Source organism: Wyeomyia smithii, chromosome 3 (genome assembly GCF_029784165.1).
Source record: "Wyeomyia smithii strain HCP4-BCI-WySm-NY-G18 chromosome 3, ASM2978416v1, whole genome shotgun sequence".
NCBI lineage: Eukaryota > Metazoa > Arthropoda > Insecta > Diptera > Culicidae > Wyeomyia > Wyeomyia smithii.
In genome coordinates this window covers 145,088,404-145,160,492 of record NC_073696.1, presented here as the reverse complement: position 1 = coordinate 145,160,492, position 72,089 = coordinate 145,088,404, and the positions used below count along the sequence as shown (strand labels likewise).

Sequence of the window (72,089 nt, the reverse complement as noted above, 5' to 3'; positions counted from 1 at the left end):
TATGATGTGTAGAACAAGTCGCAATCTCCGTTGGCACGTCATAGCTACGAAAAGAAGACACCGTAAAAAAATTGTTGGCCCTCTCACAAACGCAAGCACCAAGAAAAGCAAAGCGATCTCCACAACACCTCGATAATTTTGTCGTCAATTTATCGTCCACCCAACTCACACAGCCGGAGTTGGAGTTGTTGAACAAGGGATTGAATTTTGCTGTTTCCCCTTCGTGCCCCCCTGTTGCCGATACAGTAAACAATATTGAAAGTGCCATTCAGTACAACAGTTTCGCATCTAAATCAGCAATTCGTCATGATGTTGAACGTTGTATGTCGAATGTAACACGCGCACAGAAGGACGATAAACAGCTGAGTTTTGATGCGTGGTGTACAATACGCCAGCTTAAGGCCCGTGATGTTGCATACTCTCGTGCGGATAAGGGGAATGCAGTGGTGATCATGGATAAACAAGATTACGATGCTCGTGTTTTAGATATGATTGCTGCTGGCCCGTACGAAGAGTACAAGTTTAAAAACGGGAAACCCAAAGATCCACTCAATACAATGACAGAAGAAGCTAACACTGTTCGGCAAAAGGTTGCGCGTCTGATGGGAGAGGATAAATTAGAACGTAAGTTTCATGTCCCCAACCCGAAAGTTGCGTCCTTGTATTGCCTGCCAAAAATCCATAAAAGTCCACTGGCGATGCGTCCTATATCGTCAAACATTTGCACACCGACGGAAAAAATGGCTGCATGGGTGGTGGACGAAATGAAAAATTACCCCGTAACACATGGTATGAGCGTTAAAAACTCCGTAGAACTGGTGGATTATCTAAAAGATGTAGAGATAAGAAGAGGTGAAGCTCTAGTTTCATTTGATGTCACTGCTCTGTTCCCCAGCGTTCCAGTGACTGATGCATTGAACAGCTTGCGCAGACACCTAGAACGCAAGAAAGCACCACCCAATCACATCGAAGCATATTTGCTGATTACCGAAACCTGTATGAACCAAAACTTCTTTTCGTGCAGGGGGAGGTTTTACAGGCAAGTATTTGGGCTCAGTATGGGCAACAAGTTATCCCCACTTTTGGCAGACCTTTTTATGAGTGACTTTGAGGTGGCACTATCGACCGAGAAATACTTCCCTCGAGTGTGGAAACGCTATGTGGACGATATTTTTGCAGTCGTGAAAGAACGCTATCTTATACAAACACTCGAGTTGTTGAACTCCCGTCACAGAACGATAAAGTTTACGGTAGAGAAAGAAACCGATGGGTCACTGCCATTCTTGGATCTGACGATAAAGAGAAACGGAGATAACACACTGAAGTTCTCAATATACCGAAAACCAACAGCCACAGACAGATACATAACATCCGACTCTAACCATTACGGCGCCCAGAAGCAAGCAGCATTCCATTCTATGGCACACCGCCTATACAACATACCGATGGACAGAAAAGATTTTGAAACCGAGAGAAACAGGATACATAAAGCTGCTGAGTTGAATGGGTATGACAAAGACTTTGTAAACAAAATTCTCCGAAAACATCAACGGAAAAAACACAGGCTAAATTGCACAACACTAAAACCGGAAAAAGAAGAACAGCATAGAATCAGTCTTCCATTTTACCCAAAAATAACCAATCCCGTCCAATCCGTACTACAGAAACATGATTTCTATGCTGTTTACAAAAGTGAAAACACCTTGAAAGATCTGTTGTGCAATTCAAAAGACAAAGTACCCCCGGATGAAAAATCAGGTGTCTACCAAATCCCCTGCAAAAACTGCTCCGCGGTTTACATTGGCCAAACACGACGGAAATTAAAAGTGCGACTGCGAGAGCATAAGAATGCAGTTGACAACGATCGGGCTAATGAATCGAGCGTGGCAGCACACACCATATCCCAAAACCATGCCATCGACTGGGAAAATGCAAAATTATTAAAAAATGTACGAAAAACATCGAACCTAAACGCATGGGAATCAATGTACATCACCACCGCCGACAATCCATTAATGAATGAGGATGATCCCCCAATACTCTCTTCGCTCTTCCACCTGACAAAGCTGTAACAGTGGTGAAATTGTGATATATAGAAGACAACAACTACTATGCGCAACTAGTCGGACATCGTCCAGCTGATGGGCAAGATCGCTGCCCGAAACCGGTCGACTAAAAAGGTAAATCAAATTCCTTTTTTATGTTTTGTAAGAACAATAAGTGTTGTGTCCTGTCTCTCGTCGCGTTCCGTGAGTGTTATCGGGGTTCTTACGTTGGCACAAACCAATGAATATTGTGGCATCCATACGTTCTAGAAATGTAAATTGTATGAATCGTCCTAACTACCAAGTAGTAGGAGACAATCAGAACGAATACAACGATCATGCCCAATACACCGACTATAATTACTACCAAGACCATAGCCAATATCCTGATTTGACTGAAAATTTAAACCAAGACGCCGACGCAATCCCAGATCAACAACCAGACCCAAACGTACAAGTAGACGTAATGGAAGATGACTTAAATTTTCAGCTGGACACCGCAATACAGTTAATAACATAAACAATTTCATTCCGTACGTAGAAATAGGAACGTCCGAAGGAAAACTTAAATTTTTAATTGATACTGGTGCAAATAAAAACTTCATCAGTACAAAACACGTAAACTTGAATAAATGTAGAGTCACATACCCGGTAAAGGTTCGCAGTGTGTCAGGTTAACACAAAATAGACAAATTTGTTGAATTTAACCCATTCCCGAATATTCAAACGAACAAACTAGTTTTTTTATGTGTTTGACTTTCATCCTTATTTCGACGGATTGATAGGCTACGAAGCTCTCCCAACCCAGACAGCTGAAGGCCGAAATCCTGACAAGCTCTAATGAACTGAAGCTAGGAAACACGAGGATAAATATGTTAAAAAAATATCCAGCCTCAACTAAGATTCAATTAAATGCACACGAGACGAAACCCGTAGACTTGCAAGTTCTCAAAGATTCTGGCGATTTCCTTTTATCCAAAAATTATAAACTTCAAAACAAGAATTTCATTCATTCCGGCGTATACACAGCCGAAAATTCGAAAGCCACCGTAATGATCTCGAACTTATCAAACACCTCCATCGAACTAGAATTACCAGCCGCAGAAATAGAGATAAATAATTACGAAACCGGTCTTTCTCCTCCTCCACCCACACAAAACAACAGAACAAAAAACGAACTATTGAGACAGCTACGACTAGAACATTTGAACAGTGAAGAAAGATCGCACCTAACACAATTATTCAGCCAATATCACTCGATTTTCCACCTGAAAGAGACAAAACTAGGTTTTACGAATGCCGTAAAACACAGCATCGAAACAGTAGACAAAATGCCTATTCACTCTAAAAGCTATAGATACCCTTACCATTTGAAAGATGAAGTCCAGAAACAGATAAGAGAACTTCTCAATCAGGGCATTATAAGACCCTCTAATTCGCCTTGGTCCTCACCTATTTGGGTGGTACCTAAGAAAGCGGATGCTTCTGGATTGAAAAAGTGGCGACTACCGGAAATTAAATTCTAAAACGGTAAACGATCGATAAACTCGGTATATGTAATTATTTCACAACTCTTGATCTCGCATCTGGATTTCACCAGATCGAAGTCGAATCAAAAGATATACCGAAAACTGCATTTTCGGAAGATCATAGCAAATACGAATACGTTCGAATGCCTTTTGGACTTAAGAACGCACCATCAACCTTTCAGAGAGTTATGGATGACGTTCTATGGGATTTGATTGGTATCGTCTGTTTAGTGTATATGGATGACATAATTATTTTCTCCTCTTCACTGCAAGAACATTTGATTAATCTTTGAAAAGTGTTCGACGCACTTCAAAAGTTCAACCTCCAAGTACAACTCGATGAATCAGAATTTTTACGAAAAGAAGTAGCTTTCCTAGGACATGTTGTCACGTCAGAGGGAGTAAAACCCAACCCAGATAAAATTATAGCAATAAAAAATTGGCCACTACCAAAATCCGAGACAGAGCTCCGAGGATTTTTGAGGACAATAGGATACTATAGAAGATTTATCCGAGACTTTGCTCGTATTGTAAAACCTCTTACAAATCAGTTGCGAAAGGGAGAGAAAATTAATCATTCAGATGACTTCATCATGGCTTTTAACAAGTGTAAAACGGTACTTACAAGCAGCCACGTTTTACAATATCCCGACCTTAGCAAACCGTTTATCTTAACAACGGATGCCAGTAACTTTGCTATAGACGCTGTGCTTTCACAAGGCGCTATCGGCAAAGACAGACCTGTTGCTTTCGCTTCCAGAACCCTAACGAAGACAGAAGAAAAATATTCTGTCATCGAAAAGGAACTCCTCGCGATTGCATGGGTCTTCGATTGGAAGAATTCGATTACGAGATAAAATATCGCCCTGACAAACAGAACGTCGTAGCCGACGGACTGTCTAGGATAAAAACAAGCGAAATTAATGCCAACGAAGTCGATTGTCCATCTGACTCTGCCACTTGCCATTCTGCAGATACAGATGATAGCGAGTTTATAAGTATGACGTTAGTACCAATTAACCATTTTTCAAATCAACTGATCCTAATAACAGGTCCAGAAGATAAAACCGAATATGAACAAATTTTCCCCAACATTCATAGGCGAATATACACCCGCACCAGCTTTACAGTTGCGCGTCTTTATAATATTTTCAAAGAATACATGAGCCCCAAACGAGTTAATTGCGTGATGTGCGTCGAATCTCTAATCAACACCCTGCAGATAACAACAACAATATCGCACGCTTAGCCTTGGGGCTAATAAAATTCTAAAGTGAATACTTCACCGAACGTCTAAGTCACGACCTCACGGCTGATAGTAGGATCAATCGAGTGTCTCCGCTGAACAAACAATGACGATCCAGCTTCGTGTTGCGACACAGTGGCCTTATCTTACACGCGACCTTGTAGATGCCACTTGTAGTTGACTTCCACTCGCTCGATCGTATGGTGGTCCGTGTTGCTTGCGGGGTAACAGCGGTGCAGGAGAATTATTCTTGCTGATATATCAGCAGCGTATCAGATCACTGGCGGGGTAGCCTGCCCCTACCAGTGTGCAGAAGATGTTTCTGCCGATATACTGCAGGCTATTGTTATCGCACAGCACAAGAACTAATCGACAAAAAAACACCCGTACGATAACTCGTGTATTGTTATTTTGCGAATCAAACGGAGATAAACAATTTGCTTCTAATCGAGACGAAAGCAAAACAACGAATGGCATCCATACGTTCTAGAAATGTAAATTGTATGAATCGTCCTAACTACCAAGTAGTAGGAGACAATCAGAACGAATACAACGATCATGCCCAATACACCGACTATAATTACTACCAAGACCATAGCCAATATCCTGATTTGACTGAAAATTTGAACCAAGACGCCGACGCAATCCCAGATCAACAACCAGACCCAAACGTACAAGTAGACGTAATGGAAGATGACTTAAATTTTCAGCTGGACACCGCAATACAGTTAATAACATAAACAATTTCATTCCGTACGTAGAAATAGGAACGTCCGAAGGAAAACTTAAATTTTTAATTGATACTGGTGCAAATAAAAACTTCATCAGTACAAAACACGTAAACTTGAATAAATGTAGAGTCACATACCCGGTAAAGGTTCGCAGTGTGTCAGGTTAACACAAAATAGACAAATTTGTTGAATTTAACCCATTCCCGAATATTCAAACGAACAAACTAGTTTTTTTATGTGTTTGACTTTCATCCTTATTTCGACGGATTGATAGGCTACGAAGCTCTCCCAACCCAGACAGCTGAAGGCCGAAATCCTGACAAGCTCTAATGAACTGAAGCTAGGAAACACGAGGATAAATATGTTAAAAAAATATCCAGCCTCAACTAAGATTCAATTAAATGCACACGAGACGAAACCCGTAGACTTGCAAGTTCTCAAAGATTCTGGCGATTTCCTTTTATCCAAAAATTATAAACTTCAAAACAAAAATTTCATTCATTCCGGCGTATACACAGCCGAAAATTCGAAAGCCACCGTAATGATCTCGAACTTATCAAACACCTCCATCGAACTAGAATTACCAGCCGCAGAAATAGAGATAAATAATTACGAAACCGGTCTTTCTCCTCCTCCACCCACACAAAACAACAGAACAAAAAACGAACTATTGAGACAGCTACGACTAGAACATTTGAACAGTGAAGAAAGATCGCACCTAACAAAATTATTCAGCCAATATCACTCGATTTTCCACCTGAAAGAGACAAAACTAGGTTTTACGAATGCCGTAAAACACAGCATCGAAACAGTAGACAAAATGCCTATTCACTCTAAAAGCTATAGATACCCTTACCATTTGAAAGATGAAGTCCAGAAACAGATAAGAGAACTTCTCAATCAGGGCATTATAAGACCCTCTAATTCGCCTTGGTCCTCACCTATTTGGGTGGTACCTAAGAAAGCGGATGCTTCTGGATTGAAAAAGTGGCGACTACCGGAAATTAAATTCTAAAACGGTAGATGACAAATACCCTCTTCCCAACATCACCGAAGTTCTCGATAAACTCGGTATATGTAATTATTTCACAACTCTTGATCTCGCATCTGGATTTCACCAGATCGAAGTCGAATCAAAAGATATACCGAAAACTGCATTTTCGGAAGATCATAGCAAATACGAATACGTTCGAATGCCTTTTGGACTTAAGAACGCACCATCAACCTTTCAGAGAGTTATGGATGACGTTCTATGGGATTTGATTGGTATCGTCTGTTTAGTGTATATGGATGACATAATTATTTTCTCCTCTTCACTGCAAGAACATTTGATTAATCTTTGAAAAGTGTTCGACGCACTTCAAAAGTTCAACCTCCAAGTACAACTCGATAAATCAGAATTTTTACGAAAAGAAGTAGCTTTCCTAGGACATGTTGTCACGTCAGAGGGAGTAAAACCCAACCCAGATAAAATTATAGCAATAAAAAATTGGCCACTACCAAAATCCGAGACAGAGCTCCGAGGATTTTTGAGGACAATAGGATACTATAGAAGATTTATCCGAGACTTTGCTCGTATTGTAAAACCTCTTACAAATCAGTTGCGAAAGGGAGAGAAAATTAATCATTCAGATGACTTCATCATGGCTTTTAACAAGTGTAAAACGGTACTTACAAGCAGCCACGTTTTACAATATCCCGACCTTAGCAAACCGTTTATCTTAACAACGGATGCCAGTAACTTTGCTATAGACGCTGTGCTTTCACAAGGCGCTATCGGCAAAGACAGACCTGTTGCTTTCGCTTCCAGAACCCTAACGAAGACAGAAGAAAAATATTCTGTCATCGAAAAGGAACTCCTCGCGATTGCATGGGTCTTCGATTGGAAGAATTCGATTACGAGATAAAATATCGCCCTGACAAACAGAACGTCGTAGCCGACGGACTATCTAGAATAAAAACAAGCGAAATTAATGCCAACGAAGTCGATTGTCCATCTGACTCTGCCACTTGCCATTCTGCAGATACAGATGATAGCGAGTTTAAAAGTATGACGTTAGTACCAATTAACCATTTTTCAAATCAACTGATCCTAATAACAGGTCCGGAAGATAAAACCGAATATGAACAAATTTTCCCCAACATTCATAGGCGAATATACACCCGCACCAGCTTTACAGTTGCGCGTCTTTATAATATTTTCAAAGAATACATGAGCCCCAAACGAGTTAATTGCGTGATGTGCGTCGAATCTCTAATCAACACCCTGCAGATAACAACAACAATATCGCACGCTTAGCCTTGGGGCTAATAGCGGTCTCTATCAACTAGATTAGTTGAGAGAATTCGTTATCGATATTAATTTTGGCACATTTTGTATGTGTAGGATAAGTACAACGATACACCATGCCCCAGTGCTGAGTCAAGAAAATTTCCAGCTCGAAAAGATCCTCGACTCGATCGGGAATCGAACCCGATATCACAACCGTGTGGGAGAGCTAGCCGACCGACATCGCTAACCACAGAGCCACGGGGACCACCCTGCAGATAGTATACCGTAATTATTTTAGCAGATGTAAAACATTCCGAATAAAAATTAGTTAGAAATACTTCTAACCGATCTCCGAACAGCAGAAGAACAGAATAGAATTATAGAATAAACCCATAATAGAGCACATAGAGGTACTCAGGAAAATTTTGCCCAAATTAGCAGAGAATATTATTTCCCAAACATAAGAAAGACCATTAGAAAGTTTGTCCTTCTATGCGAAACATGCAACTCCGAAAAATACGAGAGACACCCGTATTAACCAACCCGGGCCGAAAAACCCATCCCAAAAAAACCTTTGGACTTCCTACACGTAGACATTTTCATATGCCAACCAAATATTTTCATGACAGCAGTTGATAAATTGTCAAAATATGGTATATTGATTCCGATTAAATCTAGATCAATCCCAGATCTTCGATCAGTTTTCACAAAATTAATCTCAGCATATGGACCTTCGAAACTGGTGGTATGCGATAACGAACCGGCAATGAAATCGGTCGAAGTGAGAAGCATGGTTCATGATGCTGGCTTTGATGTGTACTTTACACCACCTAATAAAAGTGAAGTGAACGGCGTTGTCGAGAGATTCCATTCAACCCTGAGCGAATTCTATCGATGCGTTCAGTCGAAACACGAAGAGTTGTCAGCTAAAGAACTGTTTAGATTAAGTCTTGCCTACTATAACACCATTCATTCAAGTACAGGTTAGAAGCCGAAAGAAGTATTCTTTGGACTCAAGGATGATGACGAGCGACCGCTGGATTCCGCCCGAATCATGGAAATTAGCAAGAAAATCTATGATGAAGCTGCTTTGGCGCTACAAAAAAAGCAGTCGAGAGACCTCCACTTCCACAACAAGGGAAGAGAACCGGAACCAGACCTAGAACCAGGCGAAACCGTTCTCGTTGCTAGACAAGGAATCAAAGGCAAAACAAAGGCGAAATTCAAGCCATACAAGGTTGTTCTTAACCACAGAAAGACCTTCCAGGATCACACGGGAGGAAAGATCCGCAAGTCAAAAATCAGATGAAAACACAAAATATAAAAATTTTCTCAACATCCATAACAATAATGGAAAATTTATCATTCTAGATGTTCAACATTATCATACTACTCATTGGCTTCACAAAGTTCATCCAGGCTGAAGTGACTCTGACCGATCTGACAAGACACCCAGGACTGGTAGCCTTCCAGGAACGTGAGGCAAAAATAATTCAAAGACACCACCTACACTTACGGGTTCGCCACAGAAGGCAGAATCACGAAAGGCAGAAGCACGAAAGGCAGAATCATAAAAGGCAGAACTCTATGACCGTACACAAGAGGCAGAATATTTCAAAAGGCAGAATTTGGAAGGGCACGAAAGGCAGAATCACTGGTAGCAGAACCTGACTCACGATAGCCAAGTGCGAATCCTGGTCACGGTAGCAAAGCTGTTACTCTACATTTATTATTTGATAACCAGTTATCGTCGGAAGCGGCGGCCTCTCGCATACAAACAACTGATCTGCTGGTTTTCTAGGATTATTCAAACAGGTTTTCTTTCCCTTAGTTAAGTCCGAACGAGCGGTAGCGAGTAAGGACAGCATAAACTTGGACAATAGAGTCGGCCAAAGGCCGCGAGTGTGTGTTGTCAAAAAGAAAATAGACCATTTTTTGGTGCTGCCATTCGTGCTCTTTGAGATTCTGCCATTCGTTATTCTGCCTTATGAAATATTCTGCCTTTCGTAATTCTGCTTTTCGTAATTCTGCCTTTCGTGATTCTGCCTTTTGATTTTCTGCCTTTCGTAGGTGACCCTACACTTACATATCGTCGAACTAAAAACACTTCAAAGTTGTATAACAAATTTAAAATACACTTTGGAATCTCTTGAAAATAGCGACAAAGCTGGAGAATTCCGAGAAATCCTGCAAATAAGAATGAACGGATTATTGGAATCCTTTAGTAAATTACAGCCGATAAGACGACATCGACGAGGACTTTTCAACCCACTAGGTACCTTCATCAAATCTTTCTCAGGAAACATGGACAACAACGATCTAGAAGACATTTTGACATTGAACGAACACAAAACAAAAACAAATGAACTCGTACATAACAATGAAAGACAGATACGAATCAACATTGACTTCCAGACAAAAATCAATTCTATAGTAAATCACGTTAATTCACAACAGATATTAGTTATGAAGGAAATTTCTGCTCTTAAAGATCATCTCTCAAATGATAAAAACTTACTGTTCAGGCAATCATTTCACAAGTTACTGTTCAACATAGATGTGCTAGAAAGGCAAACTAGAGATATATTTGAAAATGTCCAAATGTCAAAATTAGGAATACCCAAGGCCATGCTTTCACAGAATGAAACCTTTTACATTTTGAAACTATTAGAAGAGCAAGAAATCAAAATAACCAATTTTGACTAAATCTACGAATATTTAGAAATTCACACATAGGCGTAGCCAGAGGGGGACAGGGGGGGACCGTTGCCCCCTCTAAATGTTGACATTGGTGCAGAATTTTGTTTTCAATAACTCTAGCACAAAACGACATCTTTAGCCCATAGAAACATCTGTGTAAAGTATCAGCCAGATCAAAAATAATTGATTGAAATGCTTGCGCTATGTTACGTGTAATTGCACAGGTTTTTCAGTTGATCCACCAAGGATATTGCAGCGGCAAAAGTACCGGGCAAATTCGCCTGCATCAACTAGCTTGGAGTATTGGAACCGAGCTGTGACAATTCCTTACCTTGATTCTCTTGTAACTTCACTTGAAACACGGTTCGATGAAGATAGTGCACCTGCCTACGCGTTGTCCTTTCTGCATCCCGCTGACGTAATACGCATGTCGTTGGAAGAGTTCAAGCGCAAAACCGAAAATTTCGTAATTTTTTATGAAGTTGTCAATTTTGTTGGAGAGGTGGAAGTTTTGTATTAACATTGCAGCAGCATGAGAGCAGACCGTAAGAACTTGGAAGAGTTGGATCTTTTAGACCCTTTAGACTGAGAAAGTAATTCAAATTGCACTTGCTCTACCATGTGAAACGCACACGATTGAACGCTCGTTCAGAACATTACGGCGGGTGGAAACCTGGCTGAGGTCAACAATGGTTGAACAGCGGTTGAGTGCTCCCTGCTTGCTGAGTGTTCATCGGCAGATGGTCAACAACAATCGTGAAAAGACACATGAACCGCTTCCGGGACGTTTGACGTTTGATGCCCGAAGATTTTATTGAGAATCTTGACTGTGTCTTCAATTTTCACGTTCTTGGAAAGCTTTGACAGGATGTAGTTGAGATAGCGGCTGTGCGAATGGGTGTCCAGCTTCCGGAGAAGTAAACGTACCTTCGCCGCATTATTCAGCTGGCCTGCATCGTTCTCGAAGAGGTCCTGGTAGCGGTTGAACAACAACGTCCGAACGTAACTCCGTTTTCTTCGTCGAAGACGTCGATGATGTTCGAAGAGAGGGACTCCACAATCTGCTCCGGGGTTTAATACTGACGCTGCTGCTGCTGGATCGCTATCCGCTGTAAAATTTGGGCCATCTTGTGAATCGTATCTTGAATTCCCGGTTGCAGCTGCTGATCAACTCTATCTTCTGCCATGTCCGTGGATTCTTGAGATCCTCGTCGCCAAGATAATATGTCCAAAGGTTTAAATGAGCTTAAGAGTTTTTAGTAAAGAACATCTATTTATATTCGAGGTTGGACAAAGAATAATCCAATTTTCCACTCTGATGTCAAGGACAACTTTTCACTGGTTGCCTTGATGTAACAATCACTAGAGACTAGTATTTATTTCTATTTTTCAAAACACACTAAAGTCGCATTCTACGCGGGGGATACGTGCCGCGTAAGAAAACGCGTAAATTCCGGAATCCGCGTAAAAAACCGCGTAAATTCCGGAATCCACGTGAAAAAAGCCGCGTAAAAAAACCCGCGTAAAAACAACCGCGTAAAAAGCGACCTTAGTGTACCATTTTTTTACTTCTCAAATTTTGAAGAGCTTGCCCCCCCCCCTATTTGAAATTCTGGCTACGCCCATGGGTTCACACATTACACAACGAAACACATATAATTTTCGCGATTCAAATCCCACAATTTCTTAGAGGAAATTTTCTGTACGTATTATTCGAAAACATTCCAAAAAACAACAAGATAATTGTAACCAATTTCAAAACAGCTTTACTTGGAAAAAATGTAAATTTTGCTTCAGAGTCAGGCTGTCAGATAGTAGAACAGTATAGGATGTGTAGGGAAAGGGACCTCATAGACATCAGCAACGACCCATGCATCTCGAATGCACTACAAGGCACCAAAGCAACCTGCGACTACAAAGAACTAAGGAACAGAACGGAGATTAAGCAGATTGACGGTTCTACGGTAATCATCAAAAACATAATCGATCCGATCACCATAAGCTCTGAAGAATGTGGCTTGACCAAAAGACAGATAACCGGAACAATAATGGCTACTTTCAAAAAATGTTTACTGATCATCAATGGCACACGATATAAAGACGAAACCACCGTGAGCCAACACGAATTGACGCTCATTCCTATGTTTGGAATAAATATCCAAGAAAGGAAATCTACCCCAGAGTTCGATTTAGAACAACTTACTACAATGCACATTACAAACCGCCAACATGTACACCAACTAGAAATACACCAAGCAACATTCCAAAAACTATCCGTCGGTAGTCTAATCCTAGTATTAGCATTACTTGTCATTCTAGCCATGCGCCTTTGGAAGCTATCCAACCATGGACCAAACAAACCATGTCCTTCCACAGTTTCCATGATTCAAATCGAAACATCATCTAATCAAGATTCGGGACGAATCTTTTCGTAGGATGGAGTACTTAACGACAGACTCTTTCCAACACCGAAAGCAGGCCAGCCACGAGGCGCAGCGTCATCTGAATCGATGCTAATGCCAAACCAAGCAACGTGTTTGACTTCCGTTCTGCGAACGTAAGCAATACCACGCAACCAACGTTACCTGCGACGACACCGAGAACGACGACCAATTCCAAGGATGCGGCATCAGCAGTTTTAGACAGCATAGGGCCAGTGAGCAACAGGAATATTCGATAATTAATCAGTTCAGTTTTAGCAGTTAAAGAGTGCGTTCAGTTTTTAAAAACCCGTCTAAATTTGGACGGATATATATATATATATATATATATATATATATATATATATATATATATATATATATATATATATATATATATATATATATATATATATATTTATATATATATCTATATATATATATCTATATATATATATATATATATATATATATATATATATATATATATATATATATATATATATATATATATATATATATATATATATATATATATATATATATATATATATATATATATATATATATATATATATATATATATATATATATATATATATATATATATATATATATATATATATATATATATATATATATATATATATATATATATATATATATATATATAGTTATATATATATATATATATAAATATATATATATATATATATATATATATATATATATAAACATATAAAAACAGGTGGCAAAAATGTATACTAATACAACAGATCTCAAGCATGTAGGAAATAAAATATAATATTTAAAATAAACATCATAAATTTCCCGGTTTAGTATTGAAATTCCCGGGTTCTTCCCGGTTCATTTTCGAATTCCTGGCTTTTTCTCGGTTTTCCAGGTTTTCCCGGTTCGCTGGCCACCTTGAAAAATATTACCCTTCAATTACTTGTTTTTTTGCCTTTGAAAAGGCAATTTGCTTTTCCAAATCGGATATGCTGATGGGGGGATAACGGCACTCTGACCACACACGTTGAACGAACTGCTACAAAGACATGTGACCAACCGTTCAAGTAGTATGTTCAATCCGAATGCAAATTCGGAAACCCAGCTACTAGCGCAACCCGCTGCAGCTGCTACTGCTGCCGCTACTATCAGTCAATGTTGTGTAGACTGTCCAACCGGTTCGCCTCCCGCCTCAAAAATGTAGCTAGTTTTACGAGAAACACTATACTTTAACCGAAGGGTGCTTAGAAATAGGCCACGCCGTTCTGTTCAGTTGTCTAATTCTCTAATATTCTTTACACGAATTACTCCACAATTCGCATACGATATTTGTTTCCAGCGAATAAACACCGATGGTGCTCTCACACACGCAACGATTTTAACCAGTATCGTGTTGCGGTTTCTAACATCTAGCGATTTCGTTCGCTCGCTGTTGCGTGTTGCATAATGTTGCAACTGAGCAGCTGGGAAACGACAAAATTCTGTTCATGCTGTTTTATAGAATCGTCTTCATATCAGTTCTGCATAGTCGAATCAACTGCCTTTGAAAATGCGTTCTAACAGTGCAGTTTGTTGCTTAAAATCGGTTATGCGTATCGCAGCCTCTGTGCCACCCCAATAGTGGGGTATCAACTAAATAAAGTAAAATTTAGACAACTACAACGGTATTTGATTGCTAGGATTCCGCAAAGAATGTTTGCTTGTGTTAATGCCAGAAAATTATTAACCTTCAACTACTTGATTATTTGGCTTGAAAAAGGCATTTTACTGATCAAGAACGGATATTGATCGTAACCTTTGAGCAGCCTCAACAGTGAGGAAAGAAAGACACTAAAAACACGAACTGTAAAAGCTGTTTCACATTCAATAAATTAGAAAGCCGCGACAGATTTAAATTGCTAGGATCCAGCACAGAACGCTTGCTTACGTTGTCAAAAATTATTAACTTTCAATGACTTGTTTATTTGCCTTGAAAAAGGCATTTTGCTGTTTAAAACTAGATTTGCTGATGGTAATTATTACGCTGCCCCAACAGTGGGGGAATAATGGCAGTCTGGCGACACACGCTGAGAAGAACCGCGCTGCTCCTGAGACATGGTGACCAATCCTTTGTTACTACTAAGTGCTGATATCTGCCTGCTGCTGCCAACGTTGTTGATGATCCAGCCAGCTCCCCTTTCGACTAATTAATGTAGTTGGTTTTACCAGAAACACTCTTTTATAGCTAAGAAAGTTGCTAAGAAATAGGCCACGCCTTTCCGTTCTGTTTTCCCATTCTGTAATTTTCTTTAGACGAATTATTCCACAAGTCGCATTTGATTTTTTTATCCAGCGAATAAACACCGATGGTGCTCTCATGCACGCAACGATTTTAACCCGTTTCGTATTACGGCTTGTAATCAAGCAAGCGATTTCGTTTGCTCGCTGTTGCGTGTTGCATCATGTTGCAACTGAGCAGCTGGGAGACGATGAAATTCTCTCCATGCTGATTGATTGAATCGACTTCATATCAGTTCTGCATAGTCGAATTAACTGCCTTAAAAAAGGCGTTCAAACAGTGCAGTTTGTTGATTAAAATCGGTAATGCTGATCGCAGCCTCTGTGCTGCTCCAACAGTGGGGAGAATTAGGTAATTAAATAAAGTATTTTTTTTACCACGACAGAATTTGATTGCTAGAATCCAGCACAGCATGATTGTGTTATTGCCAAAAATTATTAACCTTCAATTACTTGATTATTCGCCTTGAGAAAGGCATTTCGCTGTTCAAACTCTGTAAAAGCTGTATCCGCATTCAGTAAATAAGACGGGCCGCGACAGATTGTGTTTTCTTGGATTCAGCACAGAATGTGCTGTTGCCAAGATAAAACAAAACTTTATTGCGGGCAGAAGGCCGAAGCCCTTAACTGGCAAATCGAGACGTTTGGTGCTACCTCGCTGCTGCTGTGTACTGTGATTTGTGTACTGGCGCAACCTGCTACTGCAGCTAACTAGTTATACTATTCTGTCGAGCTTTTTAGGGAAAGGCAGCGAGTGACCAATCAGAGGACGTAATTTTCGTTTAAACAAGGCTTCACAATTATCAATAGTACAATAGTTTGCATAATCAATCAACAATTTTCTACATTTGGGTGGATGCGTGTACAATTTTCCAAACAATTACTGCAAAAATGAAGGAAGTCGGTTGAAAACAAACCGATTTATAAGCATTTAAAAAGGGACATATTTCGTCACCTTTTCGTTAATAGTTTACCTATTTACATCCCTATGTGGTAGGTGTAAAGAAAAACGTAGTTCTACGTCAAAAAGGAAGGGATGCCGAACCACCATGAAAATTTTTCTTGCTCTCAAAAACTTCAGCATATAAAATTTTGTTCCATTTACTTGATTATTTCTCGAGATGTGCAGAAATTCGTGTTGCATTTTTGGAAATCCCCTCCCTTCCAGAACAAGGACCGGTATAAAAACATTATGGACATGTTTGTTACCCTAAAACCATTCATCTGCCAAATTTGGTTTCATTTATTTGATTGGTTCTCGAGATGTGCAGATATTGGTGTTTCATTTGTTTGGAATACCTCCCTTACAGAAGAGGGAGCAATGCCGAACTATTATGGACTTATTTGTTACCTCTAAAAATATTCACATGCTAAATTTGGTTGTATTTGGTTGATTGGTTGTCGAGCTGTGCGAAATTTGTATTTCATTTGTATGGGACTCCTTCAATATAGGAGAGGGAGGGGTGTCAAACCATTATGGATATACTTGTTACCCATAAAAACATCCACCCGCCAAAAATAGTTTCATTTACTTTGTTAGTTCGCAAGATGTGCAGAAATTTGTGTTTCATTTGTATGGGACTCCTCCCTTGCAGAAGAGAGAGGGATCTCGAACTATCTTAGTCACCTTTCCCGGCCCCTAAAACCCCTAAACCCCTATATACAAAATTTCACGCCGATCGGTCAGGTAGTTTCCAAGCCTATATGAATCAGACAGAGAGACACGCAGAGCTGCATTTTTATATGTTTATATATATATATATATATATATATATATATATATATATATATATATATATATATATATATATATATATATATATATATATATTTATATATATATATATTTATATATATATATATATATATATATATATATATATATATATATATATATATATATATATATATATATATATATATATATATAAACATATAAAAATGCAGCTCTGTCTGTGTCTAGTAAAAAGAGCACACTTGGGGCTTCTCGAAACGTGTAACGTGCAGAAAATATCATTCTTTCAAAATTTCCATTATTTCCCTCAGCTCTACTCAAGATATAATTTAGAATCAATGTGTGCTTCATGTTCCAGAATTTTTTCTGAAACGACAAATCTTTGGAATCATTTTCTATCATTCCAAGCGTTGAGAAGTTTCATCAATTGTTTTTAAGCTTTATTACGGATTTTGGCCTTATTCGAAGTGCTTATTTAAAAATAAAATGAAAAAATTCAAAAAAATATTTTTTTAGTAATTTAAAATTTTAACCTTCCCTGGGTTTTGTAAGTTTTTGTAGGCGATTTGCAACCAAAGATTCGAATCTTGTTTTATTTTGAAGAATATTTTTACATCAATTATGGATAAATGGGTACATAACTTTGAAACATACTCAGACATAAATGACATCAGACGTTGATCCTGTAAAGTGGTCATTGTTTTGGTATTTGATTGGCACTTACTGTTAAAGTCCTAATCAGTGCGAATAAGAAAGAAGACAAAAGAGAGAAAAACAATCGCAGCCAACCGTTAGTGTACAGAACAATTGGAACAATTGCAGGGCTAGGCGCTAGGATCCTATTGACTCTAACTGTCGTCTCTCTTAGCCGAGATTCTAACATATGACGACTGGCTTGTTACTCCAGCATCTTACCCCGAGACCAACTTAATGCTTTCTTGAGTCTTCCAGTGTTTGTGAGATGGCAAAAATGTATACTAATACAACAGATCTCAAGCATGTAGGAAATAAAAAATAATATTTCAAATAAACATCATAAATTTCCCGGTTTAGTATTGAAATTCCCGGGTTCTACCCGGTTCATTTTCGAATTCCTGGCTTTTTACCGGTTTTCCAGGTTTTCCCGGTTCGCTGGCCACCCTGAAAAATATTACCCTTCAATTACTTGTTTTTTTGCCTTGAAAAAGGCAATTTGCTTTTCCAAATCGGATATGCTGATGGGGGAATAACGGCACTCTGACCACACACGTTGAACGAACTGCTACAAAGAAATGTGACCAACCGTTCAAGTAGTATGTTCAATCCGAATGCAAATTCGGAAACCCAGCTACTAGCGCAACCCGCTGCAGCTGCTACTGCTGCCGCTACTATCAGTCAATGTTGTGTAGACTGTCCATCCGGTTCGCCTCCCGCCTCAAAAATGTAGCTAGTTTTACGAGAAACACTATTCTATAACCGAAGGGTGCTTAGAAATAGGCCACGCCGTTCTGTTCAGTTGTCTAATTTTCTAATATTCTTTACACGAATTACTCCACAATTCGCATACGATATTTGTTTCCAGCGAATAAACACCGATGGTGCTCTCACACACGCAACGATTTTAACCCGTATCGTGTTGCGGTTTCTAACATCTAGCGATTTCGTTCGCTCGCTGTTGCGTGTTGCATAATGTTGCAACTGAGCAGCTGGGAAACGACAAAATTCTGTTCATGCTGTTTTATAGAATCGTCTTCATATCAGTTCTGCATAGTCGAATCAACTGCCTTTGAAAATGCGTTCTAACAGTGCAGTTTGTTGCTTAAAATCGGTTATGCGTATCGCAGCCTCTGTGCCACCCCAATAGTGGGGTATCAACTAAATAAAGTAAAATTTAGACAACTACAACGGTATTTGATTGCTAGGATTCCGCAAAGAATGTTTGCTTGTGTTAATGCCAGAAAATTATTAACCTTCAACTACTTGATTATTTGGCTTGAAAAAGGCATTTTACTGATCAAGAACGGATATTGATCGTAACCTTTGAGCAGCCTCAACAGTGAGGAAAGAAAGACACTAAAAACACGAACTGTAAAAGCTGTTTCACATTCAATAAATTAGAAAGCCGCGACAGATTTAAATTGCTAGGATCCAGCACAGAACGCTTGCTTACGTTGTCAAAAATTATTAACTTTCAATGACTTGTTTATTTGCCTTGAAAAAGGCATTTTGCTGTTTAAAACTAGATTTACTGATGGTAATTATTACGCTGCCCCAACAGTGGGGGAATAATGGCAGTCTGGCGACACACGCTGAGAAGAACCGCGCTGCTCCTGAGACATGGTGACCAATCCTCTGTTACTACTAAGTGCTGATATCTGCCTGCTGCTGCCAACGTTGTTGATGATCCAGCCAGCTCCCCTTTCGACTAATTAATGTAGTTGGTTTTACCAGAAACACTCTTTTATAGCTAAGAAAGTTGCTAAGAAATAGGCCACGCCTTTCCGTTCTGTTTTCCCATTCTGTAATTTTCTTTAGACGAATTATTCCACAATTCGCATTTGATTTTTTTATCCAGCGAATAAACACCGATGGTGCTCTCATGCACGCAACGATTTTAACCCGTTTCGTATTACGGCTTGTAATCAAGCAAGCGATTTCGTTTGCTCGCTGTTGCGTGTTGCATCATGTTGCAACTGAGCAGCTGGGAGACGACGAAATTCTCTCCATGCTGATTGATTGAATCGACTTCATATCAGTTCTGCATAGTCGAATTAACTGGCTTAAAAAAGGCGTTCAAACAGTGCAGTTTGTTGATTAAAATCGGTAATGCTGATCGCAGCCTCTGTCCTGCCCCAACAGTGGGGAGAATTAGGTAATTAAATAAAGTATTTTTTTTACCACGACAGAATTTGATTGCTAGAATCCAGCACAGCATGATTGTGTTATTGCCAAAAATTATTAACCTTCAATTACTTGATTATTCGCCTTGAGAAAGGCATTTCGCTGTTCAAACTCTGTAAAAGCTGTTTCCGCATTCAGTAAATAAGACGGCCGCGACAGATTGTGTTTTCTTGGATTCAGCACAGAATGTGCTGTTGCCAAGATAAAACAAAACTTTATTGCGGGCAGAAGGCCGAAGCCCTTAACTGGCAAATCGAGACGTTTGGTGCTACCTCGCTGCTGCTGTGTACTGTGATTTGTGTACTGGCGCAACCTGCTACTGCAGCTAACTAGTTATACTATTCTGTCGAGCTTTTTAGGGAAAGGCAGCGAGTGACCAATCAGAGGACGTAATTTTCGTTTAAACAAGGCTTCACAATTATCAATAGGACAATAGTTTGCATAACCAATCAACAATTTTCTACATTTGGGTGGATGCGTGTACAATTTTCCAAACAATTACTGCAAAAATGAATGAAGTCGGTTGAAAACAAACCGATTTATAAGCATTTAAAAAGGGACATATTTCGTCACCTTTTCGTTAATAGTTTTCCTATTCACATCCCTATGTGGTAGGTTAAAGAAAAACGTAGTTCTACGTCAAAAAGGAAGGGATGCCGAACCACCATGAAAATTTTTCTTGCTCTCAAAAACTTCAGCATATAAAATTTTGTTCCATTTACTTGATTATTTCTCGAGATGTGCAGAAATTCGTGTTGCATTTTTGGAAATCCCCTTTCTTCCAGAAGAAGGACAGGTATAAAAACATTATGGACATGTTTGTTACCCTAAAACCATTCATCTGCCAAATTTGGTTTCATTTATTTGATTGGTTCTCGAGATGTGCAGATATTGGTGTTTCATTTGTTTGGAATACCTCCCTTACAGAAGAGGGAGCAATGCCGAACTATTATGGACTTATTTGTTACCTCTAAAAATATTCACATGCTAAATTTGGTTGTATTTGGTTGATTGGTTGTCGAGCTGTGCGAAATTTGTATTTCATTTGTATGGGACTCCTTCAATATAGGAGAGGGAGGGGTGTCAAACCATTATGGATATACTTGTTACCCATAAAAACATCCACCCGCCAAAAATAGTTTCATTTACTTTGTTAGTTCGCAAGATGTGCAGAAATTTGTGTTTCATTTGTATGGGACTCCTCCCTTGCAGAAGAGAGAGGGGTCTCGAACTATCTTAGTCACCTTTCCCGGCCCCTAAAACCCCTAAACCCCTATATACAAAATTTCACGCCGATCGGTCAGGTAGTTTCCAACAAGCCTATATGAATCAGACAGACAGACAGACAGAGCTGCATTTTTATATGTTTATATATATATATATATATATATATATATATATATATATATATATATATATATATATATATATATATATATATATATATATATATATATATATATATATATATATATATATATATATATATATATATATATATATATATATATATATAAATATATATATATATATATATATATATATATATATATATATATATATATATATATATATATATATATATATATATATATATATATATATATATATAAACATATAAAAATGCAGCTCTGTCTGTCTGTCTGTCTGATTCATATAGGCTTGTTGGAAACTACCTGACCGATCGGCGTGAAATTTTGTATATAGGGGTTTAGGGGTTTTAGGGGCCGGGAAAGGTGACTAAGATAGTTCGAGACCCCTCTCTCTTCTGCAAGGGAGGAGTCCCATACAAATGAAACACAAATTTCTGCACATCTTGCGAACTAACAAAGTAAATGAAACTATTTTTGGCGGGTGGATGTTTTTATGGGTAACAAGTATATCCATAATGGTTTGACACCCCTCCCTCTCCTATATTGAAGGAGTCCCATACAAATGAAATACAAATTTCGCACAGCTCGACAACCAATCAACCAAATACAACCAAATTTAGCATGTGAATATTTTTAGAGGTAACAAATAAGTCCATAATAGTTCGGCATTGCTCCCTCTTCTGTAAGGGAGGTATTCCAAACAAATGAAACACCAATATCTGCACATCTCGAGAACCAATCAAATAAATGAAACCAAATTTGGCAGATGAATGGTTTTAGGGTAACAAACATGTCCATAATGTTTTTATACCTGTCCTTCTTCTGGAAGAAAGGGGATTTCCAAAAATGCAACACGAATTTCTGCACATCTCGAGAAATAATCAAGTAAATGGAACAAAATTTTATATGCTGAAGTTTTTGAGAGCAAGAAAAATTTTCATGGTGGTTCGGCATCCCTTCCTTTTTGACGTAGAACTACGTTTTTCTTTAACCTACCACATAGGGATGTGAATAGGAAAACTATTAACGAAAAGGTGACGAAATATGTCCCTTTTTAAATGCTTATAAATCGGTTTGTTTTCAACCGACTTCATTCATTTTTGCAGTAATTGTTTGGAAAATTGTACACGCATCCACCCAAATGTAGAAAATTGTTGATTGGTTATGCAAACTATTGTCCTATTGATAATTGTGAAGCCTTGTTTAAACGAAAATTACGTCCTCTGATTGGTCACTCGCTGCCTTTCCCTAAAAAGCTCGACAGAATAGTATAACTAGTTAGCTGCAGTAGCAGGTTGCGCCAGTACACAAATCACAGTACACAGCAGCAGCGAGGTAGCACCAAACGTCTCGATTTGCCAGTTAAGGGCTTCGGCCTTCTGCCCGCAATAAAGTTTTGTTTTATCTTGGCAACAGCACATTCTGTGCTGAATCCAAGAAAACACAATCTGTCGCGGCCGTCTTATTTACTGAATGCGGAAACAGCTTTTACAGAGTTTGAACAGCGAAATGCCTTTCTCAAGGCGAATAATCAAGTAATTGAAGGTTAATAATTTTTGGCAATAACACAATCATGCTGTGCTGGATTCTAGCAATCAAATTCTGTCGTGGTAAAAAAAATACTTTATTTAATTACCTAATTCTCCCCACTGTTGGGGCAGGACAGAGGCTGCGATCAGCATTACCGATTTTAATCAACAAACTGCACTGTTTGAACGCCTTTTTTAAGGCAGTTAATTCGACTATGCAGAACTGATATGAAGTCGATTCAATCAATCAGCATGGAGAGAATTTCGTCGTCTCCCAGCTGCTCAGTTGCAACATGATGCAACACGCAACAGCGAGCAAACGAAATCGCTTGCTTGATTACAAGCCGTAATACGAAACGGGTTAAAATCGTTGCGTGCATGAGAGCACCATCGGTGTTTATTCGCTGGATAAAAAAATCAAATGCGAATTGTGGAATAATTCGTCTAAAGAAAATTACAGAATGGGAAAACAGAACGGAAAGGCGTGGCCTATTTCTTAGCAACTTTCTTAGCTATAAAAGAGTGTTTCTGGTAAAACCAACTACATTAATTAGTCGAAAGGGGAGCTGGCTGGATCATCAACAACGTTGGCAGCAGCAGGCAGATATCAGCACTTAGTAGTAACAGAGGATTGGTCACCATGTCTCAGGAGCAGCGCGGTTCTTCTCAGCGTGTGTCGCCAGACTGCCATTATTCCCCCACTGTTGGGGCAGCGTAATAATTACCATCAGTAAATCTAGTTTTAAACAGCAAAATGCCTTTTTCAAGGCAAATAAACAAGTCATTGAAAGTTAATAATTTTTGACAACGTAAGCAAGCGTTCTGTGCTGGATCCTAGCAATTTAAATCTGTCGCGGCTTTCTAATTTATTGAATGTGAAACAGCTTTTACAGTTCGTGTTTTTAGTGTCTTTCTTTCCTCACTGTTGAGGCTGCTCAAAGGTTACGATCAATATCCGTTCTTGATCAGTAAAATGCCTTTTTCAAGCCAAATAATCAAGTAGTTGAAGGTTAATAATTTTCTGGCATTAACACAAGCAAACATTCTTTGCGGAATCCTAGCAATCAAATACCGTTGTAGTTGTCTAAATTTTACTTTATTTAGTTGATACCCCACTATTGGGGTGGCACAGAGGCTGCGATACGCATAACCGATTTTAAGCAACAAACTGCACTGTTAGAACGCATTTTCAAAGGCAGTTGATTCGACTATGCAGAACTGATATGAAGACGATTCTATAAAACAGCATGAACAGAATTTTGTCGTTTCCCAGCTGCTCAGTTGCAACATTATGCAACACGCAACAGCGAGCGAACGAAATCGCTAGATGTTAGAAACCGCAACACGATACGGGTTAAAATCGTTGCGTGTGTGAGAGCACCATCGGTGTTTATTCGCTGGAAACAAATATCGTATGCGAATTGTGGAGTAATTCGTGTAAAGAATATTAGAAAATTAGACAACTGAACAGAACGGCGTGGCCTATTTCTAAGCACCCTTCGGTTATAGAATAGTGTTTCTCGTAAAACTAGCTACATTTTTGAGGCGGGAGGCGAACCGGATGGACAGTCTACACAACATTGACTGATAGTAGCGGCAGCAGTGGCAGCTGCAGCGGGTTGCGCTAGTAGCTGGGTTTCCGAATTTGCATTCGGATTGAACATACTACTTGAACGGTTGGTCACATTTCTTTGTAGCAGTTCGTTCAACGTGTGTGGTCAGAGTGCCGTTATTCCCCCATCAGCATATCCGATTTGGAAAAGCAAATTGCCTTTTTCAAGGCAAAAAAACAAGTAATTGAAGGGTAATATTTTTCAGGGTGGCCAGCGAACCGGGAAAACCTGGAAAACCGGTAAAAAGCCAGGAATTCGAAAATGAACCGGGAAGAACCCGGGAATTTCAATACTAAACCGGGAAATTTATGATGTTTATTTGAAATATTATTTTTTATTTCCTACATGCTTGAGATCTGTTGTATTAGTATACATTTTTGCCATCTCACAAACACTGGAAGACTCAAGAAAGCATTAAGTTGGTCTCGGGGTAAGATGCTGGAGTAACAAGCCAGTCGTCATATGTTAGAATCTCGGCTAAGAGAGACGACAGTTAGAGTCAATAGGATCCTAGCGCCTAGCCCTGCAATTGTTCCAATTGTTCTGTACACTAACGGTTGGCTGCGATTGTTTTTCTCTCTTTTGTCTTCTTTCTTATTCGCACTGATTAGGACTTTAACAGTAAGTGCCAATCAAATACCAAAACAATGACCACTTTACAGGATCAACGTCTGATGTCATTTATGTCTGAGTATGTTTCAAAGTTATGTACCCATTTATCCATAATTGATGTAAAAATATTCTTCAAAATAAAACAAGATTCGAATCTTTGGTTGCAAATCGCCTACAAAAACTTACAAAACCCAGGGAAGGTTAAAATTTTAAATTACTAAAAAAATATTTTTTTGAATTTTTTCATTTTATTTTTAAATAAGCACTTCGAATAAGGCCAAAATCCGTAATAAAGCTTAAAAACAATTGATGAAACTTCTCAACGCTTGGAATGATAGAAAATGATTCCAAAGATTTGTCGTTTCAGAAAAAATTCTGGAACATGAAGCACACATTGATTCTAAATTATATCTTGAGTAGAGCTGAGGGAAATAATGGAAATTTTGAAAGAATGATATTTTCTGCACGTTACACGTTTCGAGAAGCCCCAAGTGTGCTCTTTTTACTAGACACAAGATATTACCACATAATACCTCGTTTAGGATTTACACCATGGACCGAGTTGCATTCCTTAGCCATGAAAAGTCGAAAAATCAACAACAATGAGGTGTTGTCCAAAGTTGTTAGCTCTTTTTCAATTTTTGGAAAGAAATAATGATATTAAAATTAAAATTCTTTTACAAATTTATTTTGTCAATGAATAAACGTGGTTGAACTCAAATATTTATGCGTTTCAAAACCGGGAAAAACAGCGATTTGTAACCGGGAAAACCTGGAAAAAACCGGGAATTTGTAATTGGAAATCTGCTGGCCACCGTGATTTTTATAAAACACAAGCCAGCATTCTGTGCTGGATCTAAACAATCAAATTTTGTCGCGGCCTTCTATTTTACTGAATGTGAAAACAGCTTTCAAAGTGCGTGTTGTCAGAGTGCCTTATTCCCCACTATCAGAACAGCACAAAGGTTGCGATCAGCAATCGATTTGAAACAGCAAAATGCCCTTTTCAAGGCAAATAAACAAGCAATTGAAGGTTAATAATTTTCTGGCATCAACACAAGCAGACATTCTGTGCGGGATCCTAGCAATCGAATTCTGTTGTAGTTGTCTAATTTTTACTCCATTTAGTTAGTTCCCCCACTGTTGTGGCAGCACAAAAGCTGCGATGAGCATTACCAATTTTGAACAACAAACTGCCCTGTTCTGTTAGAACGCCTCAACAAAGGTGATTAGTTCGACTTTACAAGAATAAATTGAAGTCGATTCACTCAATCAGCATGAACAGAATTTAGTCGTCTCCCAGCTGCTCAGTTGCAACACGATGCAACACGCAACAGTGAGCAAACGAAATCGCTTGATGGTTACAAACCGCAACACGATACGGGTTAAAATAGTTGCGTGTGTGAGAGCATCATCGGTGTTTATTCGCTGTGTACAAAAATCAATTAAACTGAACAGAAAAGCGTGGCGTATTTCGTAGCAACCTTCGGTTATAAAAGAGTAATTCTGGTAACATCAGCTACTACATTTCTTAGTCGGAAGGTGAGTTGGATAGTTGTCAGCAGCAGCAGCAGCAGATATCAGCACTCAGTAACAGCGGATTGCAGTGGATAGCAGCGGGTTGCGCCTGTGGCTGCCTTTAAATCAAACAAATCACTTGCCCGGTCGGTCTCAGGAGCAGCGCGGTTCTTCTCGCTTCTCAGCGTGTGACAGTCTGACGCCGTTATTGCCCCACTACTGAGGCAGCATAAAGGTTGCCATCAGCAAATCCAATTTTGAGCAGCAAAATGCCTTTCTCAAGGCAAATAAAGAAATATTTGAAGGTTAATAATTTTTTGACAACTCAAGCGAGCAATCTAATAACGTTTGGTACCCACAACATGGGGCCAATCAAGTGATCGATAACCGAAGAATGGCCATCTGGCCTGGTAACTCGGCAAGTGGATATCATCAGATGCTATATCATACGGTGAATCAGACATGGGGTATGCCAACCACGACGATTCCAGCTCAGTATGCGGAAACTGTTACCATACCGGGTCTTATAGAAACGCAGGCTAATAAAGGAGCGATTTTCCCGCGCCCGGTGTATAGTAGCACTGCGGACGTTATTTTTCCGGTCTTGGCTGTGCACCGCCCGATAGACTACCACTGGCGCTATCTTGCTCGACAGGCGAAGCAAAATTCTGGGCAAGAGGTTTTGAGTATCTATTCCTGAATTAAGAGTCGTTCGTAAGTCACTTCAGAGAGAACTTTTGGGGACCAACGGCTCAACGATTAGTGTCGGAGGAGATCACGAGGAGAACTTACGTCCAGCGCAATGGTTCTCACATGGCTGAATATTTCCTTGAAGCAGTATCAAAAGCTCGGTTCCTCACACCGCCACCGGCTGAACGTGAACTGATACAGAATCTTTCGCGCCATTTTCCGCGGAATGTGCAAAATTTACTCGGGTCGTGCATGGAAATCGGGGCTGCATACACCATATTGCAAGCAGAAGATCGGTTTATTAATTCGTCTCCGCGATACACGCCTGGTCCGGCAGGTCAAACTTGGCGGAATAGGGAGCCCAACCCGACTCGTAATGGTCGTGGAGGGGGGCATCCATATACGGACAGTCAGAACGGATCGAATGCCGGAAATGTACGAATGGCTGTGATTGATGATGAGGGGATACAGTCAACCTTGGAACCAGCGGTATTAACGGTTTATGTCGGTCGAGACGAGTTGTTGGAAGAAGAGGAAGTGCAGGCCACCAGGGTGGAAAAACCGCGACAATCACCGTACATTTGCATTAAAGTGAAGAACTTAGAAATTGAAGCATTGGTAGATAGTGGTTGTGAGTTATCGTGTGTATCGGGAGATTTATTCGAGCAATTGAAGGCGGAAGCGGTTGATATGGCCGAGCTACCAATGCAAACAATTTCACTGCGAGGGCCGTTTGGCAAGAAAAGTAAAAGAGTTACTACCCAAGTGCTTTTGACCGTGCAAGTGGAAGGGCGGTTGATAGATATTGCGTTTGTGGTGGTAAAGGAGCTAGTGAACAAAATGATATTAGGCGATGACTTTCAAGATAATTTTCGAGTATGGATACATCTTGATGAGAAACGATTTCGAATATAGTTGGATGGAGTGGAGTTTTGAGTTCCCTTTAGTCAAATACCTGGAGATAGTCATCGTTGCCTGGAAAACATCGCAATGTGTGAAAGACTGATTAATTTTGTTGCAGAGGAGAATGATATCAAGTCGGAAAACAAGCTGGCGACCCTCGGTTCTACGTTAGGAATCCACGAGCGTATAGATTGGGACGATCCAATGAAGGAATTTGAGGATATTTTTTCGGAACAAAAGCCAGGTTTGACTAAAGAATATTTCCATGAGATCGCGGTAACGGATGAGCAGCCGTTTCAACAAAAGCAGTATCCGGTGCCTTTTTCTCGAGCTGAGAAGGTAACGGAGAAACTAAATCAAATGGAAGCTTGGGGAGTAATTTCGCGTAGTGCAACCCCATATGTCAACCCGTTGGTCACAACCATAAAAAAGAATGGAGAGGTGAGGGTTTGTTTAGATGCCCGAAGGCTAAACAGAGTGCTTGTCAAAGAACATGAGAAACCCCCTAACATGCAAGAAATTCCGCAAAAATTTCATGGATCCCGCTATTTTTCCACGGTGGATCTTACCGTTTCGTATTGGCAAATACCACTCAAACCTGAGCATCGCAAGTATACTGGTTTCATGTACAACTCGATGACTTACGTGTTCAATGTTCTTCCGTTCGGGCTCAACACCGCAGTCGCCAGTTTTTCGCGAGCAATGGATTTTATATTGGGACCCGAAATACTAGAGTTCGTGGAAAAGTACGTAGATGACCTATTGGTCCATTCAGAAACATTTGATCAGCATTTGCGCCATCTTCGTTTACTTTTCACTCGACTTCGAGAGGCGGGTTTGACGATTAGCATTTCTAAGACTATATTTTTCCGAGCACAAGTTAGTTTTCTAGGTCACCTGATAGGAATTCAGGGGATATCGATTGATCCGGAAATAACGTCTGCAATACGCCATTTTCCACAGCCCAGCTCTGGCCATGACTTGCGTAGTTTCCCCGGGTTGGTCAGCTACGTGTCCAGATTTGTTCCGGCTTTTGCCATGACGACCAGTCCTTTATATGGATTACTACGAACAGATATGCCATGAGAATGGCTAGAGCAACACCAGAGTGCTTTCCAAAGGGTTAAAGACCTATACTTAAAGCATACGATGCTACACTACCCAGATCCAACGAAAACTCTTATGGTGCAAACCGATGGTTCAATTATAGGCATTGGCGCCATGTTATTTCAGAGAGATGAAAAGGGAAACCCGCAGATGATTTCATATGGAAGCCGGCTTCTCAAGTCGGCTGAAACAAATTACACCGTTACGGAGCTGGAGGCTCTAGCGATTGTTTGAGCTTTGGACAAATGGCGCCAATATCTGCTCGGAAGACGTATCACTATCATTACCGACCACAAGGCTCTAGTGTTTCTCAAACAATGCAAACTCCTCAACGGTCGTTTAATCCGTTGGGTGTTATTTCTACAGCAGTACGATTACGAAATAGAACACTGTAAGGGAACAGAAAACATCGTGGCAGATACTCTTTCCCGATACCCGGAAGGATTGTCAGACAGAAGAAGACGGAACCTTACAATCAACCTGGCAGCATTGGGCCGTAATAAGAGGCCGGGTGAAAAGGCATTTTTAGCTCAGTTTGGAAAGGTTCGTGAACTCCAGGATCAGGACGAAGAAATAAATAAGTGGAAAGTAGTATGTCGAAGTCGAAGTCGAGTATGTCGAAGGGGGTGACTAGACTCAGGGGAAAAGCAGCTACCTAATCCAGGATGAAATTCTTTTTGTCAAACTCAAAGGGGACGAGGTATGGAGAACTTGGGTGCCAAAAGCGTTAATGGGTTTGGCGCTAAGCTATTTGATTCGATGCGGAATGATTTCAAAAAGTTCATTAAAAATTGTTTGGTCTGCCAGCTAGCGAAGAACAGTAATTTCAAACTGGCAGGCACATGTCGCAGTATACTACCACAGAAAAAAAAATCAAATACTCTCATTGGATCTTTACGGTCCTTTGCAAACGGGGGTGGCTGGAGTCAAGCATATCCTGGTAATTCTCGACGTGTTCACGAAATATGTAACCTTACACAGCATCCACAAACCAACTTCTAGAGTCCTGTGGAGACGGGTGGAAAGGTATATACTCGATAATGGGAAACCAGAAGCAATACTTTGTGATCAGGGTACCCAGTTCACCTCGAAAGTGTGGGTTGAGAACTGCAAAACATGTGGCGTGCGGTTAATACACACGTGTATACGCCATCCACAGGCTAACCCGGTAGAGCGGGTCATGAGAGAAATCTCACGGCTGTGTCGTATTTATTGCCAAAATAATCACAAGACATGGGCTAACAAAATCTCGAAATTTGCGGAGCTGTTAAATGCAGTTTGTCATGAAAGCACGTTGTGTTCACCATATGAGCTGCAGTTTGGAAAGAAACCAGAAGATATTTTGCGGAAACTTCTCCCCTTCCCAGCAGAGGGAAATGAACCAGAAGCAGTTAATCTGGAAGCGGTACGGGCAGTAATGAACCGGAAGGTGGAGGCACGACGTCTAAAGGCGCCCATACAGACTGTAAAGTTCATGGTGAATGATCTGGTACTTGTTCGGGCTAACCCTACCTCATCCGAAGCTGATGGGGAGAAAAAAAAGTTTTTTATGGTATTTGAAGGGCCGTATCGCGTTTCAAAAGTGTTGCATGAAGATGTATATTGCCTGGTGCACCCCACAAACGCGAAAGAAAGGGGACGGTTTCACATTAGTTTGTTAAAACCGTTCCATGTGTCCATTGAGCCCAACTAACTGAACTCCCCGAAGACAGAGTTATTGCTAGAATGGAAAGGAAGAGAGAGTGACGCGAAAACGATAAATGGACCATTTTAGTATTCGCTGGGGGGGACCGTTGTAACGGATAAACTTATATATAGCGTTGAGAAGTTTCATCAATTGTTTTTAAGCTTTATTACGGATTTTGGCCTTATTCGAAGTGCTTTTTTAAAAATAAAATGAAAAAATTCAAAAAAATATTCGTAAAAATAAAAATCCGTAATAAAGCTTAAAAACAATTGATGAAACTTCTCAACGCTTGGAATGATAGAAAATGATTCCAAAGATTTGTCCTTTCAGAAAAAATTCTGGAACATGAAGCACACATTGATTCTAAATTATATCTTGAGTAGAGCTGAGGGAAATAATGAAAATTTTGAAAGAATGATATTTTCTGCACGTTACACGTTTCGAAAAGCCCCAAGTGTGCTCTTTGTACTAGACACAAGATATTACCACATAATACCTCGTTTAGGATTTACACCATGGACCGAGTTGCATTCCTTAGCCATGAAAAGTCGAAAAATCAACAACAATGAGGTGTTGTCCAAAGTTGTTAGCTCTTTTTCAATTTTTGGAAAGAAATAATGATATTAAAATTAAAATTCTTTTACAAATTTATTTTGTCAATGAATAAACGTGGTTGAACTCAAATATTTATGCGTTTCAAAACCGGGAAAAACAGCGATTTGTAACCGGGAAAACCTGGAAAAAACCGGGAATTTGTAATTGGAAATCTGCTGGCCACCGTGATTTTTATAAAACACAAGCCAGCATTCTGTGCTGGATCTAAACAATCGAATTTTGTCGCGGCCTTCTATTTTACTGAATGTGAAAACAGCTTTCAAAGTGCGTGTTGTCAGAGTGCCTTATTCCCCACTATCAGAACAGCACAAAGGTTGCGATCAGCAATCGATTTGAAACAGCAAAATGCCCTTTTCAAGGCAAATAAACAAGCAATTGAAGGTTAATAATTTTCTGGCATCAACACAAGCAGACATTCTGTGCGGGATCCTAGCAATCGAATTCTGTTGTAGTTGTCTAATTTTTACTCCATTTAGTTAGTTCCCCCACTGTTGTGGCAGCACAAAAGCTGCGATGAGCATTACCAATTTTGAACAACAAACTGCCCTGTTCTGTTAGAACGCCTCAACAAAGGTGATTAGTTCGACTTTACAAGAATAAATTGAAGTCGATTCACTCAATCAGCATGAACAGAATTTAGTCGTCTCCCAGCTGCTCAGTTGCAACACGATGCAACACGCAACAGTGAGCAAACGAAATCGCTTGATGGTTACAAACCGCAACACGATACGGGTTAAAATAGTTGCGTGTGTGAGAGCATCATCGGTGTTTATTCGCTGTGTACAAAAATCAATTAAACTGAACAGAAAAGCGTGGCGTATTTCGTAGCAACCTTCGGTTATAAAAGAGTAATTCTGGTAACATCAGCTACTACATTTCTTAGTCGGAAGGTGAGTTGGATAGTTGTCAGCAGCAGCAGCAGCAGATATCAGCACTCAGTAACAGCGGATTGCAGTGGATAGCAGCGGGTTGCGCCTGTGGCTGCCTTTAAATCAAACAAATCACTTGCCCGGTCGGTCTCAGGAGCAGCGCGGTTCTTCTCGCTTCTCAGCGTGTGACAGTCTGACGCCGTTATTGCCCCACTACTGAGGCAGCATAAAGGTTGCCATCAGCAAATCCAATTTTGAGCAGCAAAATGCCTTTCTCAAGGCAAATAAAGAAATATTTGAAGGTTAATATTTTTTTGACAACTCAAGCGAGCAATCTGTGCTGGATAGTAGCAATTCAAATCTTAAGCAGCCGTCTAATTTACAGAATGTGAAACAGCTTTTACAGCTCGTGTTTTCAGTGTCTTAATTCCCCCATTGTTGAGGCAGCACAAAGCAAGCATTAGTAGATTATACATATCAAACACAAATTTCTATGTTGGTTTGACGCTCCCCGGAAGGGGAGGGAGGTCTCCCATACAAACTTAACAGATATTTCAACCAGGTTTTCCGAAAAACAGCCTAAAATGGTCGGTTCGATGCAAAGGACCCAATTTGAAATCCAAGATGGCGTCTTCCGGTTTCTGAAGAACAGCGGAAAATGACCAAATACCTTCCAATATGGGTATGTCTGGAATCGTAATGATGCACTGAAGTCACAAATCGACCTCAGACAACATTTTAAATTGTAAGATGGCAACTTCCGGTTTCTGGGAAACAGCCAAAAATGGCCGATTTCCATCCAATATGAGTTTCTCTGGAACCAGAATGATGCACAGAAGCTAAAAATCGATCACAGACACCATTTCAAATTCAAAGATGGCGACTTCCGGTGTCTGGCAAATAGCTGAAAATGACCAAATACGATTCAACAGGAATGTGTCCGGAGCTAGAATGACACCTAGAGGCCAGAAATTGATTTCACATGCCATTTTGAAATCCAAGATGGCAACTTCCGGTTTCTGAAAAGCAGTGAAAAATGACCAAATACCAAATATTGGTTATATGGGTATTTTTGAAATCGTAATGATGCACTGAAGCCACAAATCAAGCTCATACAACATTTTGATTTGTAGAATAGCGACTTTCGGTGTCCGGAACACAGCCGAAAATAACCAAATACCACCCAATATGGGTGTTTCTTTAACCAGAATGACGCTCAGAGACCAGAAATTGTCTTCAAATATCATTTTTGAATCCAAGATGGCGACTTCCGGTCTCTGGAACACAGCCGAATATGACCAAATATCACCCAATATGGGTGTTTCTCTAACCAGAATGACGTTCAGAGGCCAGAAATTGTCTCCAAATGTCATTTTGAAATCCAAGATGGCGACCTACAGTTTCTGGAAAATGGCCGAAAGAACACCCAATATGAATGTTTCTTTAACTAGAATGACGCTCAGAGCCCAGAAGTTGTCTCCAAATGTAATTTGAGTTCCAAGATGGCGACTTCCGGTTTCTGAAGAACAGCGGAAAACGACCAAATAACACCCAATATAGGTGTTTCTTAAACCGGAATAACAATCAAGAGTCAGAAATTGACTACGAATACCATTTAAAAATTCAAGATGGCGACTTACGGTTTCTGAAAAATAGCCCAAAGTGACCAAATAACACCCAATATGAGTATCACTGGAACTATGATGATGCAAGGAGATAAAAATTGACCTCAGACAAGTTTGTCGGGCCATCTATATATATATATATATATATATATATATATCTATATATATGTATATATATATATATATATATATATATATATATATATATATATATATATATATATATATATATATATATATATATATATATATATATATATATATATATATATATATATATATATATATATATATATATATATATATATATATTGAGCTGAAATTTAGGACAGAGTGCTTTTTCGGGCAGGTAAACATTTTGTATAGGTTTTTTATTGAGATGGCCATTTTGGTTGGCATTTTGGTCTGCAACCTACACGATGCGGAAAGCTCAAATTCTCACAAGATTGGCCAATATTATTCAATAAACCTGGAAAGTTTGAGCAAATCTGCTCTGGAGTATCACCAACTATTTTCCCGTTTCGTTCGGTCGTTTTATAAAAAAACCATTTTTCTCCTTTACCGCTGTTTCAATCTTCAAAAATGACCTAAGAAGAGTTCGAAAGCGGCGTTGGAAATGGTCATCGGTATAGACCGGTGTTTCCGATAAAAACAATGTTAAAACGCTGGATGGCACCTTCCTCCGCATGGCGGTCAATATTTGGCTGATTACTAGGCTGAGAACCGCCCCGAATCTTTCCAAAAACCATTTTCTCAATCGCGTATAAGGAAATTTGTTCTGCGAAATCATTTTCTCCATCACTAGCATCTACCAAATACTCGAAAACAATTTACGCTTTCTATATTTAATTTTTTTTTGGCGGCAAATTTTCAAATATTAATAGCAAACTGTGAGAGCCGAGACAGCATGAAATACAGAATACAACTAATGACAGTTCGCCAGCATTCAGTAGAATAGTCATTTAAGCCAACGTTGCGGGAGGTGCCCAGTTTTACGGAATTACTTTAAATAAACATATAAGGATGAAAAAATCCATGTACGCACAAGTAAAAAAACCTGCAAAAGAATTATGTTATCGATAACTTGGGAAAACGGAAACAAAGTTTCGTGAAATGGAGGGAACATTTTATGAAGTAGAAAGAACGTAGCTCATTCCGGAAACGATTGACTGACGGATAAGTTGGTTATTACTAAATCCGAAAAAGATATGCGAAATACATCACAAACAAACATTTTGCCAACGCTGGCTAGTGACGGTCTCCAGAAATTGGCAACTGCCGGTGTGAAGAAGAAATAGTGGAATTGGTAATCCCCATTAGCAACGACCGGTGCGAAAATCGGTTGCTATCCAAAATAGCAACGGCCAGCGTTGTGAAAATAGCAACTCAAATGGCAACTCACCGGTGCGCTTGCTCTTATGGGGGGTCATGTTGTACTTATATACACCTTCAAAATATCACTTATAAGCGTTCTCATTATACACCGTGCGGTGCTCATTATGCCCCAGGGGGGTGCTCATTGTGCCCCACACACCGACCGATTTCTAACTTTTGATGCATGAATTAAATTTGTATTTTTCAACATTATACAATATTATTTTCTATTTGTTAGTAGTGTACGTTTAAGTAGAGATGGTGTAATCAAGTTTTGCACTGAAGACACTTCAATGTTTTTTTCATTTTCAATGCCTAAATCAGCAATCAAGTTAGGATGCTCATATATATATATATATATATATATATATATATATATATATATATATATATATATATATATATATATATATATATATATATATATATATATATATATATATATATATATATATATATATATATATATATATATATATATATATATATATATATATATATATATATATATATATATATATATATATATATATATATATATATTCGTTTCGTTTTTGGCACGGTTCAATTTTGGCAACATAAAAACTTTGGCCGTGTTGCCACTAGCAACTTTTCAAGCGTGGAATTCAATTCACGCTTCAGTCCGGTAGACATTGGACAACACTGTTCGGATTGGTTATATAATTGGCTATTGAATTTTCTCTTCAGTCAGGTAGGCATCATAAGAAATTTAAATTTGGACGTGTTGCCAAAATCGAACATGGCCTTTTTTTTTTTTTTTTTTTTTTTTTCAGGTGGAGGGGAAATTTGCATCCAAACCCCTGAGGTGACCAACCTCAGAGAGTGTGGGGTTGGTTTGAATCAGTGACCGGACCCACTAAAACCCCTCCAGTCTCCAGCCCATAATACTCCCCGGGACCACCGCTAGGTATTGCTTCGGGGAGCGGCTTTTGTGCTCTGTGCACCCTCTTGGTTCTATAGATCTCTTTGCTACCTTAGCTAACTAACCTGGAGACTGGCCGTTAGCTAACACTGGCGTGTCGGTGGTCAACCTGTCGCCTGTTTTGCAATTCTAAAACTATTTGAGAGGCGGCTGTACAAACCGCCCTCCAAATGTTTGGGTCTTTACACATCCTCCGAACTAGGTTGTCCGGAGTGGTGTCTGGCCCGCTCACTACCATCATGTCGCTCCGCGCATGCACAAAACGAGGGCACACGAAGAAGACATGCTCAGCAGTTTCTTCCGCATCCGCACACTCGGGACACATGGGGACCCCGCATGCCCGAATCTGTGTAGATACTGCCTGAAGCAACCATGACCTGACAGAATCTGTGTCAAGTGGAAGTTAACTTCTCCATGGCGCCTCCCAACCCATCCGGATACGTCCGGAATAAGTCGATGCGTCCATCTACCCTTTGCGGAATTGGACCATTCCTGCTGCCATCTGATCATCGAGAATGACCTTCTGGTGCCTCGTATACCCCTTAGGTCACGTTGATCGAAGCATTCTACGTCCTCCTTAATGGCTATGCTGATAGGCATCATGCCGGACAGGACGCAGATTGCGTCGTATGACACTGTACGGTACGCGCTCACAACCCTCAGGCACATGAGCCTGTAGGTACTTTCCAGTTTTCGACGATGACTGTTGGTACCTAACGCTTTGGACCACGCTGGCCCACCATACCTAAGTATGGACGAAACCACGCTGGCAAGAAGTTTACGCTTGCTGCCATATACCGCTGAGCTATTGGACATCATTCGAGATAGTCCTGCAGCGGCCGTTGAAGCCCTCTTACAGGCATAGTCGACGTGACTCTTAAATGTGAGCTTATCGTTAACCATAACCCCCAAGAGCTTCAAAGAACGCCTTGACGTAATGGTGCAGTCACCGACTCTGACCACCGCCTGTTGCTCTAATTTGCGGTTGTTCACAACCGTAACCTCCGTTTTATGGTGCGCTAATTCCAGTTTCCTAGAGTGCATCCAGTCTTCGACCTTGCGTATGCAGTGCGCGGCCGTCAACTCGACCTCTTCGATCGACTCGCCGTAGACCTCTAGCGTGATGTCGTCTGCGAAACCGACGATCACAACCCCTACAGGGAACTTTACTTTCAACACCCCGTCATACATGACATTCCACAACACCGGGCCCAGGATGGAACCTTGCGGTACCCCTGCGGTGATTGGGACGCACTTCTGACCCTCCTCCGTGTTGTAAACTAGTACCCGATTCTGGAAATAATTTTCCAAAATCTTGTACAACGACACCGGTACGTGGATGCTCCTAAGCGCGAGCGCTATGGAGTCCCAACTGGCGCTATTGAATGCATTCTTCACGTCAAGCGTAACGATTGCGCAATAGCGAATGCCCCAACTCTTACGCTGGAGTGCTACCTCTGCCGTCTTGGTGACAGAGAGAATAGCATCCAGCGTGGATCTACCTTTCCGGAAGCCGAACTGGTTACTTGCCAGACCGTTTACACCCTCTGTGTACTTCACCAGTCTGTTGAGGATAATCCTCTCAAGCACCTTGCCCGTAGTGTCCAGCAGACAGATAGGTCTGTATGCCGATGGGTCCCCTGGCGGTTTCCCAGCCTTCGGCAACAGCACCAATCTCTGTCGCTTCCACCTGTCCGGAAAGAGGCAGTCATCCAGGCACTTCTGCATGACTGCTCGAAATAGATCAGGGGCCACTTTAATGGCCGTCCTGATGGCCAAGTTCGGGATTCCATCCGGTCCCGGTGCCTTGCTCACCTTTAAGGAGTTGGCGATCACGATGAGTTCCTCATTCGTAACCCTTACCTCCTCCACAACCTCTGCACGGCTGCCGTCTCTCACGGATTGGATGCCCGGCAGGTTGGCCGACCATCCCTGGTCTGTGTCTGAGATACTGGAACGTCGGACGTGAGACTCAGCAACCGGAGGCCAAGGATTTGGCTCGTGTCGTGGAAAGAGTCCCTCGATGATGCGCTCCAGCATCGCTGGTGATCGCTCTGCAGGCGCCAACACGCCTTTGGTCTTCGCCATTACGACTCTGTAGGCGTTGCCCCACGGATTCGTATTGGCACTCGCGCATAGCCTATCGAAGCAGGCCCTTTTGCTCGCCTTTATCGCACTTTTAAGCGCCAATCTTGCAGATCCGAATACTACACGGCGCTCTACCCTCTGTGCATCGGTACGTGCACGTTGCAACATCCGTCTTGCACGGAGGCACGCGCTACGGAGGTCCGCTATCGCGTCGGTCCACCAGTATACCGGTGACTTACCATTCCTAGGTTGGCGGGTCCTAGGCATGGTGGCGTCGCATGCCCGCGATAATGTGGCAACTAATTGGTCAGCACTCGGGCGGAGCCAACTGCCCCCCTCGCGCTCTCTTCTCATTGCTTCTGCAAATACCTCGGCATCGAAATGCGATGTCTTCCACCCGCGGACGGTCGGAGTATTGGCTCTACCCGTCGCCTGCCGCCTCACGTTCTGGACTACGCTATAGCAGACCGACTGGTGGTCACTATAGGTGTAGCCATCGTCTACCCTCCAGTTCACGATCAGTCCTGGGCTGGAGAACGTCACGTCGATGATCGACTCCGCACCATTTCTGCTGAATGTACACTTGGTTCCAACGTTGGCCAGATCTAGGTTGAGCTTTGCCAAAGCTTCCAACAAGATCTGACCCCTCTGGTTCGTGCGGCGGCTTCCCCACTCAACAGCCCAAGCGTTGAAGTCGCCCGCCACTACTAAGGGTGTTAGTCCCGTCAGCTCCATAGATAACAAATCGACCATCTGGGTGAACCTTTCGATAGACCAACGCGGCGGAGCATAACAACTGCAGTAGAACACTCCGTCCACCTTGGCAACCGCGTATCCTTCATTTGAGGTTGACACAACCTCCTGAACCGGGAACTTGCTGGTCGTGCATATGGCCGCCGTACTGGACTTATCTGCAACCCAATTACCGTTTCCGGGAGGAATGCAGTAGGGGTCCGATACGATTGCGATGTCCGACCGCGACTCAGACGCTGCTTGGTATAGCAGCTGCTGTGCCGCATAGCAATGGTTCAGGTTCAATTGTGTCACCCTCACGCCCGTGGTTTCGTGGCCGCCTTACCGGCTGGGCACCGTGGGCCTCCCATAAAGTGCTTGGCGTCCCGTTTTCCAGTACATACTAAGCACTTGGGAGGCTCCCCGCAGTCTTTAGCTTTATGGCCAGCACCACCACAACGCCTACATAACTGGCTCCTATCGGGCCCCTTGCAGGTCCAGGACTTGTGTCCTCCCTCGAAACACCTGAAGCAAACGTCCGGCTGCTGGAGTATGCTCAGGGGACATACTGACCAGCCAACCTTAAGTTTGGCTGTCTTCAGGGCCAGAGTTGCATCGGCCGATGCAAGCCGGAAAGTGGCCACCTGGGTCCCCGCTGGACCCTTTCGGAGGCGAATTACCTCAGTGGCTACTCCCACTCCGCACTTCTCCTTGAGGGCCTGTGCAATATCGCACCTCTCGGTGATTTCATCCAGGTTTTTGAGCTGGAGAGTCACCTCTGAGGTGAGTGCCCGAATTTGCACATCTTTCCCGAGGACCTGCTCGGCTACCGTCTTGTAGGCAGCGCCCTTGTTTTTAGCATCCTTACGGAGCTCAAGGATCATCTCGCCGGTGCGAGAACGACGGATGGTCCGCACATCCGCTCCCAGATCCTTGAGCTGGGTTTCGCCTCTCATTTTCTTCAAGACTTCGGAGTACTTGGACCCCTCCGTCTTGAGTATGAGGGCGTCGCCCCTGCTTCGCGCCTTCTTTCCCATTTTTGGACGATTTGTCGCCTTCTCGTCGTTGCGCTTGCTGTCTTTTTGGCGCTTCCTTCCTCCCACGGTAACCCAAGGGTTTCCCGTAGCTGCCACTTCGGCAGACTTTTCGGCGGACTTGGAGGCCGTTGGTGTGCTATCTCGCGGGCTTAGCACAACCAACCGTTTCTTGCTGTTCTTGGGGGCTTCCCCCGGAGACTGCCTTGCTCTTTTTGCGGCTGACCCGGAGGCGCAAACCGCTGCAAACGTGCAGGTGTCCGTTTGGACCGACTTCGTCGCCCTTCCGGTCACCTCCGTTGCATTCTTCTCTGCAGCCACCGCTCTTGCCTTGAGCTCGGCGTGCTCCTTCTTCGCAGCATCGACGGAGGACCGAAGCATGTAGAGAGCCTGCTTCAGGTACTTCGTCGTGTTGGTGCGACTTTTCGCAAACTCGATTATGGCATCGAGCTGCTCCGACAGCGCTACTACCTTCGGTAGCGTGTCTCGCTGTCTTCCGACCGCCTTTATCAACAGTGGACCAGCCACTGCGATGTCTTGCGTCGATCCGGTAGGCGTACTGCCTTTGCCGTCTTCGCAGGCGTCCTTTACTGCATCCATCTCCGCCTTTCTCGGCGGAGACCTCTGGATGCCTCCTCGTGCAAACGGGTTTTTCAACCCATCTGCGCCCAATTGTTGATCTTCATTTTTTTCAATATTCATTCTTGTTAATTGGGTCCCCCTTCCAGCCACTATCCTTATCCATACTGGAGTGGTCGCCTATCTGGTCCCATGGTAGTCTATGCCGAAGCAGTGAGGCCATGGCTAGGGGCGGCTGCCATAGCGCCTTATGAGCAACTATGACACCCCCGACCGGCGCAAGTCAGGAAAGGACATCTGATCCCACTCCTGCCCGGTTCCCACCGGGCAATGAATTTGGAACGTACTGGAAGGCCTGCCAGGTTTTACGGGACGGAGACCCCTGCACCGGTTGTTGTCTCGCCGTTTCAAGCCGTTGTCACACGTCCTTACTAAGGGAGCTCGGCACAGGTGCCAGCCCAGAATCGTGGTACGAAAACGAAATCCGACTCTTATCATATGGCGTTGCGACCAGTTACCGTAATTGGGAACTTACTGGCATCAATCCCAATGGGCGAATTAGTGCATTTGGGTGGTGGGAGCGGCACTATTCGCTCCGTCAGAGCTGCTTCCGGATAATGTGGCTTTTGTGAGAATTCGGCGGCCCAATGCCTGAGTCTCACCACAACCTAGGCTAGCTCTCGCTGATGGTCCGGGACTGCGTTCTTGCAGTTAGCACTTCCGTGGCCTACGGTAATCGCCAAATACCGACCCGTGGTGGCATACAGCTCTGCCATAAATCGAACATGGCCTGTATATTTATATATATATATATATATATATATATATATATATATATATATATATATATATATATATATATATATATATATATATATATATATATATATATATATATATATATATATATATATATATATATATATGTATATATATGTATATATATATACATATATATATATATATATATATATATATATATATATATATATATATATATATATATATATATATATATATATATATATATATACATATATATATACGTTACACCACGACCGACCGGCCTAGGCGCAACCGGAGCCGAGACGTCAGCAAAAACCCAGCTGAGGCCCGTAGCAACAAGCGGAGGAACCAAACCAGCAACGAAACCATAAATTGACAATCGATGACGACTGCAGGATTCGATCGAACCACGCGGACAAAGGCTGCATCAGAATCGAACCACCGGAGGAACGACGAGTCAGCGGATTTAGTTTATTTAAGCTTTCTAGATTTAATTTTCAATTCAGTCTTGTGTGTAATTCAGTAGGGATCGGACAGTAAAGTGTTAATCGTAGTAATAAAGTTTTTTTTAGTTCCCGCGATAAATCACGGCATAATTGGCGCAGTCTCAACCAGCTCCTCAACCAGCCCCACAACCGGCAATCACAATTGAGGGTTTACTTCAGCACATAAGAAGTTTAACCCAGAACCAAAATGAGTTGATTGGACAACTCAGAAATTTAAAAGAGAAGGCGGATGATCCTTTTATGCAATTCAGGACTCCAGACCCAATCAAAAATCTAACAACATTTAGTGGAAATAAAAAAGAGACCCATGCATGGCTGGAAGACGCGGAAAATACTCTCGAACTTTTTAGAAGATACCGAGATGAACCAGTGTATAGCCAATTAGTCAGGGCAGTGAAAAACAAAATTACGGGCGAAGCCAAAGAGATTTTGATCGCTGCTGGCAACCCGAACAGCTGGCTAGAAATTAAAGAGGTGATTTTGAATTCCTACGGGGATAGACGTGACCTTACGTCACACATCCAATCATTATTTTACATAACACAAGGGAAAAAGACAATTCCTGAGTATTATAATAAAATCAAAACCATCGACACCGCTATCAAATCGACAGCGGCGACGATGGAAGATTATCAGAATGCAACTAAGGCAATAAACAATTTAGTAAGCTTGATGACGCTTACTAGATTCATAGATGGCCTCACAGACGAATTGTCTATGCATGTGAGGAGCTATCGACCAAAAACATTGGAAGAAGCCTACGCTATAACAACACAATACGCGAATGCCGCGTACAGGCAAAAATTTAACAAACATTCCAGTTCAACCTCTAACAATTCATTCAATTCAAAACCGTTTTCAAATTCCAACAACGGTAATCAGACGAATACAAAACCCAACTACACGAACAACAACAACAACAGCAACAACAAGCACGGTAACACGTTCAACGCGAAACCGAACGGATCAGGGAAATTTAAAACCCCTAGAGGTCCACCGGTGGACGACGACGTTTCAATGAAAACCGCAAAGTCCCGTACGGAGGTGAACAACCACGAAACCAAACCAAAACAAGAAAGCGAATTCAGCAAAAACCACGAGGATGAGTACGACACCTCTAATCAGCTGGAGGAATCAGCTCTGAACTCGGAAGACGATGATTACTTCGTCGGCGAGGAGTTAAATTTTCACGTGGTAGAAGAGCCACATCGAAAAATATAAAAAGAGATAACAATTTTGTACCTTATATAATAATTCAAACCTCGAAAGGTGAGATGAAATTTTTGATCGACACGGGAGCGAACAAAAATTATATTTCACCCGAGCACGTAAACATTGAAAATTGCAGAACTGAGAATGGAATCAGGGTAACGAATATAAGTGGAACACATAAAATAAACAAATCAGCTTCTTTTGATCCATTTCAGATCAAGAAGAAATTGAAATTTTATATTTTTAAATTCCACAAGTTTTTCGATGGATTAATAGGTTACGAGTCATTAAGAGACTTAAATGCTCAAATCGACATTCGTAATAATTCCTTGAAAATCGGACGAAAAACAATAAAAATGCAAAAAAAATTCCCTGAAGAGCAAGCAATTAACATAAATGAACAAGAATTTCAGTACATCGCACTGAAAACCAAAAAGAACGGTGATTTCATAATAGCGAATGAAAAGAAATACAATTCATTCACTATTTTACCTGGTATCTACAGAAGCAGCAATAATAAAGCTTTTGTAGCGATTCAAAATTTCTCAAAATCTTCACAAGAAATAAATTCGAGTGAAATCGAAATGGATGAGGATCCGTTCGATTTAACCGAATTGCCAAAGCAAATAAACATGACAAACTATACCTTTCGTGACGACCACATGAATAGGGAAGAAAAACAAGCCCTCGAAACGGTGATCGATCAGTACAGAGATGTTTTATACGTGGAGTCCGACAAACTGTCATTCACACACAAAATAAGACATAAAATTCGAACGGTAGATAGTATCCCAGTCCATACGAAATCATATAAATATCCCTACGTTTATGAAAGCGAAGTACAAAAGCAAGTTAAAAAGATGCTAAACGATGGAATTATAAGAGAATCAATCTCACCATACACCTCACCCGTATGGATAGTCCCGAAAAAGGCAGATGCATCTGGTCACAAGAAATTTCGTTTAGTGATCGACTACAGAAAGCTAAATGAAAAAACTATCAACGACAAGTACCCCATACCCGAGATTACCGACATCTTGGATAAACTGGGAAGGGCTACATATTTCTCAACTATTGATTTAGTTTCTGGCTTCCACCAGATCCAGCTGGCAGAAGAAGACACAGAGAAAACAGCATTTTCTGTGAACGGAGGAAAGTACGAGTTTACTCGCATGCCATTTGGGTTGAAAAACGCCCCGGCAACTTTTCAAAGGGTAATGGACTGTATACTAAGGGATTTAATTGGAGTATGTTGTTTCGTCTATATGGACGATATAATCATATTTTCCAGTTCACTTCAGGAACACAAGAAAAATTTAGCACAAGTTCTAAAAAGACTCAAAGAAGCTAGACTAAAAATTCAGCTAGACAAGTGCGAATTTTTTAAAAAAGAAACGCAGTTTCTAGGTCATACTGTCTCTGAAGATGGAGTAAGACCAAACAGTGACAAAATAGAAATCATAAAAAAATGGCCAATCCCTAAAACAGAAAAAGAAGTTCGTCAATTCTTAGGAACACTAGGCTACTATAGGAGATTTATAAAAGACTTCGCTAAAATAGTGAAACCGTTGACAGCACTTCTTAGAAAAGACGCGGAGTTTGAGATAACACCCGAAATAAACGCATGCTTCGAAAAGTGTAAACAAATTCTAACGCTAGATCCTGTGTTAATTTACCCCGATTTCAGCAAGGAATTTATTCTTACTACCGATGCAAGCGATTATGCAATAGGGGCAGTACTGTCGCAAGGGCCCGCAGGCAATGACAGACCCATAGCATACGCATCGCGAACTTTAAGTAAAACAGAGGAACGATACTCAACAACGGAAAAGGAATTTTTGGCAATCGTTTGGGCGGTCAAACATTTCAGACCGTATCTATACGGACGGAAATTCAAAATGTTTACAGATCACCAACCACTTACCTTCTCTATGACTAATGCAAATCACCGAATCATAAGAGGTAAACTGGCTTTAGAAGAATTTGACTACGAATTAATCTATAAACCAGGGAAACAAAACGTCGTCGCAGACGCGTTGTCTCGGATAAACCTAAAAAAACATAATCAATTAAACGCACATTCACAATCATCGATGTCTTTAAACGTGGAACCCTCCGAACGAGAAGAGGAACTTTCAGATGATGAAAGTGACGACATGACAGTACACTCAGCGGATACAAGCGATGATTACTTTATTCCGTGCACTGAGAGACCAATCAACACATTCAGGACCCAAATTATTTTTAAAATCGGAAAAATAGAGATTACGGCATATGAACAGATCTTTCCCAAATTTCACAGGCACATAATAGTCAAAAAAAGTTATACGGAAGAAGAAATAGTAGAAATATTAAAGCGGACTCTTAACCCCAGAGGTTCAAGTTGCCTCAAAATTCCAATCTCTTTAGTTCAATTAGTTCAAGAAACTTACCGGAAACATTTTTCAACTAATAGCCCCTACAAAGTTTTTATTTCAGAAACCCTTCTAGAGGACATACGCCTAGATGAACAACAGGATGAAATTGTGAGGGAAACTCATAATCGTGGCCACAGAGGAATCAAAGAAAATAAGAACCAGATAATGCAAAAATATTTCTTCCCACAACTTGATCGAAAGATTAAAATTTTGATAGATTCCTGTGATATCTGCAAAAAAGCCAAATATGACAGGAAGCCACCGAATTTGATAAGAAAAAGCATTTTCGGCAATAACCCTTTCGATCGAGTTCACATTGACATATTCTTTTTAAAAGGTCAAAAGTGGCTCACCATAGTCGATTCGTTTTCCAAATTTGCAAATGCCATACCTTTGGAAACTAGAACAATAGTGGACGTAAAAAATGCTATTACAGAACACATTAGACAATTTGGCAGACCGAAGACTATTGTGAGTGACCAGGAACCTTCTTTCAGGTCTATTGATTTCATCGGATTCCTTAACGACCTAGGAGTCGAGTTACATTTCGCGAGTAGTTCAAATTCAAACGGTATTGTAGAACGGTTTCATTCTACCCTAATCGAAATTTATCGAACAAACAAAATTAAATTCAACGATTTGTCTACAAGAGATCAAATTAATATCGCCGTCGATATTTATAACAACAGTTTTCACACCGCTATAAAAAATTTACCGCGTAATTTGGTATTCAATCATTCGGGCTCGACAAACATGGAAGAAATTTCGGAAAAATTTAAAAGCTTGCAATCAGCGGCTAAAATCGAACTGGATAAAAGGAAAGCTAAATATGAACAACAAAATAAAGATAACGAACAACCTGAACAATACAACCCAGGCGATGCTAAATACATTAAAATTTCCCAACGAATAACTAAAGACGTAAACCCTTACAAAATAACTACCATAAAAGAAAATAACGATCTTACATTTAAAGACATCAATGACGTAAAAATACACAAAAACAGAATAAAAAAATAATCGTTTAAATCAATAACTTAACTCTCGTTACAGATTAACTTACATCATCCTAATACACGGCACAAAATTTAAAGAAATATCATATAATAATGGCATAATTGCCATAAAACTAAAACAAGTTAGGATAAGAATAGGGTTTGAGAGAGTTATACACAAAATCAATATTAAATCCATTGCAAACAACATTGACTACATAGAAAAAACGACAGAAAACCTGAAAATAATAGATCATCTCAGAAGGACCCTTGATTACAAAATCCAATACGCAAGAGGAAAATTGTTGAGTTTATATCCCCGCAGAAATAGAAGAGCATTAGTTAACGCTTTAGGATCAGTAATTAAACTTATTGCAGGCAATCCAGATAACGATGATATGGAAATTATAAATCATAATTTAGAAACGTTAGAAAAGCAGGGAAACTTACTCTCTCAATCTTTATCAAGGCAAATAATTATAAACGAAAGAATTCAGAATAAACTGAATAATATTACAGATATTCTCAAGAAAATAAACAAACAAATTGTAGACCAAAATAATAACTCACTTACGACCAATACGGACTTGGAATACATTAATCTTATTATGAACCTTGACATGTTAATTCAAATTCTCACTAGCGTAGAAGAACAAACCGAATTTGCAAAGCTAAACATTTTGAATAGAAACTTATTTTCATTAGATGATAAATTGTACATTTATAACAGACTTAAAGCACAAAAATTGAATCTGGATTACTTAGATCAAATATTCCAATACAGCTCAGGAAGCGTAATTGTAAAAGGCGACGAAATCCTAATTTTGGCGAAAATACCCATCCTAGAAGACAACGAGTTCGACCTGATCAACATCCAGACGCTCAACTTAAACAACACACGAATCAGTACAGACATCAAGCTGGTGGCAAAGCACAGAGACATTATCTATAAACAAGAGCACATTTGTGACATCTGCGAAGCAACAACTCTTATCGAAGACGACTGTATCAACAACCTTTTGAATCATTTGACACCAAAATGTGTCCTAAAACCCGTCAGGCAACATATCAGAATACAAGAAATCAAAAAAGGAATCATACTATTGGATACGAATCAACAAGTATTGATTTCCGACTCATGTAATAACTCGAGATTAGTCAACACCCCGACTATTGTCGAAACAGACAATTGTACGATTAAGGTGATGAATCTTACATTTAATGGTCAAAAGCATCTAACAGACCACGAAGAATACCTCATACCAATCTATGGAAGGAAATTCATTCAACTCAACTACTCGGAAGAGCGGAATGAGATCACCCACATCAAACTGGAACACTTAAACAGTCTTCAAGAGATAAAGTTGGACCTGCATCGCTCGAAGAGGACAACAACCATCGGAGGAGGAATTCTCCTCACACTAACCTTTTTCTGCTCTTTTGCAATTTATATCATCAACAGAAGAACCAAATCTAAGGAAGATACCATCCTGAAAATCCATAAGCATGCTGAAACCAACACGGAACCTAAAGGAACCATTGGAAAAGGAGAACCCGCAACCTTACCGAGGCTCGTCCTTTTCGAAAAATCGTCCGAGGACGGACGACAATCTAAGGGGGGAGACGTTACACCACGACCGACCGGCCTAGGCGCAACCGGAGCCGAGACGTCAGCAAAAACCCAGCTGAGGCCCGTAGCAACAAGCGGAGGAACCAAACCAGCAACGAAACCATAAATTGACAATCGATGACGACTGCAGGATTCGATCGAACCACGCGGACAAAGGCTGCATCAGAATCGAACCACCGGAGGAACGACGAGTCAGCGGATTTAGTTTATTTAAGCTTTCTAGATTTAATTTTCAATTCAGTCTTGTGTGTAATTCAGTAGTGATCGGACAGTAAAGTGTTAATCGTAGTAATAAAGTTTTTTTTAGTTCCCGCGATAAATCACGGCATAATTTATATATATATATATATATATATATATATATATATATATATATATATATATATATATATATATATATATATATATATATATATATATATATATATATATATATATATATATATATACATATATATATATATATATATATATATATATATATATATATATATATATATATATATATATATATATATATATATATATATATATATATATATATATATATATATATATATATATATATATATATATATATATATATGAGCATCCTAACTTGATTGCAGATTTAGGCATTGAAAATGAAAAAAACATTGAAGTGTCTTCAGTGCAAAACTTAATTACACTATCTCTACTTAAACGTACACTACTAACAAATAGAAAATGATATTGTATAATGTTGAAAAATACAAATTTAATTCATGCATCAAAAGTTAGAAATCGGTCGGTGTGTGGGGCACAATGAGCACCCCCCTGGGGCATAATGAGCACCGCACGGTGTATAATGAGAACGCTCATAAGTGATATTTTGAAGGTGTATATAAGTACAACATGACCCCCCATAAGAGCAAGCGCACCGGTGAGTTGCCATTTGAGTTGCTATTTTCACAACGCTGGCCGTTGCTATTTTGGATAGCAACTGATTTTCGCACCGGTCGTTGCTAATGGGGATTACCAATTCCACTATTTCTTCTTCACACCGGCAGTTGCCAATTTCTGGAGACCGTCACTAGCCAGCGTTGGCAAAATGTTTGTTTGTGATGTATTTCGCATATCTTTTTCGGATTTAGTAATAACCAACTTATCCGTCAGTCAATCGTTTCCGGAATGAGCTACGTTCTTTCTACTTCATAAAATGTTCCCTCCATTTCACGAAACTTCGTTTCCGTTTTCCCAAGTTATCGATAACATAATTCTTTTGCAGGTTTTTTTTACTTTTGCGTACATGGATTTTTTCATCCTTATATGTTTATTTAAAGTAATTCCGTAAAACTGGGCACGTCCGGCAACGTTGGCTCAAATGACTATTCTACTGAATGCTGGCGAACTGTCATTAGTTGTATTCTGTATTTCATGCTGTCTCGGTTCCCACAGTTTGCTATTAATATTTGAAAATTTGCCGCCAAAAAAAAATTAAATATAGAACGCGTAAATTGTTTTGGAGTATTTGGTAGATTCTAGTGATGGAGAAAATGATTTCGCAGAACAAATTTCCTTATACGCGATTAAGAAAATGGTTTTTGGAAAGATTCGGGGCGGATCTCAGCCTAGTAATCAGCCAAATATTGACCACCATGCGGAGGAAGGTGCCATCCAGCGTTTTAACATTGTTTTTATCGGAAACACCGGTCTATACCGATGACCATTTCCAACGCCGCTTTCGAACTCATCTTAGGTTATTTTTGAAGATTGAAACAGCGGTAAAGGAGAAAAATGGTTTTTATAAAACGACCGAACGAAACGGGAAAATAGTTGGTGATACTCCCGAGCAGATTTGCTCAAACCTTCCAGGTTTATTGAATAATATTGGCCAATCTTGTGAGAATTTGAGCTTTCCGCATCGTGTAGGTTGCAGACCAAAATGCCAACCAAAATGGCCATCTCAATAAAAAACCTATACAAAATGTTTACCTGCCCAAAAAAACACCCTGCCCTAAATTTCAGCTCAATCGGAAATAAAATTGAGTAGTGGTTCACGCCGACACTTGCGTCCTACGACGTGTTTAACAAAACGCTTCGTCTTCCGAGGCCGACCAATTGAGTCCGCATTCGAAACACTCATCATCTTCGTAATATTATTACGAACATTCACTATCGAGCACAAAAAAAACAACAGTTTGACATTTCATCAAATAGCAACGATTCGGCTCGTTGCTATCGCGTTGCCAAATTTAATAACTCGCTACTACCCGAGGTGGGGATTGCTATTCCCCAAACCAACATAGCAACGCCCGGTGCGGTTGCCGCGTTATGGTGGGAGTTGCCAAACTAGCTTTAGAAACTTCAATTTAGCCACTGGTGGGCTTGCTCTAAACACACACCCGCACACACACACGTGCCGCGGACATTTCTTTTTGTTATGAATTGAGTAAAAGGTGTTGAAATTCAAAAATCATTTTGTTTATTTTGGTACTTCTACAAGAACATGTTTACAATACGTTTTACTTGGTTAAAGATATTAACTTCATAAAAATAAACATTAACAAAAAATCATTTAAATGTCTACAAAGTCAACAAAAATCGATCCAATCTTAACGAATAGATCGCTTAGTTATCTATGCGAAATCACAAGATGGGCATCGTGAATCTTCTAGGCATTCATGAAACCACAAGAAGCACTCCGAACATTTTGACCAGTTTTGGCCATCCTCTGACAAACTAGAGCAGCTGCCACAATGTTCACAAAGTGAATCTTGTATTGTCTTCACTTGGTTTCTGGTTCCTTTTGGTCTACCTCGTTTGCGCTTAGAGGTTTCGGAACCATTGTTAGAAACGGATTTTTGCTCTACCTTTGTGGTTTTTTTCAGGTGCCCTATATCCTTCAACGCCTGCAGTGACCTCAGTTTATTCCGATAAGGACTTGCTGTTATATTGCAGGCCTTTTCCCTCTTTCTACCACGAACGACTTTTCTGGTATTTGTTTTCGCCAAAGGCATGATATCAAAAGGAAACCTTGAACGAGCTCGCTAGCAACATTTCAGGACTCGACTTGGTTCTATTTCCAACATCTCCGAATGGACTATTGCTGATCTGAGAAGAGCTTGGCTCACAATCCAGTGATTTGAATTCGCCAGACACCTTACCCGCTTCACTACATGAAGACTCGGTATCTGGGATTGATTCTATCTTTATATAGCTGTCTGTTATATCATGAATGGAGCCATTAAAAACATCCAGCGCGTTGCCTGGGTTTGGATTAGTCTCTGAGAGAGCATCTGTAACATCAGCGGGGGCAAAATCGCTGTCGGTGAATACAAATCTGTTTAGTGGAACAATACCTGTCGCACTGAATCCACTTTGAGCCGTTTTCGCATTGGCCGTTTGCATGTATGCCAATCCAAATAGCTCACTGATATCGTTTAATGTTACAACTTTACCAGGATTTGCTTTCAGGTAGTCTTCGATCGCTTTTGAAAAAGCAGTTTTAAGTGGTCCCATAAAACTAACGTCAAGAGGCTGAAGCTTATGGCTGCAATGGGGAGGTAGAGTCACAACGGTCACGAAGCACTCACGAGCTCGTTCAATAAAGGCGAGGTTCTTGGTATGCGACCTGTGTCCATCAAGCAGGAGAAGGACTGAAGAATCAGCTGTTGGGCGTGTGTGGTGAAGGAAGTGACCAAACCAGGCGTTAAATTCGATTGCTGTCATCCAGCCAGATGAGTTACAAACAAAAAACGTATCCGGAGGGGCACCTTTTTTCAAAGCTTCTGTCAGACGAGCTCTGGGGAATATCATCATCGGCGGAATGAAATTTCCAGAGGCAGACATGCAAATGCATGTTGTGGACAGCAGTCCTCTCTCCGCAGATGTTACCGATCCTACTTGTCGCCTTCCCTTTAAAGCAAGTACTTTTGATTTTTTTGTTTGTACCTGAACACAAAAAAAACACTAATAAATATGGACTTCAAACTTATGGCAACGATTATAGCTAAACCTACGGTAAGGACGGATGATTCATCTACGTTGAACGTTCTGCTTGGTGTAAAGTTGCCTTCCGCTAACGTCTTAGTCAAAACATCGAAAAAATTGTTCACCGCTACCCTGTTGAAGCCTTGCAACCGAGCCGCAGAGGTTGCCTCTGGAGCACGCAGAGATAATTCAGGATGACGCTTACGGAAGCCACGCAGCCAATCCCAGCCAGCTAGCTGCGTTTTTTTGTTGAAGACGTGTGCTATTTCGTTTCTCTCCGCCAGTTGGTACGCTAGGCTTCTGATTACACGGGTGGTAATACCGTAGCATCGAACTTCCATGTCCAAAATATAATCCACCAATTCTAGTTCTTCAGCTGGTGTGAAAATAGTCCTGAAGGAACCAATTTGGTTCACCTCCTGCCCCGCCATTTCCATTCGGTATTTACTCTCATAACGTGCTAACGTCTGCCGCGGAATACCGTGATGCTTTGCAGCTTGTTTCGTGGACGTTCCGTCTCGCCTTATAGTGGTCAACGCCGCCTGGAGGGCCTCTTTTGACCAATTCTGTCTCCCAGATTGTCTTATATATGTTCGCACCATTACTGTTAACAAACACTAACTACGGTAAGAAACAAACTGACAAGCCTACTAAGATGAATTTCAGGTAGGTTTATGTGACAACGTGTGCTCATTTCGCCCCAGCTAGAGGGTGACCATTTCGCCCCTAGTCTATTAGTTGAAGTTAAAATAGATTTTTTATACTTATTATTGCATAAAACAAAAACTTGAATGATGGTGAAATTAGAAGTACCCATACATCATGTTGCAGTGTGTACATAATTGATTAGACCATTTAAACGTCCGTAAAAGCTTAATTAGTGGTGCTCAATAATAATAACTTTTTCATCACCTGAGAACCAAATTAATCTTTTTTATATATTTTAGTATTTCTGAAGGAAAAATCACTTTTTTCTAAAAAATGGATAGTGTAGTAACTACGGGAATGTTCCACATACCATATTGTATTCTGAAATGCGTAACTTCGGAGAAAAAAGGGGTGCCCGTTTCGCTCCGTGTGCTCAATATGCCCCTAATCCCCCTATATATACATATAAGTGTATATATATATATATATATATATATAAATATATATATATATATATATATATATATATATATATATATATATATATATATATATATATATATATATATATATATATATATATATATATATATATATATATATATATATATATATATATATATATATATATATATATATATATATATATATATATATACTAACATAATGTAAACAAATGATTTTATTACATTATTGGTTTCGAAAAGACTTGCAAAATTCATGGCAAGAATCCTTTCTTTTGTACACATCGATAAAATTATTTAAATCAAACTTTTAGAGATGGGCGATAAAACATTGCACCCTAAACAAAAGATACTTTGGAACTAGGCCCTTTACATTGTTTTGAAGCAACGGGCTTATTTGCGAAATAATTCGTAAACAGGCGACAGTAAAGGGCGGGTCAACTTTTGTTTTCAAAAAAAAGGCGCATTTAAAGGGGCGCAACTGAAGCAAAAATAAAAACTAGGCGAAAGAAAGATGGGCGTAACTCGTTGTCAGAATGCTTTAAAGCGAAATAGTAGTGGGTGAATCTCGTTGTCAGAATGCTTTAAGGCTCATTTGAAAAATGTTAGAAGAAAAGCGCAGATTTAAGCCATAAATGCCTAAATTTAATGTAGTATTGTTGGGAAACTATAAGCCAGGTTTATTTTACGTCGATTTTTGGTATTGTTGTTAATGTTAGTCACTTCCTTTGAAATTACGATTTGAAAATGTACTTGCAAATTTTCAAACTGATATTCCCCAATGTTTAGGGATACCATTCGTCCTGATTTAGCAGGACATGTCCTGATTTTGAAACCCATTTGGAACGTCCTGATTTATTTTTCATATTTTAGCATTTGTCCTGATTTTTCTGACTGATGCCGGATATTCAAAAAAGTAGCAAATTGTTCAGTATTATCATCTTGACTCCGGGAAAAAATAAACTTATTTCGGAAGTATTTATTCTTTGGTTGAATCTTTTTTTTAAATAGTTTATTTGACACGGCACGATACAATTTATGTTTAACTGAGCCAAGTACATTTTTTTTAAATTCTAAATTGGCAGGGAAAAGTAGGAGGCCTTTTTTTATTCTCGCGGCCGACTACGAGCTAGTGGGGATTTAAGGTGAGAGGAGGGGTGTTACAATTTTGTTTTTAACTATTTTATATTACAGAATGTATTCATTTGTACGTGGTTAACCAGTGATGTTCTGTTTGAGCAGTTTTGGTCTGAGGTGTCTGCGTAAACATAGAGATGCCGAGTCTTCGTTTTAGTGTCTCCAGCCGGGTGTATCATTCTCTTTCAGTTTGTGACAGAAATTGTAATCTAGCAAATAGATAAAAGAAATCAAATTTTAATGCCAGCATTTTTTATAAACCCGTATAGCTGTGTCATGTACTGGAGATCACCGCTTCCCAGAATGTCTCTAACGGGTACGTTCGGTTGTTTTCCTCGGGCCCGAAGGGAATCTATAAGCTCAGACCTAACACCACAGTATTCGGTACACGACCAAACAACATGCTCGATGTCATGGTAGCCGTCGCCACAAACGCAGTGATTACTGTATACAAGCCCTATACGAAAGAGATGCGTGTTTAACGTATAGTGATTGGACATAAGTCTGGACATCACGCGAATGAAGTCCCGACCGACATCCAACCCCTTGAACCATGCTTTCGTCGATACCTTAGGAAAAATGGAATGTAGCCACCGTCCCAGTTCATCTGAGTTCCATGATGATTGCCAACTGTTGAGTGTTCTCTGGCGCAAAATGCTATAAAATTCATCATAAGCAATTGGTCTATTATAAATATCGCCATCAATAGCACCCACCTTTACTAAAGCGTCAGCCTTTTCATTGCCCGGAATGGAACAATGAGAAGGGACCCACGCTAAGGTAACCCGGTAATTTTTATCTGTTAAAGCACTTAAAAACCGCCGTATTTTCCCCAGGAAATACGGGGTGTGCTTCACAGGCTTCATCGATCGCAGAGCCTCAATGGCACTGAGACTGTCTGTGAAGATGAAGTAGTGGTCTATGGGCAGGGTTTCGATGATCCAAAGAGAGTACTGAATGGCAGCAAGTTCTGCGACGTACACGGAAGCAGGAGCATCGGAGGCGGTAAAATTTTCGTGGAAAACACCGAAGCCAGTGGACTCATCTAGATTAGATCCGTCAGTGTAAAACCTTTTATCATAACTAACATGTTTAAACTTATTGGAAAAAATTTCAGGGATCTCTTGGGGTCGCAATTGATCCGGGATACCAGAAATGTCTTGTTCCATGGTGGTGTCGAAGAATATAGCATTATTAGAAGTATCTAAAAGTGCGACATTGGAGGAATCGTATGAAGAAGGATTAATATCTTGAGCCATATAGTCAAAATATAAAGTAATAAATCTGGATTGAGATTGAAGGTCGACCAACCTCTCGAAATTTTCAATTACTAATGGGTTCATGACTTTGCATCGAATTAGCAACTGGTAAGAGAGATTCCAAAAACGATGTTTCAACGGAAAAATTCCCGCTAGCACTTCAAGACTCATCGTATGGGTCGACTGCATGCAACCTAAGGCAATACGCAAACAACGATATTGTATTCGTTCCAGTTTGATCAAATGTGTGTTTGCTGCGGAGCGGAAACAGAAACACCCGTACTCAATTACAGACAATATCGTTGTTTGGTAAAGCCTTAGAAGGTCTCCTGGGTGGGCTCCCCACCAGGTTCCGATAATCGTACGAAGAAAATTAATCCTCTGTTGGCATTTTTGTGTCAGATACCTAATATGACAAGCCCAGGTGCATTTAGAGTCGAACCAGACCCCGAGATATTTAGCGACTAAAACCTGAGAGATCGTTTTACCCGTTAGTAGGAGCTGCAGCTGAGCTGGATTATGCTTCCTAGAAAAAACGACCAGCTTAGTTTTCTCCGGAGAGAATTCGATACCCAGCTTAAGAGCCCATTTAGACAAATTGTCTAAGGTATCTTGCAATGGTCCTTGTTGATCGCTAGCCTCGCTACCAGTAATGGATACAACGCTATCGTCTGCAAGTTGCCTTAGCGTGCATGAATTTGCAAGACATTCATCGATGTCATTGACGTAAAAATTATATAAGAGAGGACTTATACATGAACCCTGGGGAAGGCCCATGTAACTAATTCGGGAAGTTGTCGAATCGCCATGTGAGAAATACATATGCTTTTCTGACAACAAATTGAGCAAAAAGTTATTCAAATTTGGTGAAAGTCCCTGCGAATGAAGTTTCGCGCTTAAAACTTCTACAGAGACAGAGTCAAAAGCCCCCTTAATATCCATGAACGCAGAAGCCATTTGCTCTTTTCGAGCAAAGGCTAGTTGAATTTCAGTAGAAAGCAACGCTAGGCAATCGTTCGTCCCTTTGCCCCGGCGAAAGCCAAATTGAGTATCTGAAAATAACCCGTTTGTTTCGACCCATTTGTCTAACCGTAAGAGGATCATTTTCTCCATTAATTTTCGGAGGCAAGAGAGCATCGCAATCGGCCTATATGAATTGTGATCAGAGGCAGGTTTCCCGGGTTTCCGAATAGCAATGACTTTTACCTCCCTCCAGTCATGCGGAACAATATTTAGCTCAAGAAACTTGTTGAACAAATTCAACAAGTGTCTTTTTGCAGAGTCGGGTAGATTCTTCAACAGGTTGAATTTTATTCTATCTAACCCTGGAGCCTTATTGTTGCACGACAGGAGAGCCATTGAAAATTGTAACATCGAAAATGGAGGCTCTTCCGTAGTTACTAAAAACGCGTCGCGAAAGGTTCTCTGTTCCGGTACATAGGCCGTACAGACCTTTTTGGCAAAATCGAGTTTCCAGCGATCTGAATACTCCTCGCTTTCATTCGAAACGTCACGGTTCCGCATACGCCTGGCGGTATCCCGAAGAGTGCTCATCGCTGTTTCCCTCGACAACGCGTTTACGAACCGCCGCCAGTACCCGCGTTTTTTCGCCTTTACTAAGCTCTTCATCTGCCTGCTCAGTGCCTCGTACTTTCGAAGCAGGTTGACAGTGCCGTACTTCCGGTAGTCCTTATACGCCGCGGACCTTCGCACGTACAGCTCAGAGCACTCTTTGTCCCACCATTTGTAGGGAGGGCGCTGTCTAATCGTTACCCCGGGTATCGGTTTCGTCTGAGCTTGAGTCGCGGCGTCGATGATCAAGCCAGCTAAGAACGGGTATTCTTCCTCCGGAGGAAGTTCCTCGTGAGTCTCGATAGATTGCGCTATAATAGACTCATAACACTTCCAATCAATATTACGTGTAAGTTCGTAGGAAATATTGATTGGTTTCGGGGGAGTTGAACCATTAGCAATTGATATAACGATTGGCAGATGATTACTACCGTGGGGATCGTTGATTACTTTCCACTGTCAATCTAACGCTAGTGATGTCGAGCAGAGGGATAGGTCAAGCACGCTTTCACGTGCTGGAGGATTAGGTACGCGTGTCGCTTCCCCAGTATTCAAAATTGTCATATTGAAGTCGTCGATCAAGTTACAGATTAAAGAAGATCGGTTGTCGTCGTACAGCGACCCCCATAGCGAACAGTGAGAGTAAAAATCTCCCAAAATCAAAAAAGGTGCGGGAAGCAATTCTGCTATATCAAGGAGTTGCTTCTGTTCAATCCGCGCGGATGGGGGAATATATAACGAAACATGGCAAAGGTCTTTTCCTTTCATATTCGTTTGAATGGCAACAACTTCAATATTCGAGATCGAGGGGAGGTCGATTCTGAAAAAAGAATAGCACTTTTTGATCCCTAAAAGTACCCCTCCACCGTGTGAGTCTCGATCTCGACGAATGATGTTGAAATCGTGGAAATTAAGTTGGTCATTTGAATTGAGAAAAGTTTCACAGAGCGCGAAAGCATCACAATTGTATGTGTTTATCAAATGTGAAAATAAATCGAATTTGGGGATGATACTTCTGCAGTTCCACTGTAACACAGTGACAAAATTCCTAACCTCTTTCGACGTATTAGTCATCGAAAGATACGATAGCTGAAATGAGGGGCCAAGTTGCTGCTAGTTGCTTCAAATAGGTTTTCACTGTAGGGAGAAGGGCAAGAAGAATGTTTTGAAGGGGATCTGGTATGCTGAATGTTTTAAATATCCAGTCCACAATATCAGAGAATTTTATGAACCCTGTTTCTTTTATGTCTTCTGATCGAGAAATGGGTGCACGAGGGGTTTTTGGTGCCCCAGGAAGCGGTGGGTACTCCTGGTTTGATTTGAAATTAAAACCGGGGGGTACTTGCTTCGGTTTTTCTTCACCGCTTCCTTTCTGTGTTGTCTTATTGGTCATTCCGCTAGGGGTTATCTTACGACCTTTGCGAGAAAGATTAGGAGAGTTGAGCATTCTCCTCTCCTAGATCCCTCTGGCAAGGCATAAGAACACCCTTCGACGGGATCGTCAGATGTACCCTCATCGGTTTTTTTTTTTTAACAATATGTTTATTTGACACGGCACAATACATACAATGTTTAACGGAGCCAACTAAATCTTATTTCTAGAGTATCTTATAGACTAAAGCAAATTTTTTATCCTCGCTGCCGACTACGAGCCCAAACTAAATCTAGGACTGAAACTAGCATGGTTTTTTTTTCGATGGTTCAAATTGTTGGGATTGTTAAATGGGTACACTTATGCTTTTCAAATAGCCGTAGATCAACATCATGTATGAAGTGTTCCGCTGGGCCAAGATATCACGAACCGGGATGTTGGACTGTATTCCTCGGGCCCTGAGGGTATCCAAAAGTAGGGATCTGGCGCCACGGAATTCAGCACAGACCCAAACTACGTGATCAATGTCATGATACCCCAATCCACAAATGCAATGATTACTACTAGTGAGCCCAATACGCAGTAGGTGTGCGTCTAACCCGTAGTGGTTGGACATAATCCGAGACATCACGCGAATGAAGTCTCGTCCTACATCCAACCCCCGAAACCAAGGCTTTGTAGATACTTTTGGGATGATGCTGTGTAGCCACCTTCCCAGTTCTCCCTTATCCCACGAGGTCTGCCAGTTGAGAAGCGTACTCTGACGTGAAATTTGTAAAAACTCATTAAAGGCAATTGGTCTATCGTAAATATTACCGTTTGTTGCGCCCACCTTAGCTAAAGTGTCCGCTTTCTCATTGCCCGGAATGGAACAATGAGAAGGGACCCACACTAAGGTAATCTGAAAAGATTTTTCGGATAAAGCACTCAAATGTTCCCGTATTTTCCCCAGGAAATACGGTAAGTGCTTTTCATTTTTCATCGATCGGAGAGCCTCAATAGAACTGAGACTGTCTGTAAAGATGAAGTAATGGTCCTTGGGCAATTTTTCGATAATCCCTAGGGTGTACTGAATTGCAGCCAATTCTGCGACGTAAACAGAAGCAGGATTATCGAGCTTACAGGAGACGGTTAAACTGTTATTGAAGATACCGAAGCCAGTGGACCCGTTGAGAAGTGATCCATCAGTGTAAAACGCATTGTCGCAGTTGATGTTTTTTTCATATTTATTATAAAATATTTTAGGGATCTGCTGCACGCGTGAATGATCCGGGATTCCACGAGTTTCTTCTATCATGGATGTATCGAAAAACACAGTAGGAACAGAAGTATCTAATAAGTTGACACGATTGGAGGTGTATGAGGAAGGATTTATACTTTGAGACATGTGATTGAAATACACAGTCATGAAACGGGTTTGAGAATTAAGTTCAACTAGCCTATCGAAATTTTCAATTACCAAGGGGTTCAAAACCTCACTTTTGATGAGAATACGAGCAGTCAGATCCCAAAAGCGGTCTTTTAATGGAAGAACGCCCGCCAAAACTTCCAAGCTCTTCGTATGGGTCGAATGCATGCAACCTAAGGCGATACGTAAACAACGATATTGCAATCGTTCCAGCTTGATTAAATGGGTGTTCGCTGCGGCGCGGAAGCAAAAACACCCGTACTCAAGCACCGATAATATCGTTGTTTGGTAAAGCCTTATCAGGTCACCTGGGTGGGCTCCCCACCATGATCCGGTTATTGTCCGCAGAAAATTCACTCTTTGTTGGCATTTTTTTATCAGATACCTAATATGGCAACCCCAGGAGCCTTTTGAGTCGAACCAGACGCCAAGATATTTATATACCAAAACCTGAGAAATCGTTTCACCCATCATTTGTAAATGGAGCTGCGCTGGCTCGCGCTTTCTAGAAAAAACTACTATCTCAGTCTTCTCCGCAGAGAATTCGATACCTAGCTGTAAGGCCCAAGCAGACAAATTGTCCAAGGTATCCTGCAACGGTCCTTGCAGATCGGCAGCTCTGGCACCTGTGATAGAAACCACACTGTCGTCTGCAAGTTGTCTTATCGTGCATGAATTTGCAAGACATTCATCAATGTCATTTACATAAAAATTGTAAAGGAGGGGGCTTAAGCATGAGCCCTGGGGAAGACCCATATAGCTAATTCGAAATGTTGTCAAGTCACCATGCGAAAAATGCATAACTGATAACAAATTGTACAAAAAATTGTTCAAAATTGGAGAAAATCCTTGTTGGTGAAGTTTTCCCGAAAGAATGTCAATAGAAACTGAATCAAAAGCCCCCTTAATGTCCAAGAACACAGATGCCATTTGTTCTTTGCTAGCATACGCCAGCTGAATTTCTGTTGAAAGCAACGCAAGACAATCGTTCGTCCCTTTGGCTCGGCGGAAACCAAATTGGGTATTTGATAGTAGACCATTTGTTTCGACCCAATGGTCCAGGCAACGGAGTATCATTTTCTCCATCAATTTCCGGATGCAGGATAGCATTGCAATCGGCCTATACGAGTTGTGATCAGAAGCTGGTTTTCCCGGTTTTTGGATGGCGATCACCTTCACTTGCCTCCAATCCTGTGGTACAATATTCTGCTTCAGGAACTTATTGAATAAATTCAATTAGCGCCTCTTGGCAGTGCCGGGCAGATTCTTCAACAAGTTGAATTTGATTCTATCTAACCCAGGCGCATTATTGTTGCAGGACAGGAGGGCCACTGAAAGTTCTGCCATCGTAAAAGGTGATTCTATAGCGTCGCGGCCCGGAGACGGATCGCGAGCAATGTTTTGCGCAGGAACAGAATCCGGACATACTTTCCTGGCAAAGTCAAAAATCCACCGACTCGAAGACTCCTCGCTTTCGTTGACTACATTACGATTTCGCATTCTCTTGGCTGTGCTCCAAAGAGTGCTCATCGATGTCTCTCTCGAGGTTTCGTTTACGAACCGGCGCCAATAACCGCGTTTCTTTGCTCGGGTCAAGCTTTTAAACTTGTTCTCAAGCTCTAAATACCGATTGAAGTCGTCGAGTTTTCCTTCATCCCGGAAGGCCTTGAACGCGTCTGATTTTTTCACGTAGACATCGGAACACTCTTTGTCCCACCACGGAGTGGGAGGCCGTCTTTTAATCTGTACTCCGGGATATCACTTCGTTTGGGTTTGTAACGCGGCGTCGAGAATCAAACCCGCGAGGAGGTTATATTCTTCGAGTGGTGGAAGATCTGGAATCGAATCGACAGCATGTGAGATCTTTTCTTCGTATAACTTCCAATCAATGTTACGGGTGAGGTCATACGGGATATTTACCGGTTGTGCGTGATTAGATCCATTGGCAATTGTAATTAAGATAGGCAAATGATCGCTACCGTGGGGATCCGGGATTACCTTCCATGTGCAATCCAACCGTAGCGATGTTGAACATAAGGATAAATCTAAAGCGCTTGGTTGCGCTGGAGGCTTAGGGACACGTGTCATATTTCCGTTGTTTAGAATTGTCATATCGAAGTCGTCGCAAAGATTATAGATTAAAGTGGAGCGATTATCATTTGAAGGGGAGCCCCAAGCCACGCCATGGGAGTTGTAATCTCCCAAAATTAGTCGTGGCGAGGGTAGGAGTTCTATCATGTCAAAGAGCACCTGTTGCCCAGTCTGTGCTCTGGGGGGAATATATATTGAGGCAATACAAAGCTCTTTACCTTGTATTGTCATTTGACACGCGACAACTTCAATGCCTGGAACCGATGGGAGGTTAATACGATAGAAAGAATAGCACTTCCTAATCCCCAGAAGTACACCTCCGTAGGGGGTATCTCGGTCAAGGCGAATAATATTAAAATCATGGAAGTTGAGATTAACATTTGAAGTGAGCCAAGTTTCACAGAGGGAGAATACATCGCATTTGTATTTATTAATCAAAACTTTGAGTGAATCAATTTTAGGGGTGATACTTCTACAATTCCCCTGTAAAACAGAAATAGAATCCTTGACTTCAGCTGAAGAATTACCCATCGAAGGATACAATCGCTGCAAGGAGGGGCCATTTAGCAGTCAACTGCTTCAAAAACGTTTTAACTGTCGGTAGAAATGCCAGCAGTAGACTTTTAAGGGGATCAGTTATGTTAAAATTTTCAAGCATCCAGTCCACAATTTCTGAAAACTTCAGCAGTCCAGATTCTGGCTGAGTCTTGGACGAAAAAAAAGGAACAGTTGGGCATTTTGATGTTCCTGGGAGTGCTGGAAACTCCTTGTGGGAATTAAGTTTGGTCAATCCCGGAGGGGTTTGCTTCGGATTTTCAACAGCACTTTTTTGTTTGGGAATATTTGCCATTTCAGATGGGGATCTCCTTTGACCTTTTCTAGGAAGTTTAGGAGAAGAGAGGTTTTTTCTCTTCCTAGACTTCCCGGGTTCAGCGAAAGAAGGTTCCCCAACTGAATCGTCAGAGTCAGGCTCGTCGGATGACAATACCTCGAAAAGGTTCGAGGAAATCAGTTTGGCGGCAGCGGTCTCCTTCAGCATCTCTGCGTAAGTGCGTTTAGAGCGCTCTTTCAAAGACCGCTTGATTTTGTCTTGGCGCTGTTTGTACGCGGGGCATGCGGACAGCTCATGCGGAGTTTGCCCACAATAAAGGCACTTTTCAGCACCCTTATCGCATGTGTCATCCGCATGTTGCTCTCCGCATTTGCCACAGCGTTCTTTATTGCCGCAGTGGGAGGCCGTATGTCCCAACTGCTTGCACTTAAGGCAATTCATTACCCGCGGCACAAACAAGCGCACGGGTAGACGCACCTTGTCCACGAGTACGTAGCTCGGCAGTGCAGACCCGGCGAAAGTCACCCGAAACGAGTCTGATTGGGTGTAAGTTTTTACACCCTTGTCGAGCGACACTGAGTGTAATCGCTTACTATCCAATATCTTAACCGGCTGAATGCTTGAATCCTTAAAGCGGCCGGTTCCAGCTTTCAGCAGATCCTCGACAGTCAAACTCGAGTCGGTGACAACGCCGTCGATCTCTACTACGCGAGCTGGGATGTACACGTGGTATTCCCGCGTAAAAAGCTCAAAAGCAGCAATCTCGTTTGCTTGCTTGGGGCATGACACTGATACCCGCAGTTTATTCGGGCGTACTTTTGTAATTTCTGTAACGGCTTTGAACCATTTAGCCAGATCCAGTGAGATTTGCATTGTATTTAATGCTTTCACTTTCGGCCGGAAAAATACAGTCCACGGACCGACAGAATCTTCAGGGTACAGCTTCACCCGATGGATCAGCTTACGTGAATCTCCTGTTCCGACTCGCGGAACCTTGTACCCGCCCGGATTGGGCTGGGGAACGGTAGAAGTTCCACCTTCAGAATCACAGGAGTCGGTTTCTTCGTCGTCCATTTCGGACGAAAGAATCAAATCCGCGAGCTCAAATATAGAGCCGGCACGGTAGAAAAAAAACCAAGAAAAAAAAACTACTTAACTCAGTTAGCCGCTCTCCTCCGCAATAAGTCCAGTCACAGCGGTCCGTTGATGTTGCTTCTGCTGCCTATGTGTAGCCTTTTGTCCAAACAGCAGCTTCTCTGTGCTGCCAACGGGATAGCCGGCACCCGGCCGACGGTGCGATAAATTTGCTTCTTTCGCTTTACTGTAAGCTATTGTTTGCACAACACAGGACGACTCGATAATCACACGCGCCATACACACGCTATATAGGTTGAAGCGAACAATGCGTGTTTATTCTTTTTTGTATAGTCGGATAGCTTAACAGCGGAGTAGGCAACAACGATCCTATCTCCACTGAGGTATAATTCCAACTGTACCCTCATCGGTTGGCAAAAAGGAAAAGATGTTTTCTGTCGAGGGTGGCTCAGCCCTCTTAAGCATTTCTGCAAAAGAGCGCTTTGATCGTTCCTTAAGGGAACGCTTAATTTTTTCCTCGCGCTGTTTGTACGCGGGACACGCCGAAAGGTCATGCCGAGTTCCCTCGCAGTAAAGACACTTTTCAGTATCCTCACTGCAAGCGGTCTCAGCATGATTGCCTCCGCACTTGCAGCAGCGTGCCTTGTTGCAGCAGTAGGTGGCTGTATGACCTAACTGCTTGCAGTTTTGGCAATGCATGACCCGCGGTACAAACAGGCGTACAGGCAGACGAACCCTGTCCAAAGAGATGTAGTTCGGCAGTGCGGATCCGGCGAATGTTACACGGAAGGAATCCGAAGAGAGGAATTTCTTCTTCCCTTTTTCGATGGATACTGAATGTAATTGCTTGACATCCAGTATCTTTACATCTTGAATCAGGGGGTTCTTGAAGCAGCCAACCCCGTGACGCAAAATGTCATCGACCGTGAGGCTTCCTTCGGTAACCACACCGTCGATCTCCACGTCCTTGGCAGGGATGTACACGCGGTACTCCCTTGTAAAGAGCTCGTAGCTAGCAATTTCGTTTGCTTGCTTCAAGCTACTCACGACAACTCGCAGTTTGTTCGGCCTCACCTTCGTAATCTCCGTTACGGCCGAAAACTGTTTTACCAGGTCCTTGCCTATTTGTAAAATGTTAAGAGGCTTCTTTATGGGCCTAAAGTAAACTACTAACGGACCTTTCGAAGCATCTGGGTAAGCTTTCACCCGTGTTGCCGGTACCCTTGGTACGGGGCTAGGTAGCGGGGAAGGTAGAGGGGAATTGATGGGGGAGATCTCAATCTCTTTCCCATTTGTTTCCACATCCAGGAATAGTTGCACCTGCAAGTCGTCCATTTTGCGGGAGCGTTACGCTCTACCGCACACAAACGATAAATATTCGAATGTGGGGGGGTGGGGGGATCAAGTAGTTGTTATTAAATTTTAAAAACAATTTTTCAAACTACAATGGATCAAAATAAAAAAAGACAGTAATACTAATACTAATAACAATAGTAATAATAGCAATAATAATAATAATAATAATTATAACAATAATAATAATAATAACAATAATAATAATAATAAATAAAATAATAACAATAATAATAATATCATTCTGTGCCGAACACGCATCAGTACTGGACGTGTTTGGTGATCGGTCCGATAGAGTATAAAACAAAAGACGTGTGAACAAGTGTTGGCATTGTTTGCCTGGTCGAGTGAAATAAATCCGGGTTCAAGGTCGTTCCTTTGTGCAACTGTTTCGCATCGTGACTGCCAGCTGGTGCGTAAGCCGATTTGGCTGCTGGCTGGATTGTGCTACAGCAGTGGACGAGACACAAACGAGGAAAAAGAAGAAGCCATCAGTGTCAGCGAGTCGTATCGCTGTGTGGAGTGATCTCACACCTGGCTCGCTGCTGGTGGCTGTTTGGTGCTGCTGTATTGGTGCTGCTGGCTGTAACGGCTGCTACTTCGAACGATCGGACAACCAACCTTACTGGAAGGGAGAAATAAAAAGGTACGTGTTCTTGTCAGCGCTAGTGCGCTAAACATAGCGCGATGGATGTAGATCCCTCGCCTCCCGCGCCACCATCCCCGAACCCCTCTGACCCTGACCCTTCTGTTACCCCCTCCCCTGTTCATTCTTCAGTCCCCCCTCGCCCCAGGCTTTACCCAGACGGAGCCCAGGGCAGCTATACTGTTTATTTTCGGCCAAAGGCAGGACCGAAATCGAAAAAGTTGAACCTCTTGCAGATTTCTAAAGACCTGACGAAGGAGTACAAGGGCGTGACCGAAATTTCCAAGGTCCGGCCTAACAAGCTCCGTGTCGTGGTCGGTAACCTGAAAGAGGCCAACGATATAGCTTGCTCTGAGCTCTTCACACGCGAGTATCGCGTTTACATACCCGCACGAGACGTGGAGATCGACGGTGTCATAACCGATTCGAGTCTGTCCGTCGAGTGTATACTGCAAAGTGCCAAAGGGTGCTTTAAGAACAAAACGTGTCCCGAAGTAAAGGTGCTCGACTGCAAGCAATTGCGGTCAGCATCGATCATCGGTGGCAAAACAGTATACACTCCGTCAGACTCGTTTCGAGTTACGTTCGCCGGGTCTGCACTACCAAGCCACGTCTCGATCCACCGGGTTCGTCTCCCTGTGAGGCTCTACGTGCCCCGCGTCATGAACTGCCTGAATTGCAAGCAGTTAGGCCATACAGCCGCCTACTGCTGCAATAAGGCACGTTGTGGCAAGTGTGGGGAGTCTCATGCGGAAGATTCTTGCAGTGTTAACGCTGAAAAGTGTATTCACTGCGGAGAAAATCTGCATGAGCTCTCGACATGTGCGGTGTACATGCAGCGCAGGGATAAAATAAAACGGTCTCTCAAAGAGCGTTCAAAGCGTTCCTACGCTGACATGCTGAAGAAGACCGTTACCACTTCTCCCGTTACTTCGAACCCCTTCGATCTGTTGCCCTCTGAGGAAACCGATTCTGACGATTCACCAGCGGGAGCATCTTACGCCAATCCTGGGGAGTCTAGAAAGAGGAAAAGTGTTTCCTCTCCTAAACTTCCCAGAAAAGGTCCTAAGATTTCTCAAAGTGAAATGAAGGTTACAAACAAACCAAACAGTGCTGCGGAAAAACCGAAGCAAACTCCTCCTGGGCTGGCAAATTTAAAGTCCCAGAAGGAGTTCCCAGCACTGCCAGGAACATCTAAAACCCCAGTTGCTCCTTTTACACTCCCAGTTGATGAAACAAACTCTGGATTAGTGAAATTTTCTGACATTGTGGACTGGATTTTTGAAACTTTCAATGTACCCGATCCAATTAAAATTTTTCTTACAGCATTCCTCCCAACAGTTAGATCATTTTTGAAGCAGTTGACTGCCCAATGGCCTCTCCTTGCAGCGATTGTATCCTTCGATGCCTAATTCAACTGCGTATATGAAGGATTCTATCTCTGTCTTACAGTGGAATTGTAGAAGTATTTTACCAAAAATTGATTCGTTTAAAGTTTTGATAAATAAAAACAAATGCGATGCATTTTCCCTTTGTGAAACTTGGCTTACTTCAAATATTGATCTCAACTTCCATGATTTTAATATTATTCGCCTTGATCGAGACACCCCATATGGAGGAGTACTTTTAGGGATTAAAAAGTGCTATTCTTTCTATCGTATTAACCTCCCCTCGATTCCAGGCATCGAAGTTGTCGCATGTCAAATGACAATACAAGGTAAAGAGCTTTGTATTGCCTCAATATATATTCCCCCCAGAGCACAGGTTGGGCAACGGCTGCTCTTTGATTTAATAGAACTTCTTCCCTCGCCACGTTTGATTTTGGGAGACTTCAACTCTCATGGCGTGGCTTGGGGTTCCCCATACAATGATAACCGCTCCTCTTTAATCTATAACCTTTGCGATGACTTCGACATGACTATTTTAAACAACGGTGAAATGACACGTATCCCGAAACCTCCAGCGCGCCCAAGCGCTTTGGATCTATCCTTATGTTCGACGTCGCTACGGTTGGATTGCACATGGAAGGTAATCCTCGATCCTCACGGTAGCGACCATCTGCCTATTCTTATTTCAATTACTAACGGGTCAACTCGCATGCGACCAATTGACATTCCGTATGACCTCACACGAAATGTCGATTGGAAGTTATACGAGGAAATGATTTCAAAAGCGGTCGAGTCGATTCAACATCATTCACCACTTGAAGAATACAACCTCCTCGCGGGCTTGATTCTCGACGCCGCGTTGCAAGCCCAAACGAAGAAATATCCCGGCGTAACGATCAAAGAACGGCCTCCCACTCCGTGGTGGGACCAAGAGTGCTCCGATGTCTACACGCAAAGATCCGACGCGTTTAAGGCCTACCAGACGGGAGGTATACCTGGCGACTATTTACGGTATTCGGAGCTTGATACCAAGCTTAAAAGCTTGGCTAAAGCAAAGAAACGTGGATATTGGCGTCGGTTCGTGAACGAGACGTCGAGGGAGACATCGATGAGCACTCTTTGGAACACAGCCCGAAGAATGCGGAATCGCGTAACGGTCAACGAAAGCGAGGAGTCTTCAAGTAGGTGGATATTTGATTTTGCCAGGAAAGTATGTCCGGACTCTGTTCCTGAGCAAAATATTGTTCGCGATGCGTCTCCGGGCCACGACGCGATAGAATCACCTTTTACGATGGCAGAACTTTCAGTTGCCCTCCTGTCCTGTAACAATAACGCGCCTGGATTAGATAGAATCAAATTCAACTTGTTGAAGAATCTACCCGGCAATGCCAAGAGGCGCTTGTTGAACTTGTTCAATAAGTTCCTGGAGCAAAACATTGTACCGCAGGATTGGAGGCAAGTGAAGGTGATCGCCATCCAAAAACCAGGGAAACCAGCTTCTAATCACAACTCTTATAGGCCGATTGCAATGCTATCCTGTATCCGGAAATTGATGGAAAAAATGATACTCCGTCGTTTAGACCACTGGGTCGAATCAAATGGTCTACTATCAGAAACTCAATTTGGCTTCCGCCGTGCCAAAGGGACGAATGATTGTCTTGCGTTGCTTTCAACAGATATTCAGCTGGCGTATGCTCGTAAAGAACAAATGGCGTCTGCGTTCTTGGACATTAAGGGGGCTTTTGATTCCGTTTCTATTGACATTCTTTCGGGTAAACTTCACCGACAAGGATTTTCTCCAATTTTGAACAATTTTTTGCACAACTTGTTGTCCGAAAAGCACATGCATTTTACGCATGGCGATTTGGCAACTTTTCGCATTAGCTACATGGGTCTTCCCCAGGGCTCATGTTTAAGCCCCCTTCTTTACAACTTTTATGTAAATGACATCGACGAATGTCTGGCAAATTCATGCACGATAAGACAACTTGCAGACGACAGTGTAATCTCTGTTACAGGAGCCAAAGCTGCCGATTAGCAAGGACCATTGCAAGATACCTTGGACAATTTGTCTGCTTGGGCTTTACAGCTAGGTATCGAATTCTCTCCGGAGAAGACTGAGATAGTAGTTTTTTCTAGGAAGCATGAACCTGCTCAGCTTCAAACACAATTAATGGGTAAAACGATTTCTCAGGTTTTGGTACACAAATATCTTGGTGTCTGGTTCGACTCTAAAGGCACCTGGGGTTGTCACGTGAGGTATCTGATGAAAAAATGTCAACAAAGAGTGAATTTTCTTCGTACAATAACCGGACAATGGTGGGGAGCCCATCCAGGAGACCTTATAAGGCTTTACCAAACAACGATATTGTCTGTTATTGAATACGGGTGTTTCTGCTTCCGCTCCGCAGCAAACACACATTTGATCAAACTGGAGCGAATACAATATCGTTGTTTGCGTATCGCCTTAGGTTGCATGCAGTCGACCCATACGATGAGTTTGGAGGTTTTAGCTGGAGTACTACCATTGAAAAACCGCTTCTGGAGCCTGTCTTCTCGTATTCTAATCAAATGTGAGGTCTTGAACCGTCCCGTGATTGAAAATTTTGAAAGGTTAATCGAACTTAATTCTCAAACCCGTTTTATGACATTGTATTTCAATCACATGTCCCAAAATATTAACCCTTCTTCGAATATTCCAAATCGTGTCGACTTATCAAATACTTCTGATTCTACTGTGTTTTTCGATACATCCATGATAGAAGAAACTCGTGGAATCCCGGATCATTTACGCGTGCAGCAGATCCCTAAAATTTTTTCCAATAAATATCGAAACATCAACTGCGACAATATGTACTACACTGACGGATCACTTCTTGATGGGTCCACTGGCTTCGGTATCTTCAATAACAATTTAACCGTCTCCCATAAGCTCGATAATCCTGCTTCTGTTTACGTCGCAGAATTAGCTGCAATTCAGTACACCCTAGGGATTATCGAAAAAATGCCCACGGACCATTATTTCATCTTTACGGACAGTCTCAGTTCCATTGAGGCTCTCCGATCGATGAAAGATGTTAAGCACTCTCCGTATTTCCTGGGGAAAATACGGGAACATCTGAGTGCTTTATCCGAAAAATCTACTCAGATTACCTTAGCGTGGGTCCCTTCTCACTGCTCGATACCGGGTAATGAGAAAGCGGACTCTTTGGCTAAGGTGGGCGCAACAAACGGTGATATTTATGAAAGACCAATTGCCTTTAATGAATTTTTCGCACTTGTACGTCAGAATACGATCATCAGTTGGCAAAATGCTTGGACCAGAGGGGAATTGGGAAGGTGGTTACATTCCATAATCCCCAAAGTATCGACGAACCCGTGGTTCAAGGGGTTGGATGTAGGTCGGGATTTCATTTGCGTGATGTCCCGGCTTATGTCCAATCACTATAGATTTGACGCGCTCCTCCGTCGTGTTGGGCTCGGGGAAAGTGGTATCTGTGCCTGTGGTGAAGGTTATCACGACATAGAGCATGTGGTTTGGTCATGCCCTGTACACCGTGACGCCAGGTCTAAATTAATAGCTTCCCTGCAGGCCGAGGGTAGACAGCCGGCTGTTCCTGTTCGTGATGTCTTGGCGAGCCGTGACCTATCCTACATGTCCCTTATATACGTTTTCCTGAAATCCATCCACGCCCCAGTCTAGTCCCGTTCCCCTCCGTCTACACCCAACAAAACGACAAGAACACGTTTGAACCTTAAGCACAAAACCAGCAACCAGACCCCGCACAACAGAACCAGGACCCAAGGACTACGAGCCTCTGTCCCAACTCACGACATCGTGGCTCAGCAGAACGAATCCATACATGCCATTCGACGATTATCAGACGACCATTGAACAACAAAACACTGATTGGAAATCCCATGCTAGTTTTAAGTTAGACTTAATTTCAGCTCGTAGTCGGCAGCGAGGATAAAAAATTTGCTTTAGTTTTTAAGTCATCAGATATAATTGGCGCCGTTAAACATTAAATTGTATTTGTGCCGTGTCAAATAAATGTTATGTGAAGAAAAAAAAAAAAAAAATTATAATAATAATATTAATAATAATGATAAAAATTCTAAAGTGAATACTTCACCGAACGTCTAAGTCACGACCTCACGGCTGATAGTTGGATTAATCGAGTGTCTCCGCAGAACAAACAATGACGATCCAGCTTCGTGTTGTGACACAGTGGCTGTATCTTACACTCGACCTTGTAGATGCCACTTGTAGTTGACTTCCACTCGCTCGATCGTATGATGGTCCGTGCTGCTAGCGGGGTAACAGCGGTGCGGGAGAATTATTCTTGCTGATATATCAGCTGCGTATCAGATCACTGGCGGGGTAGCCTGCCCCTGCCAGTGTGCAGAAGATGTTTCTGCCGATATATTGCAGGCTATTGTTATCGCACTCAAGAACTAATCGAAAAAAAAACACCCGTACGATAACTCGTGTATTGTTATTTTGCGAATCAAACGGAGATAAACAATTTGCGTCTAATCAAGACGAAAGCAAAACAACGAATGTCATTCAGTAAATTAGACGGGTGCGA

General features: G+C 41.4%; 1 protein-coding gene across 1 annotated transcript in view; it reads left to right on the top strand.

Moving 5' to 3' along the window:
* Positions 1-2,072, top strand: part of LOC129728646 (uncharacterized) — a 2,130-nt gene extending 58 nt beyond the window's left edge. Inside the window, exon 2 of the mRNA XM_055687097.1 lies at positions 45-2,072. Within this exon, the coding sequence (XP_055543072.1) occupies positions 45-2,072 (2,028 nt within the window). The remainder of the gene's footprint in view (positions 1-44) is intronic.
* Positions 2,073-72,089: the final 70,017 nt, after the last annotated feature.